The sequence below is a fragment of the Ctenopharyngodon idella genome, chromosome 2, assembly GCF_019924925.1.
Source record: "Ctenopharyngodon idella isolate HZGC_01 chromosome 2, HZGC01, whole genome shotgun sequence".
Lineage (NCBI taxonomy): Eukaryota > Metazoa > Chordata > Actinopteri > Cypriniformes > Xenocyprididae > Ctenopharyngodon > Ctenopharyngodon idella.
The window spans coordinates 31,894,730-31,948,966 of record NC_067221.1 but is presented as its reverse complement, the minus strand read 5'-3'; the positions used below and the strand labels follow the sequence as shown (position 1 = coordinate 31,948,966).

The window sequence follows — 54,237 nt, the reverse complement described above, 5'->3', positions numbered from 1 at the left end:
CTCTGGTGCATGGCACCTCACCAGCTGACATCTGCTGGGCTGCGGACTGGGCAACACCTAATACCATGTTGGGTACAAACAGGTAAGCAGCGGCTAGGTGTCTCGCTTGCAGCGCCATTCCCCTCTAGGTGCCCTTTTGCTCTCCATGAGAGTTCCCCAGCTGGCGAACCCTGGATTAGAGTTTCCTCCAGCACCTCTTATCATCTGATCATGGTTATATCAACCACAACGTTCTTTTGAATAGACTCGAAAATTGCAATGGCATTAGTGGAATTGCATTGGCATGGTTCAAATCATACTTATCTGACCATTACCAATTTGTCATATTTGTCATATTGATCACAAGTTCAGTATGGAGTACCGCAAGGCTGAGTACTAGGACCATTGCTTTTCACCCTGTACATGCTACCCTTGGGAGATATTATGAGAAGTTCTGTTGGTCACTCTAATTCACTTCATCAGCATGAACTTGAGGAGACTATCTTATGCAAAAAAAGTTCATTTGGTATTGAAAACATGCTTGTTTCTTTGTGCTATCCGATTATATTGCCAACATATTGTGTTAAAGTTAGCAACATGCTTGAAGCTTATCTAAAGTACCTGTAACATGCTTGTGCTTAAATACACAGTAGATACGTTTTACCACAGAGGTCTCTTATTCAAACACCAAAAACGTTGTAGCTTGATGATCCTGTGAAAGAGTGTGGAATCATGGGAGTCGTCATCTTCACCTCCACAGCCAATGGAACTGCACAACATTTTGCACTCTTCAAAGGCAAGTTTATTGCTTAGTTGTTCAATCCAGTGTTATTAGCATCACGTCTGTTATTTACCTACTACTTGTCATGCGCAAATCAGTGGGCTACAGTGGTAACAATGTAGAAGTAGACGTTAATCTTCTTCTGCAGAGGCAGTCTTTCACCTATCTATGACGTAATAAATAGGCACATTCCACAACGAGCCATAATCTGGGCTTGGTTTAAATAAAAGCTGTTTTTGGACTAACAAGGAAGCTTTCAGTTCTGAAATCTTACAGTATATTCTTGTAGTATGATGACCGGTTATATGTCAAAAGCTCAAGGAAAATGTTATTTCTCAATTCATGACCCCTTTAATATTAGGGTTTTTTTTTTTTTTGTTTTTTTTTGACAAAATAAACACACACACACACACACAAATCATTATTGGATGGCGACATTGTCAAGGGAGTAATGACTGTGATAGCAAACACTCTGCTGAAAGGTGCAATCATTACTTATGATCCATGTGTGGTGGTGTTTGTGTCTATGGAGACACTGTCTTGTGCCTGTATTTTCTTATTTTCTTCATGTATTGCTATGTTTGGGATGTTTCTGTATGGTTGAAGCAAAAGCTGCAAAAAGAGCAGATCCCATCTTTGGAAACACTTTTAGCATGTATCAGTGGCCACACTTATGAGAAATGTAGGTACAATATGAGTGACACCCTGCAAAAGCATTATGATGAGAAAGTTATTGATGTCAGCAGAGATGATGGATATGTATGGTACCTGCCTTATCACCCAGTGCTGCATCCACATAATGAATGTGGACCAACAAAATTTGGATTGTTTTTGATTGTGCTGCTTGGTACAAGGGTACTTCATTAAATTATGTATTTAACAAGGTCCAGACCTCACTAACAAACTACTGGCAGTTCTTCTTAAGTTCAGAGAAGAATCCATCACCTTAAAATGCCAACAATGACCCTGACAATCCACCTAAACTCTATTGCATGATAGTCCACCTCTTTGGAGCCCCAGTACTGTGAACTTTGCTTTACAATGAGTTTCCGAAGATAATCATGGAAATTTCTCTGAGAAGGTTGTGGAGACAGTAAAGCCGCACTTTTATGTGGATGACTGTCTGAAGTCTGTACCAACTAAATATGCTACCATTACACTTGATTCTGAACTTAGCAAGTTGCTCATCATGGGAGGTTTGAAGCTGTGGCTAGAATGTGGCTAGAAATTCTAAAGAATTAAAGTCAATACCTGTTGAATACTGGGCCAAGTAGTTGCATGAGTTCATAAGACCAAAGCAGTTTTTCAAGTTATGCAGACTTAAGCTTGATTGGGGTAGAGAGATACCTGAGCACATACCAGTACAGCTGGAATGATTTAATTTTGCTGTCCGCAATAACCATACCAAGATGTCTTAGGCCATCAACTGGAAGTTGATCAATAATCCAGCTTCACCCATTTTTCCGATGCTTCAGAGTTGGCCTATGGTGTCACGTTTTAAAAACTGTATTACTTGTAGGCTGGTACTGTCAAAGGCCGAATTTGCACCTATCAAGACAAGTAGTATTCCATGACTGGAACTATAGGCAACTGTTGTTGCCACAGAGCTGGATCAGCATGTCAAACGTCATTTGGAAATTCCTATCACCCTATAAGATTTTCTTCTGGATGGACAGTATAGTACTGTACTTTAGTTCAACAGCAATGATCATTAATGGTTCTAGACATTTTGTTTGTGGGAGTGACCAATTTGCACCATTTGCTCAGTATTTAACACTGTCCTGTTACAACAATCTCCAGATGATGAGGATTTGGTAGTACTCTTGCTGTGTGGAAGCTATTGTTAATGGCAGACCAATAACTAAAATCTCTAACAACCCATAAGATTATCAACCACTTATGCCTAATAATCTGCTGCTTTGTTCTGGTCCAGCTTTGCCTCCAGGAGCTTTTACAAAACAAGATTTTGCATGAAAACACACCGTGCTGCCATTGGCCATTAGGTTTGATCACTTACTAGTATGTTGAGTTTGGTTCTTTGTGTCTGGTGTCAGCCACAGAGGCCATCACGACCACAGAGATTGAATCCCCAATCCTCATCATGTCAGCTGCCCTGTCTGTTTCCGGGTTGTCTCCCACCCTTGTGTCCACCCTCAAACTTCTTCCTGCTTTGTTGGTCGCACCCAGCCTCCTAGCTCCATTTTCTTCTCTGGCTCCACCCATCTTCCTAGCTCCATCATGTCATCTCCGCTGGTTTTGCCCAGCTTCCATGATTCATCGTCTCCACAAGCCCAGAACCCTTTGACTCATCAGCTGCACCATGTTCTTCCATCCATCTGGCTCCACCTTAGGTTGTTGTCCCCCTGGATTCGCTGCAGACTTCCTGGCCTGCAGCTACACCTGGTCCCTTCAGTCTTTCAGCTCCACCATCCCTTTCGCCTAACCGTTGTTTTCACTCCCTCTGGCTCCACCTCTGTCTTTCTAGCCCCCAGCTCCGCCTTGGTCCTCGGCTTCCCTGGCTCCAACATGGCCCTCCGGCACAGCGGCATCATCCTGGTTCTCCAGGCCTCTGGCTCTGTCTTGGCCCTCAGTCTCCCTGACTCTGCCTCTGTCTTCAGTCCCCTCTGAAGACAGAGGCAGAGACTCTGAAGGCTCTGCCATGGTTCATCATCCCTCTGACTCTATCTGGGCAGTCCACTCCGCTGGTCTCTTCCTCCGTCGGTTCCCCTGTTGTCTCTTCCTCTGTCAGCTCCCCCATGGACTCTTCCTCTTGAGGATTGTGGCACTCCTTTCCACCACCTGATCACCTCTTCAGCTCCTCCCACCATTATGGTGTAGTTTGTGTTTATGGTACAAGGAGGCATCTACCAAGAAGGGGCATTATGTCATGCCTAGTCTGTTTAGCACTCCATTTCGGTTGTTTGTTGTCTGTTCTGGTTTTCCTTGCTCATACGTTCCTGTGCTCCTGCACTTCCTAGTTTGTTTGTTTTATTTCCATTTATGAACTAACTGCTTGTAAATAGATCCTCTCCTCTCCTTGTTTGAACCTAACCCTGACACTGCGTCTATCCAACGTGATCTCATGAGAAAATGTGTGTATTTTTACGTAAATTGTGGTTCTACCACACGTACATTTACTTACGTTTTCATACACACAAAAACGTACAACACTGACGTATTTATAGCACTAAAACGTAAAAATACTTACGTATTAACAGCAAAAAAAACGTAAACCATATAACGTAAAGTGTGAATGTATATGAATTCCGATGTATTAATATTAAAATCGTGGTTTGAATGATTTAACGATGTTTTTAGTCAAATTTATTGAAAGCAGTTTACTCATAATATGAAATAACATTTCTGTTCGTGACTTGTGCTGCTCGTTTCGGAGGATTACATAATGTTAAACAAGACTACAATTTGAAACCTTATGAATAAAATTTCTGTAATTGTTTAACCATTTTGTAATATTTAGTTTGTTTGCTGTGAGACACAGAAGGCGTTTTCTTCTATGCAGCGACTGACAATACAACCATAAGGTACACCAAAGCACAACATAAATTCACAAATCACATCCATTTTATTTGTTCACTGTACTCCAAATCTTTAGAATCCATATGTTTGTAAGGAACAGATCCAAATTCAGCCCTTTATCCATCAATCTTCATCTTCATTCTCAGCAAAAGCGACCGTCAAAGTCAAAGCTCGCGCTCGTTATGATTCAAATTTGAAAGTAGCGCCACCCTCGGGAAGCGTTACGACATGGTTTACGGCACTGATATCGAACGCTCATTGGTTCTCACCTGCTTCGTCACAGATTGCGACATGCCGTGTTTCAGTGGATTGACGTTTGAAATGAGTGCACGCCTTCACGGAGAGTAGCCGAATTTATCATATTTTCATGGATTAATAAGTTAAATTCTGCTCTGTACCCTATAAAAAACTATTGCCGCCAGAGAGGACTGTGACTGGAACTCATCATCATTTGAACTACTTACTTTTTACCACTTTTGACATTTTCGCAAAAAATAAATTATTATGATTACGCTTGTTTGTCTGTCATTCTTTTATTTATAACAGTAGGTAGTTTAAAGAAATGGTTATGGATAGGTTTAGGGGTAGGTGTAGGATTAGTGGCTCAAAATATCGTTTTAATGTTATATTTTTACTAAAATTGTCATTTTCCTACACATTTCTGCCCATTATGTTTTATTCTTTTAACATTCTGTATAAAATGGGTAGGTTTAGGTTCGGGATGGGGTTTAGGGATCTTACATGTATCTACAAAACGATAAAATGGAAATTATACATATATCTTTATGACATGAAAGATACGTAAATATTTTACGTTTTTTCGCTGTAAAAACGTAAGTATTTTTACGTTTTAGTGCCATAATTACGTCAATATTGTACGTTTTAGCACCTTTCTAAACATACAAAAATGTACGTTTTGTGTCTTTGAAAGTTACGTATTAATATCTACGTATTAACAATGAGACCAGGCTGGTCTATCGGGGCGATGATGAACTCATTCGTACTGTGGAAATAAAAACTCAAGCAGGACATTTCAATCACCCTGCAGATAGAATCTGTCTTCTGGAAGCCAATCTTGTTTAACCCTTTAATTTTTAAAGTTGTTTTTTTCTAAGTGACATACAAAAAAGTAAAGACTCATACTCCAAAATGATAGCATGGAGAGTCAAAAGGTAGGTATCGTTTAATAGAAAACTTTTGAAATTTTCAGAAAAAAATATTACATTTGGACATTCTCATGCTGAGAAACTGGTGATAAAATACAAAAAAAGTCATTTTTTAATTATAATTTTACATATCTTTCTTATTTGACATGCAATAACTCAGGAAGGATATAAGGTAGGACGACAAATCTTTTTTTGGTGAAGTTCCCCTACATGTGAGCTGCATCTGGAATTTTGTGGTTATAGCATAAAGTAATCAAAAGTTACAGCATTTGGAACCAAGGTAGCCTTTTTGTTTTTCTACGATCTGTGCATATTTCATGATATTATGAGCAAAAATGCCACGTGAAATCTACATATTTGTTTTTTGTTAGCGCCCGTGGGGTTTTATGTGTCGTAACTCTGTGAGGAATATCTCATAATTGATGCATTGGATTATGTTGATTTTGGACTCAATTTAATCGTGAGAATCTGCTGTAAATAACGATGTGCCATTTTCCACAAGCCACAGAGCATGTTTTGTGAAGTTACGAGCAAAAACGTGGCATAAATTCAGCATCTGTATATTATTTACATACGGGTCTTGCAGGGCTTCATGTACAAAAACTCGCTTAAGTTTAGTCAAAGCCCAAAACAATAATGCTTGTTGTATTCTACTCGGTGAGACCTTTCAAATGGCATATGACACATGACTATCTGAGCTGTATGATGTTTTTGACACATTGCAGTACATATTACAAAAAAGTATTTCAGAAATTATGAAAGCATTTATTTTTATTAGAAAATAACTCAGCACTACTTAGGAGGTATCAAATTGGCTACATTCATTGTAAAGTTCAGACTCTAAGCTTTCAAATGACACCCCTTTTGTGTTGATCAAGGCAGTAGTTTTGAAAAATATGATTATTAATTTTTTTTTTTGTAGCTAAGTGGTGGGCAGAACACCTTTTTAGAAGGACTTGTTTAGAAGGACTACTCAGCACTTGATAAGAGTTGATCAAAAAAGTTGATCAGAGTTGATCCATGTTAATGTATTTTGACATTCAATTAGTAAAAGGGGTATTCAATAGTCGTTGTGTGTACATTAGTTGTACACTTGTAATGAGTCACTCAAATGTCCTCTGTGGTTTTATACACTACTACAAATGGTTGTCCCCTCAAATAGTCCACTGTATAAGGGGTGATTTCAAACACAGCCATGATTAGAAAAGAAAAAGGGTGTGTCTTTGCCTGAACACAGAGAAGACAATGCCAAAGAACATAATTTCAAAATAAAAGACATTTAGCATGGTAATTGATATGACAGTGTATTTGGTCTTGGCAGAATAGATCTGCTACACTGCTGCTGCTGCTGATATTGCTGCCGCTGTTGATTATTGCTGTTGTTGTAGATTATTGCTGCTGCACAGCAAGTACAGAAACTTGCTACTGCCAATACGTCTTAGAACTGCCAGTAGTTCTTAATAGTTCTCTAGGAGGTATGAAAAAATAGTAGTTATTGATTAGATAATAGTGAACTACCTCATTCAACTGAGCACTATTACTTACTAATTTGCAAATCAGAGTTTCTTGTTAGTGTACGCACATGAATTTGTTCTTAATCTTGTTCTAATGTTAGTGAATTTGGAGTATTCTAAATGAGCGGCCACATACACAAGGTTAGTCGTTTACAAAAAACACGCCCAAAACATCTCCATATAAGTGCTTTCCACACAACCTTTCCATTACAGCCTTTTGTCGCTCTCTGCAGATGTGCTCTCACCAAATCCTCGAGCAATGCCAAGTGTACCATTCTCAAAATCAGTTCAAACACAATAAACACAGACCCAGATTACAGACCTCTGATTAGCCAGCTGTACATACTCGTATATCTGCTGCTTTATTCAGAGAAACCTCACAGCTGAAGCTAACGCTTTCCAGTATATGATGGAATTTATGTAAGATTGTTAAATTTTATTATTTATTAATTTATTGTGTAATTTTATATAATATAACATAGGTTAATTATAGACTAGTCGTGATTAGATTAGATATAACCTTTTAACATGATTATAAGGCCACACAGTATAAGTAGTTTTTGCATACATAGCCTATGGTTTTAGTTGTTTCTAATTTTTGCATAAATTTCGAATACATTTTAGTATGAACGTTTTTGGTGAATCATTGTTCATGAAAATGTTCATACAAAGATTTGACGCACAAATTTGTGTGTAGCTACACATGCTTAGTGAATGAGACCCATTGCCCTTTATTGAAAGAAATATTGAAAGCATTGTTGGATGTTTTGATCAAATATAATTATCCCCGGTTTAAAGTGAATATGTGCATGAATGCCTAATTCACTTTAAGTGCTCTTAAATCCACAACACGTTATTTTCACATCAACCACATAAACTGCTTGCTTGCTGCTGTTGTCATATAGCGTTCGCTATAGCAGTTTGCAGCGCGCTTTAAGAGTTTCTCTGAAATTAAACATCTAGATAAGTGAACATTCTTTTACTCCTGGATTATTGTGTTTGTCAGCCTTTTATTTCTAAACTAGCAAACATATAAAATTTCTAAAACCAAGTGTCATGTTTTACCGTCTTGCATTCGAAATTGGAGTAAATTACTAAGCTTATAAGCAGCAGCGTTTAAGTTATCGTATCTATTTAAATGTTTAGCAGCATGCTCATTGGCTAAAGATGCGAAAGGAACCAATCAGCTTGTGTCATGTAGTAAAAGATGTAAAAGTCATCAGGTTGCATTAAGGACCCAGCGCCATCTAGAGTTTTATGACAGAACTTGGTATATACTGTATCCTAATACTAACATTTTCTTGACTTGTATGATTGGGTTCAAGGCATTCTATTATATTGTTTTATTGTTTTGCAGAGACCTTTTTTTCTTTTCATCTACAAGCAGCTCATCCATCTAAGTCCCCAAATGCTCAGTTTAGTTAATGATAAGCAGTTTATTGTTAAAACAGCATATTGTTCATAACAAACAACACTCCTGATCAGCCATTCCATTATGTTTGTTATTATCCTTGATATTTGTCTTTTATTCTGCTTTTCTTTTGAAGAAAGAAAAGGAAACTTAATTAAATACAGAACAAAATGGAGCAGCATCTTTCTAAACTCTCATGTCATTAAAATGGAGATCTGAATCTTGTGTCTTGTCAGAGATATTTATGGGATATGTTATGTAAGCATGTCACATTTTTCTGTCTGTATGTTTCATGTCATTATCACTTCTTGTTGTGACATTCCTCAGGGACCCACTAACGCAATGGCATTAGAGAAGACTCAAAGATTACAGTGAAACACTGTATCCACATTAGTTTTTTTTTTTTTTTTTTTAATTGCTTTGGTACTATTTTCACAAGCAAGTGGTAAATTCTTAGTACTAACTCTTAATACTAATCTGATAACAGATCAGCAAAAGTGCACTTTTTATAAGAGATAATATTTCGTTTATATAAACATTTATGCACAGTAACTGCCTTTCATGATGCTATTACAATCAAACTTCATTTGCATCTCTTCTAGTTCAGATTTTAAAATATGTTAACAAAGAGCAGGATAGAGAACAAAAGAGAGGACACAATCAATGACTGTAAACATCAGTTTTATTAGGGATGCATCAGAAGAAGGGAGACTGTTGGCGATATATAGTTAATAATATTACAGACATTACAGATGTTAGTCAGTTAAATAAGTTAAGTAATGTAAGTCTATTTTATAATGTGTCAACTGTAGTCTGTAATACTGTAACATCTTTAATTCAGCAACAAGGGTGATTTGAAACATTGGGTGATTTCTTGCATTGTTGGCTACTCAAACAACTGATTGATAAAAGTACTAAATTGGAAAAAGATTATACTGTTTTGTTTTGGTGATTAAACCAAATGAAAGCAAGAGATCAGGATTTGAAAGAATGACTAGTGGTGATATAAGTGTGTTTTGGAGTTTTGTACAATTACTGAATGAATGAACATTACTCCTAAAAACAGTGCAAAGCGAATAAAAAATAAATAGGCTTAAAATGAATCGTTCAGAGCCCTCCCTTTCAGTAGAAGTCTATCCCATGACAAACTCAAAATATCAGACTTAGAGTATAATTTAAAAAGCATTTCTGTGTAATATGGATTTGGATGCAAGATTATTAAATTACTATGCCATCTTTTTGGCACTAAAATAAAAACATTAAAAACATTTTTTTTCGCCTTTAAAATCACAATTTATTTTCCTTTTTCACATTTAGATATTATTTTTTTCCTTTCCTATTCATATTGCAAACATATTTGTACAGCCACTGCATTACAAACATTTTAAAATGGATTACAATTTACAAACCTTTTCATTGAACTTGGATTATGGATTATGGAAGCAATCGATATTGTCAAGTGTCATTAGAAGCATATCATATCATAGAAAAACTTTACTAATTTATCATACTAAATGTAAATCAATCAAATGCTTCACATAACCTGTAGGCTTGGAATTAATCTGATAGTTTTGAGTTCAAAACATTCAGAGATTAAAGTAAATCCTTACTAAATAAATTCCTGCATTGTTAAAAAAAGATGTCAGAGACATCTGTATATATCTGATGATAATTATATCTGACCATAATTTATTATATTCATATAGATGAGCAGATGTTCTACTGGAGTAAGCTGGGCCCCAATTAAATCAATGTGCTGAATGCAAACTATAAATTGTATGGATTCAAATATAAGTTAAAAACTAAATTCATTGATTTTGAGTCACATAAAATAATAATAAGAATAATAAGAATAATAATTAAAAAGAAAACAATGTGAAGGGCTGGAGTTATACTGTTAAACCCCAAAATTAGATTGCATGATGTTTACTGATGTTCAAGAGAAAGATCAACAGTGACATCTAATGGACAAATTCAGTCAGCACAACAAGCTCAACAGAAGATCGATCTGTCTGTCTGCCTGTATACAGGATTAAAGGGTTAGTTCACCCAAAAATGAAAATGTTGTCATTAATTACTCACCCTCATGACGTTCCACACCCGTAAGACCTTCGTTCATCTTCGGAACACAAATTAAGATATTTTTCATAAAATCCGATGGCTCAGTGATGCCTGCATTGCCAGCAAGACAATTAACACTTTCAATGCCCAAAAAGCTACTAAAGATGTATTTAAAAAAAAGTCCATGTGACTACAGTTGGTCAACCTTAATGTTATGAAGCGACGAGAATACTTTTTGTGCGCCAAAAAAACAAATAACGATTTTATTCAACAATATAGTGATGGGCGATTTCAAATCACTGCTTGAATCTTTTGTTTCGAATCAGTGGTTCGGAGCTTGTATCAAACTGCCAAAGCCACGTGATTTCAGTAAACGAGGCTTCCTTACATCATAAGTGTTTCGAAATTTTAATGGTTCACCACTGGGGGGCGTGGCTTTGGCAGTTTGATAATGCTCCGAACCACTGATTCGTTGGAATGGATACTGAAAGAAAAGTGGCCAATGAGAACTCGAGAAAAAAGTGTACAGAGCTCTAAAAAGGCAAAAAGGTTTTGATTTGTGTAACATTTTCCACCATATATTCCCATTTGTGTGTCACAGTTCATATTTCATAGTTTGATGACTTTAGTATTATTTTGAAATGTGGAAATAGTAATAGCCTAATAAATATGTATGTCCAATTTCTGATTGTGTATACAATTTAGTCTTAACCACAAAATCAAAATTACTATACAAGTTTGTTCATATTTTACAGACTTTCATGATCCCTCAAAAACATATTAAATGTGGATTAATTTCTAAATAATTCCTAGCAGAACAATAGCTCTATTTATAATTTAAATCATAGATTAAAAATTTGTCACCATCTGAAAGAAAAACACTTATTACACTAAGAGCTCATAATGCATAATGTGAAATACATTTGCTTATAATATACAAATAATGCAAAATACAAATGCTAATATTGTAAAAACTGAATACTTGATTTTAAATGAATGTGTATGTGTGTAAAAATGTTGAAAAAGGTAAAATACAACTTTTCATGAAATAATTATAATACTAAAAAAAAATGAGAACAATAAGAAAACAGATTTAATTACTGCGCAAACTGCACAACTCTACAATACCTGATACAATACAATACCCAGCTTAATCTGTTTAAGAATTTAACCCTACTGCTTTAAATAAGTTAAATAAGCTAATAAGCAGACTTCAAGCATTTATGGCAGCAGTGTAGTTTGTAATACTAGTAGGGGTAAATGAAAGAGGCATTTGGTGCCCATAGAGTGTGCTGCACAAGCTTTAAAGAATTATGAAATACTAAAACATTTCTGAGATGTGTATGTTGCACATAATGGAAGACAATGTCAGCATTTATTGTTTTTCTTTTTAAGGGGGTGGGGTATGTTAGGTATGTTCTAGATTTGAAATCTCATTATGTGACCTTTTCAGGCAACTGTGCCAGATTAGGCCTCCATGTGACTTTCTCTCCTTATCAGGCCCTTGTGCTCATATAGCGTGATGCGAATGTAAGAGTAGAACATTGAGATACAGTTGAAAGTCTCTATCACTCTGATGGGCTGATTACCTTGTCAATGTGTTCATGCCTACAGCCCACTTCTCATGCTCGCAATCATTGCACAAATCTTGAGTGGGTCATACGGCAAGAAATGGAGTGACTAATTACAAAGTAAACAACTCACCCACTCAGACATCATCACTGTCAATCACATATGAATCAAAATGATGAAATGAGTGAGCCACTTATTAAAGAGCTCACAGCTTGATTAAATTAAGGGTGTATAAAACATCAGACACGTTTTTCAAAAAAGTTAAATAGTACAGACCAAAACTATCCTAAACCTATTATGTTATCCCTCATGTTGATTTTTTTCCATAGCACAGATCTGCCTATATGGTAAAATAACAACTTAGTAGGCTCATTTTAAAAACATAACTCTAACTACATTTTTGCAGACCTCCAAAAACATACGTACACATACCATTCACTGCGATTTGATGAAATGAACACTAGTGGCAGTAAAACACCAACAACTATTTCTTTTCAGAGATTACAATTACAGGGGCAGATTATGATTAATAAAGACTTATTTTCATGCCATTCCTTACAAAATACTATTTTATGATCTCAAAACACTTTTACCATTGTGCAACTAATACATTTAGACATCTGCAACACCTAACCAGTTTTTCATTTATGCAATGAAAACTTTACTTGAAATGCTAATATATAACTTCTATCATTAAATTCTAAAAGTATCGGTGCTAATGTAAATATAAATATAAATACACAATGTAAATATATTCTTGGCACATGTGACACTAGGAACAAAAACTCTACATACTGTACACTGTGACAACATGGCTCCAGCTTATCCCAGTAACTGGTGCAGTTACAACTGACTTTATTGTTACAATCTCTGGTCTCCCCTCCTAATTTTCATAAGGATTATCATGTGTTTATCGTCATTTATTTATCAGCATTGTAGGAATGTTTTCAGTTCAAAATTATTTACGTTTTATCTTTAGCAAGCATAATGTTCAACCACTATATAATTTTAATTCATAAACCAGACCAACATCCTGGAAGGGTTAAAAGCAAAAATGTGAAGCTTATATTTTTCATAAAACACTTTAAAGGGGTTATGACGTGAGAAATCAAATTTGTCTCACTGAATTTAGTTTGACTTGCATGCAATAGCGTGTGGCCATTGGCACTGTTTTCTATGCAATGACATTAGCCAGTCATAACAGTGATAACATTTACTGACAAGCCTTAAAGGAGATGACCCCTAAAAAATCATTTCAGACAGAAGGTCAAATGAGGATTGAAAATAATATTTTTTTCCAGATATACACTATATATATATATATATATATATATATATAGTGCAAAACAAACAAACAAACAAAATTAGTAGTTCATTATTAATAGTTCATTATAAGTAAACCTCAGGGAATTTATTAAAATAATAATAATAAAATAATCCATGTCATGACCCCTTTAAATAAATGAAAAATAAAAATGTACTTTTACTTCTAAATAAATAATTTTCCTAATACTTTTTTGAAGTGCATCTACTTTTCTAGGTGTATGAACTTCTGGTTATGTGCATAAGTTTCCTGGTTTACAAATCCATACACTGTATGACAGTGAAGTTGAACAATTGTATATGTTTCATGAAAAAGGTTAAGCAATGACACCAGCCTAATGTTAGCAGATATTCCCCCAGTTTCATAGACAAGGCTTAAAGGGTTAGTTCACCCAGAAATGAAAATTCTGTCATTAATTACACACCCGCAAGACCTTCGGAACACAAATTAAGATATTTCTGATGAAATCTGATGGCTCAGTGAGGCCTCTATTGCCAACAATGGCACCTAACCTCTCAAGATCCAGAAAGGTACTCAAAACATATTTAAAACAGTTCATGTGAGTACAGTGGTTCTACCTTAATATTATAAAGTGACAAGAATAATTTTTGTGCACCAAAAAAAAAAAACAAACAAATCATCAATATCTAGTGATGGCCAATTTCAAAACCCTGCTTCGAAGCTTTACGAATCTTTTGTTTCGAATCAGTGATTTGAATCACGTATCATACTGCCAAAGTGCTGAAATCACGTGACTTTGGCGCTCCGAACAACTGATTCAAAACAAAAGATTTGTAAAGCTTCAAAGCAGTGTTTTGAATTCGGCCATCACTAGATATTGTTAAAAAGTCGTTATTTTGTTTTTTTGGTGCACAAAAAGTATTCTCATTGCTTTATAATATTAAGGTAGAACCATTGTACTCACATTAACTGTTTTAAATATGTTTTGAGTACCTTTCTGGATCTTGAGAAGTTCGGTGACATTGCTGGCAATAGAGGCCTCACTGAGCCATCGGATTTCAACAAAAATATCTTAATATGTGTTCCAAAGATGAATGAAGGTCTTATGGCTGTAGAACAACATAAGGGTGAGTAATAAATGACATAATTTTTGGATTTTTCATTTTTGGATGAACTAACACTTTAAAGCTAGTCCTAGACTAAAATGCATGTTTGAGCTGTTTTAACTGAAAGCAGCTTGCACTGATAGATCTTAAAATATGTCAGAGCCATTGTTTTGAGCCAAGATGCACACCAGTAATTTTTTTTTTTTTTTTTCTAGTGTACGTTTATAAAAGCAACTTAAATGCCCTAATTGAACTATGGACTAATCCTGGCTTAGGCTAAGCCCTGTCTGTGAAATCGGGCCATTATGTTAATGTCTAGTGGCTTTTTTTATGCTACACAAATGCTGTCAACGGACTTGTTTTGAACCAGGAACATTCCTTTAAATGTATAGGCACTTAAATCCTCTTTTTACACTGTCTTTAGTACATGTGTGGTGTCCTTAGATCATTCAGACTATCTGTGTGTGCTGGATGGATGGTCTGTCAGGGGTATGGTGGACCTCTGCCGTGGACACAGGATCTTGAAGAAGGCCCTACGGAAGCTGCTGTGGCACAGAGGGTAAAGGAATGGGTTGATTGCTGAGTTCAGCCACAGCAGCCAGAACGTCATCTCATACCAGTGATGTGCCACACAGTCACCTCTACACGCCGCTCGCACAATCATTAACAGAGTGTACGGTGCCCAGCACACTGCGAAAACACACACGATTATTGCCAAAGATTTAGCAATCTTCTTGTCCTGCCTTAGACGTGAGCGCTGAACACACCGCATTGACAGACCGTCGCTCTCGAGCGCTTCTCGCTATCTGAAGTGCTTGTCTTTTTGAGTTTCTGTGAGTTCCAGCAGATTCGTACGCTCATGCGGGTCTTCTTCCCCTGTAGAGCTGCAGCATCCTGGCATTTTGGAGGACAGGATTCTTTTTTACTGCCGAGTCTCCTCTGACGGATGCTGAGGTAGATGCTGATGTTGAAGAAAGCCACGGATAAAAAAGGTGAGAAAAACTCGACCACTGAAGCAGAAAGCAGGAAGTACCAGGTGTAGTAGAACTCAGCAAAACACTCGTCGTCTGGTACGCGACTCCTGCCTGTCAGCTGCTCCCAGAATAAGATGGCTGGTCCGTAGAGAAGGAAGGCCAGAATCCAAACCGCTGCTATCTTCACCACAGCAAAGTGGATCATTCCTTGCTTGGCACGATAAGATACCTGAAATCAGGAAAGAAAGAAATGTAAAAATTTCATTTAAATAATAAAAAAATACAGGAAAATTCATTTTTGTTGCACTAATCAAGATTGTGGAAATCAGGATTGTCCGTAGTTAGTATTTTTTTAAGACATTGAACCTAGGCCATAAAACGCATACTGAACATTTGTTCACAAACCTTTTGAGTACTGTATTTTGTAGACTAGAGATTTTACTACAAAATGGTATGCAAATCATCATGCCCACTCATTCACATAAAACAATATATTTATTTAACTTTTGTGAGACACTTTTTGGGTTAAAAAAGTTGTATGTGAGGGAGTGTCAATGGTCATGAATAATGATGAGTTTCACACCTGTGTAGGCAAAGACCCTTCCTTAATGGGCCTATCAAGATGGAATAATGTGAGACAGCCTGAAGAAAGAATGTGAGTAGACTAAAAGATTGTTTTGTATGGAGTTTAATTACAAAATAGTGCAGAATATAATCAAAATGTAAATAATAAGTGTCAAAGGCACAGTTTTGAGCACACAAATTTGAACACAATCACACATCTTTTTGCCACACTTGAAAACAGTTTATGGGTCATGTTACAATATAGCATTTAGTGCACAATGAAAGCGTTGGTGGCAACAATGTCCAAAAAGTCTTTCTGTACCACTTCATGTGGTAACGTAGTACTGTAACAGCATATTAGCAGGTCAGTGGCGCCACATGTGTTGGTGTATGCAGTCACAGGTGCAGGACATGGGAAAAAATTGTCCTCCGTGTAACTTCTGCTTCCACCCTCCTCTGCACAGTGTCTCCTGTAAAGGCAACATGGATGGTGGAACAGACAGACACCTCTCACGTATCCATCCACTTCACAAACACAAGAGGCCCATCCTGAATCTGGACCTGATGGATCCTCTGGTAGATTTTTTTCTGTGAATTATTTGCATTCTGTGGGAAGACCCTCCTACTGTCCATGTAAGTCCCACATGCACCAAACTTCATAACAAACAAGTCTGTTAGGAGTTTAGAATGTGTGTAGAAATTGTTCATGTACAAATGGTACCTAGAGTCTAAAACTTTACTGTTCAAAAGAGACATCACAGCATAATGACAGTCCAGTCCATGGCCCGGCTCTTTCCTGTGTACACCGAAAAGTCCACACTGTATCCATTTGATGAGAGTGCAGGAAGAACTTGAAAGCCCACCTGGCTGGCTTGGCTTTCATGTGCTGTGTCATTCCCGTGTTTGCTTTGCATGCCACAATTCTTTCATCCACAGCAAAATTTCTTCTAGGATGACAGATATCTTTGCAAGCATGACATATAGTGTCCATGAGGGGTTTTACCCTGAACAGACAGGTCATTGTTCAGCTGTGCCCCTCTTTCTGTCATTCTCCTTGTCTGCATTTGGCTGAGTTATGTCTCTTGACATAACTGTTGCAAAGAGAAAAGACTGCTCTGTCCCTGTAGTCGTCCCTGATGGAGCTCACCTTCACCATGGCCATGCAGAATAGAAGCCCAATGTAGCAATATAGCTGATGCTGACATCTCTCCATTTATATTTGCAGCCGTTTGCAGAAGCCCTGGCAGCCGGAGCATCGGTGTTGTGGCACACAGTTGGCAATGCACTCTCACAAAAAAAAAAAAAATAATAAAAATAAAAAATTTGAATAGACTAAGGGGGGAATGTGAGTCAACAGACCTCAGTTGTGGTCCAGGTTCCTGTGCAGGCAGTAATTTCAGAGTCTGTGAAACCATGTCAACATCAGTCTTTATCTTCCATGACAAAGTGGACTGCCTGTAGCTTGCGTGCTTGTTTGCCTTGGCTCTCTTTGCAGCAGGTATCTTGTCACATCTGTAAAACAAACAACATCTGTAAAAAGTCGTTAGCTTATACTGTCCAAAGTAAACTGATGGGTATGGATGCACTATGTATATATCTGTTGATAGGCCATAGGCCATACATATTATAGCACATTCCAAACATTAACACATCAGCATATATTTACAAACACAAACTACATTGATGAGGCAGTATTTTAGCTACCGTGAACATCCGTAAACCGATGCCCTGGAGTCACAATGGAGACAGAGTCACATCCATGCACTTCGTTAAGGTGCGAGGCAATAAGGCTAGGCTGAAATTAAGATCTCAATATTTGTATGCTTCACCCACAAAAGCAAAACTGAGAAACTTCCTGGTTTCAGTGGTTCAGTATGAAAATATGCATCTTACAGATCTATCATGACAAACCAATCCTGAGATTAAGTTTGAGATAAGATAAGCTTGAATGCTAACATCATGAACCTGTATATCCTCAGAGTATGATTCACACTTACAATCGGAGACCCGTTGAGAGCGTAGTGCCCAACCTTGTGGGGAAAATAACATGCCCTGATACCCTCCAAAGAGGGGGTGGGCACCCTTCTCCAGCAAAATTGCTGAACGGAGATGGGGCAGGAACCCCACCTAAGGATATGCTCCCAAGAATCACTGAAGGTGGTGGGATTGATAGAACAGCCTCGCAAGGGTGTCAGCCTTTGATACCTGAACACCTTGGCACTGGGCTTTTATTCTACCCGGCTGCCTGAAAGGCAACAATTGTCCTCAGACTGGACTTTGCCTTAAACAGCTGGGATTGCGTGCGGTGCCCAGGCCCCCAGTCCTTACGAGGGGGAATACGAGCAGCCACACTGGCTGATTGATCCTTCCGGCCCTTGGACCCAGCAAGGGACACACTGTTGAAATGCTGCCATTTGTTTCTTAGCAGCCTGAAACCAGTCAACGGCGATATTGGGATGTCAGCAGAAAAGGTTTCTGAAAGGAAAAAGTCAGTCTTTTTAACTCTTTCCCCGCCCATGTTTTTTTTATTTTTTATTTTTTTAAAGTTGATGCAAAATTTTGAACAAAGACTGCAATGTGCATAAGCAATGCTTTTATTGCTTGTTTCTGCTTCTTTTTTCCCTGTGTTTTGATATGGAGATTGTCAGCTCTTTCAGAAGATGCGTGATAGCGCCCCCTACCGTATAACAGTGAAAAATTCTGTCAATGGCGGAGAAGCGTTGTCTCATAAATAATGGAAAAATTCTGTCAATGGCAGGGAAAGAGTTAATGATCATGCCAAAGTAGGGGAGAGACAGCTCGCAAGCATCTATTCGACCCTTGGCATCAAACCATACCCGTATTCGTACAAGGACAAATAATTCACTGCCAGGGGGCTATCAACGCATGGTATGGGCTGTTCCTCAATCTCAAAAACCTCAGTGTGGATATTGAGAAAGAAGAGGGGGCTCTGCAACTGATAAGAAAGCACTCATGAAGCTTACACTTCCCATTTCCAGGAACACTCTAAACTTCTAAATTGCTTGCTTGCCATTCTTATAGTACTCCTATTTAAACAAAATTAGTCAAACATTATGAAAACATATTCATAAACACTTGTAAGTTACGTTGATAACACAGTATTTTACCATACATCATTTTAAGCAGTATCATAAACTAGCCAAAACTAGCCAAAATATTAAAAATAATAATAATATGAATGTTTAGACTGCATCATATTATAAACATTTACACCAGAGTAGATACACAAGTAAGGAACGCCTGTTAGCTACATTGAAAACTAGACAAAATATAGTATAAACATTCATATAAATATGATTTATAATGAGATATAAAAATAATATATTATACACAATACAATTTAAAGGGTTAGTTCACCCAAAAATGAAAATTCTGAAAAAATGAGTGTGAGTAATAAATGACAGAATTTTCATTTTTGGGAGAACTAACCCTTTAAATACTAGTTTTTGAATGACATTTAAATATTACAAGCTACCTGTATCAAGGGGATTTCATATTCCAACATTTCTGTCTGTAAATATAGTTTGGAATTAGCTAGCATAAATAGTTGTAATGCGAGTAATGTAAGTAAGAATAAATTACATACTTGTCAGAAAGTATATCCTCCACTGGATCAAGTCCCTCTTCAAATGCAACTGTTCGTCATTAGAGTTGTAATCTTCTTCTGAGGAAATGGTAAACTTTTCCTCACTGTCCAGAACCATCTGAAAAGCTTCCTTACCTATGTAGAGTGCCATCTTCCAAATGCGTAGGAAAGTCAATGAATCTTATGATGAAACTTGATGCTTTTATGGTATTGATCTTGTCTTTATTTTCATGCATATTCCATAATCTGAGAATTTTTATGTGAATTGTAGAATATTAAAAGTAGATATTTCACACCCCAGAATGAAGTTCACAGAGACCAAGATGGTAGTATATTTGTTTTCTGTATATTACAAAGACTACAACATTTTGTTTTTATTGTGAGTGTAAACAAATCAGAATGAGCATTAATGCCAAGTATGTTCACACAGACAAGGAATTTGTCTTGGTGACAGGAGCTTCCAGTGCAGAAAAAGAAGCACAGACATACATAGGGATAACAACAATAAAAAGGTATATAACGCAATAATAAAAAAGGCAATAAAATTCAATACAATACAATACAGCGATTAACATACATAAAATGCACAATATACAGAATTACGTACATATAGATATGCTATGTATGGATGTACAGTTATGTGCGAAATGGATGCATACAAATGTGGTATACACAGTTGTGCAAATTTAAGTGGAATGAATGTACAGAGGTAGATAATAAATAAGTAAACAAAATAATTATATTATTGTAATGTTATATGTACAGACCCTGTTGGAAGTTTTAACTGTTCAGGTGAAAGATGGCCTAAAGGAAAAAGCTGTTCTTGTGTCTGGCTGTTCGGGTACTCAGTGCTCTGTAGCACCGTCCAGAGAGCAACAGTTTCAAGAGAAAGTGGGCTGGGTGTATGGGGTACAAAGTGATTTTCTTAGCCATTTTTCTCACATTGGAGGTGTAAAGTTCATGGATGTTGGACAGGGGGGCACAAATAATCTTCTCAGCAGTCCTGATTGTCTGTTGTAGTTGCCTTCTGTTTGATTTGGTGGCTGATAGATGAACACAGGACAGACTCAATGATGGCTGAATAGTTAAACTGTATAGTGTATAATATAGTATTTTTATATCATATTATAAATCATATTTATATGAATGTTTAGACTACAACCTGAATTACGGAAAAGTTGGGACGTTTTTTAAATTTGAATAAAATGAAAACTAAAAGACTTTCAAATCATGAGCCAATATTTTATTTACAATAGAACATAGATAACATAACAAATGTTTAAACAGAGAAATTTTACACTTGTATCCACTAAATGAGCTAATTTTTAATTTGATGCCTGCTACAGGTCTCAAAAAAGTTGGCACCGGGGCAACAAATGGCTGAAAAAGCAAGACATTTTGAAAAGTTTCAGCTGGGAGAACATCTAGCAACTAATTAAGATAATTGATATTAGGTCTGGAACATGATTAGCTATAAAAGGGATGTCTTAGAGAGGCAGAGTCTCTCAGAAGTAAAGATGGGCAGAGGCTCTCCAATCTGTGAAAGAGTGCGTAAAAAGATTGTGGAAAACAGTGTTCCTCAACGTCAAATTGCAAAGGCTTCGAAATCTCATCATCTACAGTGTATAACATCATCAAACGATTCAGAGAAACTGGAGAAAATTTCTGTGCGTAAGGGACAAGGTCGAAGACCTTTATTGGATGCCCGTGGTCTTCGGGCCCTCAGACGACACTGCATCACTCATCGGCATAATTGTGTAAATGACATTACTAAATGGGCCCAGGAATACTTCCAGGAACCACTGTCAGTAAACACAATCCGCCGTGCCATCTGCAGATGCCAACTAAAGCTCTATTGTGCAAAAAGGAAGTCGTATGTGAACAAGGTCCAGAAGCGCCGTTCTGTCCTGTGGGCCAAGGCACATTTAAAATGGACTGTTGGAAAAAGTGGAAAAGTGTTCTATGGTCAGACGACTCCAAATTTGACATTCTTGTTGGAAATCACGGACGCCGTATCCTCTAGGCTAAAGAGGAGGGAGACCTTTCAGCGAGTTCAGTTCAAAAGCCAGTATCTCTGATGGTATGGGGGTGCATAAGTGCATACGGTATGGGCAGCTTGCATGTTTTGGAAAGCACTAAGAATGCTGAAAGGTATATAAAGTTTCCAGATGACGTCTATTTCAGGGAAGGCCTTGTGTATTTCAGCAGGACAGTGCAAAACCACATACTGCAGCTATTACAACAGCATGGCTTTGTCGTAGAAGAGTCCGGGTGCTGAATTGGCCTGCCTGTCGTCCAGATCTTTCACCTAAAGAGAACATTTGGCGCATCATTAAACGAAAAATACGTCAAAGACGACCACAAACTCTTCAGCAGCTGGAAACCTATATCAGGCAAGAATGGATCCAAATTCCAACACCAAAACTCCAGAAAATCATTACCTCGATGTCCAGACGTCTTCAAACTGTTCAAGAAGAGGAAATGCTACACCTGTCACATGTCTGTTTGTTTTGGTCTCTGTTCATTTGGTCACATGACCTCCTTTGTTCTGTTTTTCCCACCATTATGTTGTTGTCATAGTTACAGATTGATTTGAGTTTCAGTTCAGGTGTGTCTTGTTAATTATCTTGTTAAGTTCCCTTTGTTTGCCACTTGTATATATTCTCTGTGTTCTCCCTTAGTCTTTGTCAGTTCTCGTTTGTGTTTATGGTGTTGTATTACTTCTCATTCCCCTGAATATCATCATTAAAGTCTGTTTATTGGATTCTCCTTCGTCCTGCACTAGTCTACAACCATGAACTGTGACAACACCATGGTAAACATGCCCCCGTCCCAACTATTTTGAGACCTGTAGCAGGCATCAAATTTGAAATGAGCTCATTTTGTGCATAAAATTGTAAAATTTCTCTGTTTAAACATTTGTTATGTTATCTATGTTATACTGTGAATAAAGTATTGGCTCATGTGATTTGAAAGTCTTTTAGTTTTCATTTTATTCTAATTTAAAAAAACGTCCCAACTTTTCTGGAATTCGGGTTGTATATTTTGTCTAGTTTTCAATGTAGCTTACAAGCGTTCCTTACTTGTGTATCTGCTCCAGTGTAAATGTTTATAATATGATGCAGTCCAAACATTCATATTATTTTTTTTTTTTATATTTTGGCTAGTATTGGCTATCTTATGACACTGCTTAAAATACTGTATGGTAAAATACTGTTATTAACGTAACTTACAAGAGTTTACGAATATTTGCTCATAATGTTTGACTAATTTTGTTTAAATAGGAGTACTATAAGAATATCAGACTCAATGACGGACGAATAGTACAGTGTCAGCAGCTCCTGTGGCAGGTTAACCTCCTCAGCTGGCGGAGAAAGTACAACCTCTGCTGGGCCTTTTTCACAGTGGAGTCTATGTGAGTGTCCCACTTCAGGTCCTGAGAGATGGTACAGCCTATAAACCTTAAGGAGTCCACTGCTACTGCAGTGCTGTTCATGATGGTGAGTGCGAGGGACTTTCTCCTGAAATCCACTATCATCTCCACTGTTTTGAGCATCTTCAGCTCAAGGTTGTTGTGACCACACCAGAAAGCCAGCTGTGCAACATCCTGTCTGTATGTGTTGAAGGTCAAACTGAATTCCACAAATAAGATTCTTACATAGGTCCCAAGTCTGTCGAGATGTTGCAGGATATAATGCAGTCCTTTTTTGACAGCATCATCCACAGACCTATTTGCTTGGTAATCGAACTGAAGCAGATCCAGCAAGGTAGTCCAACACCAGTTTTTCAAACAGCTTCATGACTACAGACATAAGAGTGAGCAGTCTGTAGTCATTAAGTCCAGTGATTTTTGTTTTTTTTGTTTTTTGAGGACCAGAATGATAGTGGACCATTCAAAGCAGCAGGGAACTTCGCATTGCTTCAGCAATCTCAGATTTGTGAAGATGGGGGCCAGTTGGTTAGAGCTGAGTTTTGCTATAAGCAATGGTCTATTATTATTGAATGATAAAAATGTCCTACTAGGGATGCACATATCCTCACAGAAAATGATGATGTTTCAGTATCTGTGAGCTAATCCAGATCCATCTTTTTACAGGTTTAAATGATTTCAATGTCTGCCTGTAGGTCAGTATAAGATAAAGATGAAGCCCCAAAGCTGCATGTGGGGCTGTGTGATATGCATCCTTTATTGTGGTGTAACAGTGGTCAAGTATATTACTGTACCTGGTGGGAAATGTAATATGATGTCTGTATTTTGGTTGTCCCTAAGAATGAATACTGTTGCAGATCTGCACACACTATGGACATACTATGTCCAGAGTCTTCGTCCTTTAAGACAAACAGATACAGCACATCTTGAGTCTCCATGCAAAAGTGGATTGACCAAGTTCTGAGTCTCTGGATCAGAAAAGCAGAAGAAATACAGCCAAATTTGATACAAGGGAAAGCCTTAGCATGCAAGCCTTTATTTCAAGATACATTTCTGCGTGTGTTCCAGATTCCAGTCCAGATTGTTAACCCACTGCGGTCTGAAGGGGGTTTTGGGCCCTGGAGATGTTTTGACATGCCCCGACATTTGTGCTTATTTCAGTTACTTTTTGATAGCTAAACTCGGATTACACTGTATTCAGCTCAAACTCTGCTACAGTAATATGTGAGCAGCATGTATGTAAAAGTTTGTCTTTTTGAGAAAATTACATTTATGCATGGTTAGTGAAGAAAAAAAAAAAAAAAAATCACTGAAACAAAGCCAAAAAACTCATACTGAACACTCATTCACCTAAAACAATATATTGATTTAAATTTTGTAAGATACTATTTGTGTTGTGTGAGAGAGAGTCAATGGCCATGAATATTGTTGTGATTCACACCTGGGGAGACAAAGATTATTTTACCATGATTATGTAGAATATTAGTCCAATGTAGCTGAACAGCTCGCTGATGGTACAGCACTCTCAGAGATGCGGCGCCATTTCCGTTTTTTTCCGTAAGTAGAGTAGAGAAGGTGTAGGACATACAGCGAAAGCTTTTTGAAGAATACGGAAGGCGGAATGGCGGAAGCACTTGCAAGGCGATCATTTGTGTTTATAAAGCATATACATTTGTATTTTTTTTTTTTTGAGAAAATTGCCAATCGTTTCGCTAGATAAGACCCTTATTCCTCGTCTGGTATCATTTAAAGCCCTTTGAAGCTGCACTGAAACTAATTTTGACCTTCAACCGTTTGGAGTCCATTGAAGTCCACTATAAGGAGAATAATGGAATGTTTTCGTCAAAAACCTTAATTTCTTTTCGACTGAAGAAAGAAGGACATGGACATCTTGGATGACATGGGGGTTGGTAAATTAGCAGGAAAATTTTATTTGAAAGTGGACTAATCCTTTAAGTAATGTAAAAGAATGAATGACTTACTCATCTGTGAATGATATCCTCAGCTGGATCAAGCCGTGCATTACATCATGTTTTTCTTCTGAGGTAAATTCAAGGCTTATTCCTCATCTTCTTCCAAAAACAATGATAAGTAGTGTAACCTGATAAAACCAGATCCTCCTGTGCTCCCTGAGAGTCTACATCCCTGGGTACTACTCAGCACTCAAAATGGTTGGATGCATTAAAAAGCTGAGTTTCTAAACTTTAAAATGATATCTATTTTGTGTTATTCTTGTCAGTGGTTGCTTAGTAATTTGATTATGTGGAGACGTGTTCTCTGGAGTGGCGAATCACGCTTCTCTGTCTGGCAATCCGATGGACGAGTCTGGGTTTGGCGGTTGCCAGGAGAACGGTACTTGCCTGACTGCATTGTGCCAGGTGTAAAGTTTGGTGGAGGGGGGATTATGGTGTGGGGTTGTTTTTTAAGGGGTTGGGCTTGATCCCTTAGTTCCAGTGAAAGGAACTCTTAATGCTTCAGCATACCAATACATTTTGGACAATTTCATGCTCCCAACTTTGTGGGAACAGTTTGGGGATGGCCCCTTCCTGTTCCAACATGACTGCGCACCAGTGCACAAAGCAAGGTCCATAAAGACATGGATGAGCGAGTTTGAGAAAAAGAAAGAAAAAACAACTCTAAAAATGCCTTCAGGGCTTAAGAGGAAAGTTGCAATAATCACTTGGGTCAAAACTATTTTTTTAAACTAAAAAATAAGAAAAGATATGTATTTGTGCAAGATAAAAAAAAAAAAATGTATATGAGCTGTACAACAATTTTCGTTGTACATTAAATGTGCAATGACAATAAAGACATTCAAATTCAAAATATTTGGTGCCACATGTGAGAGCCCCTACATAACTGGTGCCCCATGTGAGGGCCCCTACAACTATGAAACACCAAAATCTCCTGTCCACCCTTTCTGACTTGGGCATCACAGGTACGTTACTTTTTTGGATCTTTCAAGGTTTCATGGAGAGAAGGGGTGTCTGGGTAACATCAGCTAATCACTGGGGTGCCTCAAGGTTCAATGCTCACTTCTTTTCTGCATTTACACAACTTGACTGGGAATGATCATAAAGGCACAGGGCTTCTCCTACCACTGCTATGCAGATGATACACAGCTCTATCTGTAATTTGAAGCTGATGATCCCAATGTCTCCACTCGTATCTCTGCCTGCGTTTCGGATATATTTGCTTGGATAAAGCAGCGTCATCTCCAGCTCAAACTTGTGAAGTTAGAGCTCCTCCTAATCCCAGTAACATCAGTCACCCACAACATCACTGTACAACTGGGGTCTACAACACTAACACCAACCAGGACAGCAAAGAACCTGGTGGTAGTACTCAATGACCAACTGAGCTTTTCCACCCACATTCAAACATTATTTGATATTATTCTTGGCAGTAGTAGTATATGTTTTTACATAAAATCAATAACATAAAAGATAAAACATGTCTGGGAAAGATAAAATAAAATTAAATAACTGTAATTACAGATTTAGGTTAAATTATAACATGTCAGTCTTTATTTTTCTTCTTTTTAGGGCAGCAGTAACTCAGCAGCCAAGAGCCATCCTTATCAAAAGCTGCAATTCAGCCCACAATTCAGCAAACATTTAAAAACAAATCGCCTATGCACCCACATCTAAACATGTTAAACACCTGAATAATGCAGTGGCATATTTCATTGTCAAAGACATGATGCCCTTTCAAGAACCATGGAAAACCAGCTTCACAGTGCATTTCCTCTATTCGGACTGGGAATTGGAATCCTTTTGCCTCAAAACTTTTTTTTTTTTTTTTTTTTTTTTAGTAGACCACACAGCTGACGACATCTTAGAATTCTTTGAAAACATGCTGCAAGAGTGGAGCATCACAAATAAGCATTTGTCTAGCATCGCAACATGAAAAAGCCCTGTGTTTACCCTTTGGCTTGGCTGTTTTGGCCATAAACTAAATTTAGCTATAGCCAAAGTGCTCAAAATTCAAACAGTTGACTCAGCTGTATGAGCATGCAGGCATCTTTCACAGGGATTCTCTCGCAGTTGGAAAAGAAAGAGAGAATTGAGGAAGAATCAGGCAATGCTAAACATTCCTGAAATCTCTTTATGTATGACATAGTGACAAGATGATTGACTTTGTAGTGACTTTCAAAATGACTGAGAGATTTCTGGAACAGCAGCGGGCTTGTTGAGCAGTCTTCGCAGCAGACAGAAACTCATGGCATCTAATGCCAAAAGACTGACTTGCACACTTTGGAAATGGTCTGCCAACTTCTTTGGCCTCTAAATGACTTCACAGATCTACTGGGTTCTGAAACAAACACCACCCTGTCATCTTTGAAGCCTGTTATGGAGCATATGACTGGCATCCTAAAGGAAAAGGAGGAAGATGATGATATCCCTAATGCTGACCCACTGGCATGGTGAAAGGCTCATGTTCAAGAGTTACCTCCCCTTAGCAACGTAGCAAGAAAATTTCTCTGCATCCCAGCACCCAGTGTGCCCTCAGAGAGGGTGTTCAGTTCTAGTGGACACATTCTTGTGGAAACTGTGAAGTTCAAAAGAACAGCATTTGATTGAAATAGAAATCTTTTACAGCAAAGCTAACAAAGTGCAGAGATGTTTGGCACATCTTATTTTAAGCAAGATTCCTCTGATCCACATGTTCATGATCATGACAGATAAGTGCTTCTCAAATCTGTCCTGGAGACCCACCACCACTGTACGTCTGCCTCATCAGGTCATCAGTCACACCCAATTACTAATATCCTACCATCGATTTGATATGCATCCAAACTGAACACAGCACATTTGTAAAATGTTGTACTGAAGTGATGTCTAGTTTGCAGGCACCATTGAGGGATGGGCAATACTGGGTAATTACACCCAAGCAGCATTCTATGCGTAAGCCATGTTTTTAAGATTCAATAAGCAGTAACTGCTAATTATTAATTATGTTTTCGTTTATACCAGGGGCATTCAATTAAAGTTCCAAGAGGTCCGGTCTCTATATTTCCTTCCCAGCAGAAGTCTGGACAATACGTTTTTGGATCAGTTATACATTTCCATCGGGGCAGCCGTAGTACTTTGTAAAAAAAAAAAAAAAAAAAAAAAAGAAACAATCTCATCAAGAAAAAGTCATCAAAGATGAGAATCTTGGGCCCTGAGAGCCAAAAGCAGTGATGTATATGAATGTTTACCAATATTTACCAAAAGAAGTAAATATTTCTCCCAACTGGATATGAATATAAAAGGTTAGATCAGATGTTTTTTTTTTACATTTAGACACCTATGTGTATGGCACATAGAAGGCCTTGGGACTGAGAAAACATACTGGGGGTGCAGGGTTTACCTCTTACTTAAGACCAAAGTAAAAAGACATTTATTTTTGTCTTCCCTTGCCATCTCTAAATCATTTTCCAAATTATAACATTGTTTATTATGAAATGCTCTTAATACGCTGATTAATAATGCTAAATATGGGGGGAAAAAAACAAAATGTCTAGGTGCCACACGTTAACTTAGTTGTCACAAACCAGTTTAGTTAAACGGTCAGAGTCATCTGTATGTCAGATAAATATAGGAATTGTATTTTGCTGCATTCTCATTTTCTGAGCGTTTTAGCAAAAGTATCTTGACTAAAAACTTTGACATAGTATTTTTCTGCTCACCTTGTTTCTGCTGTTGTTAAAATAACTGCGTCATCTGCAAATCTTAATGCGGCGCTTTACGCTTTTATCGTGACAAAGCAATGTGCATAGAGCGGAAAGAGCTTGAATGAAGCATGTTTGGCTCTAGATGAAAATATTAGAGGATGTAGCACCAAAAGATCATTACAGTAAACGACCCTGAGCGCTTGTGAAGTGACCCTCTCCTTTGTTTTGACACACTGCTCACTTTAATCTGTAGAAACGGTAAAATGGTACAATTATGTCCCGCAGTCCGGATGGAACAAAAATTTTACCTTTATTTTCTCACTTGGTCAGTAACCTTAAAGGAGCACATTTGTACATTCTCTACCCCTAAAGCACGCATATTAGTATCATAAGATACATTAAAAATAACCATGGTGTTACTACAAATACTAGTCAAAACATTGGTTTCTGTAGCAAAACCATAGTTAATTTTTGTAATGGACTGCCAGTGACAGTGACTTTCCATTTGTTTATTGTGAAATAACTCCTAATTGTACTGGCCATCTGTCCAAGTTGTTTCCCTGCCTTCGGCCTAAGACGCTGGGATAGGCTCCAGCATCCCCATGACCCTACAGATGACAACCAGTTTGGAGAATGGATGAATCACAGAGAGTATGGTGCCAATGGTTTCTTATGATCTACTTATGCTTATGATGCCTTTGGGAAACGCAGCCCTGTTTGAATAAGCGCTGTGATTGAAGCATCAGATGAACAGGAGACATAGTTCTATCCTACACAATTATTTGCCTGTTTATATTTTTCACTTCCAAGTTTTTTATTGCATTACATTATGTGCTTAATAAATAAAACTGCTGGTTAAACTCTTAACACGTAAATATCCCACTTAACACTTAAATGTGATGTGATCTGCGAAAACCCATCACATGGTGAAATTTTACCTATCACAGGCCATATGAAAGCTGGATTCGAGCCCTTTCCAAATCTGTTTTTACTTCTTTCATAGCTTGTCTGTAACAAAAGTTATGGTTATCTGAAGTCAGCTGATTGCTCTGATTTTCAGGAACAGAATTCTGAGAAAAACAGGTTTAAATAACTCTCACCCCCCTTTTTTTTCGCATAGACATGAAAATGCACTATCCAAACATAAATGGTTGTAATTCAAGAATGCTTTGGAATATAGACCTAAGGTTGGTCTTGTTTTAAAGAAGACACTTGTCAGATTATTGTAGAAGTGAAATTAATTATGAAAGTGAAATTTAAAAAAAAAGTTATAGAAGTTTAACTTTATGAAAATGTAAAAATATAATTGTTTATATTTTATAATATATTACAGAGCATGTTTTACTCTTAAACTGCAAGAAAATAAATGCGAAAAAATGTCAAAATTCCAAATTTTAGGCTGAAATATTTCAAAAATGAGCTTTCAGTAAGATTTTGTTTGGGCACAGTACCAAACTTTTGAAAAATAAATAAATAAATCTTTGCGTGCCATAGGTTATACAGGACTGGTGGGAAATTTGCATTAATACACCTTCATTCTACATGTTATGTGGTTTATTTTGATAGGTGAACCGCTATTTTTCTGCACTTAACAGGCAAATTTTGCCAAGATATTTTCAGAGATGATAGACAAGATGTTATAGAATGATAATTTAATGAAAACCCAATTTTGACAAAAAAAAAAAAAAAAAAAATGACATTCAACCTATTTTTTGACTTTAGCTACTGAAAACGTTCCATTGCGACATCCGATGGGTTTTCCCAGATCGCATCACAAATATCTCAACACAGACTCCAGTGCTCCACATTATTTTTTGCACACCATATTTGTATGTATGTGAACACATGGCATTCGAGAGCTGCAGCAGATGTCAACTTTTTCAGCAAATAACTAGTTTCGGTTGTGAGATGACAAGGTAAAACTCTTCAATCCTTTTTACACATTACTTGCTGTTACTTGTTTTACCACCATTTTGTCGATATTCTCTACTCTAACACTAGAACAAAATGTTAAATTCAGATGCCTGTTTGTTGCCACTATTTTTATTTGCCTGCTATACCCGTATGGAGGCCCAAATGCGAAACTAATGTGCTAATAATCTTTTAAGAAATTTGTAAATCAACTGAGAAATGTTACAAAATCAACATAGTAATTGATAAATTAACTGAAATGTCAATAAATCAACCAAGCAATCAATTATCAAGATGAGATAAAAAAAAAATAAAGTTAATCTCTTAAATTAAAGATAATAATCTCTTAGCATATTTAATTTCAAGACAAACTGTGGCATTGCTCCACTGAACCATGATCACCACATAGAAACTAAATGTGAAAAAGCACAGTAGCGAATGAGGACAAACACTTTCTTTTGTTGGCATACACATAACAGAGTATCTGAGCACATCGTCATAGTGCTGCCAATGATAGAATGAATCTTTCTTCCTTCACTGGCTTTGATTGAAGCTGTAGCCGCAGTCTGTGAGATCAAACATGGCTGTCTTGCAGATTAAAGGCACATGTTACGTTTTGTGATTTATGTTCATATCATTGCTCTGATGTTAAGAGCTTGCGTGGGAAAACAAAACAAGACATTTTCAAGGACGCTTTCTGACCTGAGTCTAACCAAACATCAGAGAAACCTTTGAAGTAAATATTCCACACTATTCACTGCTTTATCTATCTGTGTTCCCAGGCCATCTCAGGATGTTTCTTTAGTTAGACAGACTTAAACCCAGAGTGAAAGTAGATTAGCTAGATTTGGGGAGATCACCACATGCCCTCTCCACTCAACAATGCTTTCAGTTTAAAGTTAAATAAAAATAAAATCCTAGCCAACCTGTTCACACCTGTTGCCAAAGCCCATGTACTCAAGCACTATTACACTCTATTAATTATGCTCTATTAAAGGATTAGCTCACTTTAAAATGAAAATTAGCCCAACCTTTACTCACCCTCAAGCCATTCTAGGTGTATATGACTTCCTTGTTTCTGACAAAGACAATTGGAGAAATATTAATAAATATCCTGACGCATCTGTGCTTTATAATGGCAGTGATAGGGATCAATGAGTATGAGCTGAAGAGAGTGCTTCCATCCACATCATAAATATGTGCTCCACACAGCTCCGGAGTGTTAATAAAGCCCTTCTGAAGCGAAGCGATGTGTTTGTGTAAAAAAATATCCATATTTAAACAAGTTATGAAGCCGAATATCGAGCTTCCGCCAAACTACTTTCTGTATTCAACGTACGCAGAAAGTATAAACCTCCTGCAGTTCACAAAGCTTATGCTACATCATGCGCCTTCCCTATTAAACTTACGAAAAAAGTGTAATTGACGCAACGCCAGTTTACACTTTCTTCGTAATTTGTATACGGAAGGCGTTCTGGCGGAAGCTTGATATTTGACTTCATAACTTGTTAAATATGGATATTTATTTTACACAAACGCATCGTTTCTCTTCAGGAGGCCTTTATTAACACTCTGGAGCCGTGTGGAGCACAAATTTATGATGGATGGATGTGGATGGAAGCACTTTGTTCAGCTCATACTCATTGAACCCTATGACTGCCATTATAAAGCTCGGATGCATCAGGATATTTATTAACATTTCTGCAATTATGTTCATCAGAAACAAGAAAGTCATATACACCTAGGATGGCTTGAGGGCGAGTAAAGGTTGGGCTAATTTTCATTTCAAAGTGAACTAATCCTTTAAAGGCACAATATGTATATTTTTGTCGCTAGAGGTCGCTTATTCAAAACAAAGGCGTAGCTTGATGACGTCTTCATTTTGCGGAATCATGGGAGGTGTTGTCTTCACGTCTACAGCTGATGGACAAGAATCGGGACGGGACTCGGGCAGAAATCATGTTCATGGATGAGATTATTAATGTTACTTTAGTATGAAGCAGAGCAGGGTCGAGTGCTGTGCGAACAGAAACGAGGCCACTGGAGCGATTGCTAATGACAGATGAGCGCAACACACATCTCGAGAGCAGCGGAACTTTTATTATGCCGCAGTCGCCGCTTCCGCTTCTTCTGGTCAAGCATATGTGGGGTAAAACAGTGCTGTTTTATCATATTAGATACATCTGTGTGTTGAAAGTTGTTATAGTGCTACTCTGCATTTGCTCGGCGGCTACTATGAGACACTTAATGCACACTGCAGTAAGCTAGATTGATAGTAGGCATGGTAAAACATGGTACTTGCTGTAAATCAAGAAAATGAGATTTAAACAATAAGACTTGCTGTGTTGAGCTATATAACATGATTAGTTTTCTGTTGATGAATATTCATCTAAACAGTTGCTCACCTGTCCAATAAAACACATAATACATTAAAGCATCTTCAGTGTTTCCATGGGTATGATGTCATTGATAGGTGACGCATGGACATGGTCCGTGTCCTGGTTAAAATTGCTTATTTCTCTTTAAATATTCTTGGAAACATTTGGATAATGTTAGTACACAAGTCAACAAAATATATATAATATTGTTCTAGTGGTTTTTGGATATTTTAATCCAAAAATCTTACATATTGTGCCTTTACGTAGATTAATCTTCTTTTGTGCTATGATCAAAGATCTAAAAGCACCAAAATAGATAAAACACAATAATTCCTTTAGTTTGTTGGGAGAACCGGTGTGTTGTTGAGCATCGCTGTGTGATTTGCGAAACATTTTATCTTAAGAACCTACAGAGGGCGTGTGTGAGTGAGTGCTGGTGTTTGCTGACACCTCTGATGCCTCTGCATTGGAACAACCATATGATCCAGTGGCTTATTTCCATTAAACCATCAGATGCTCAGCAGCACTGTCTGATTGCTTTCCCCACTTGAGATGTCTGTTCAGAAAAGTGGGTCATTTAAAGACGTGATCTGGCTAGTTTCACAATTCCCCCTATTCTCCCTAATCCCCCCATCTCCTTTAGTGAGATAAAGAAAAGTATTTTTTGGATAAAGGTAAATGCATTTAGCTTGTGATCCATGATGGAGAGCTTGAGCACTCAACAAAATAGCAAACCTATTTTCTTAATGTTCTTTGCCTATTGTGCACAATTTATCAGTGCATGCAATCTCAAAGAAAAGAAAAGGTCTTTGTAATATTTAATCAGAATGTGCTTATTTCACCTCTGAAATTGCTTTTCTTTTTGGCTGACCAAGCTCTCTTATTTTCAACCACTTATCACATAGAGAGCACTTTTCACAATCCAATAAATTCCAAGTGAGTGAGATCAAGTTTAATCTTTTTCTTATTGAATATTGTGTTTTATTCTGTAAAATATATCAGAATATGAAAGCAAAAAGTGCAGTGAACAGCGTTTCACATTGACTTTAAGCAGGTAATGGGGAGTGGCAGTTTGTGAGAGAACTTTTCGCAGTTGCTGATAAACAAACATTGATTAAACCAATATAAGATTGCAGCAGGTTTGATTTTTATGTATTTGCTGATAATTATGTTTACACAGACAACATACCCCTGATATCTTACAGTAGTGTTGATAATTAATAGCATGTTATAATCTCTCCAATCAGCCTGTTTTATCAGTGTTCTTATTTCCTGTTTAGTTACGGTTTTCTTTGTTATCTCGGTTTCCAAGTACTTACTCATTTGTTTCTATAGTTACTGATTAAGTTTGTCACATGTGTCTAGTTTGATTCTTTGTTATCCCTGTGTATTTACTATCCTTAGTTTCCTCAGTTAAGTGTCAGTTATTGTCTTTGTGTGTATACACAGCTGTTGTGGTTTTGATTCTGTATGACTTTTCATGGATTATCTTTCATGTTAAAAAAGCTTCCTCACTTCAACTCTCCTAGCTTGCCTGAATGTTACAGCCCCATTTCCATCAAATATCCAATCCCATGAGACTTTTGTTCATCTTCAGAACACAAATGAAGATATAAAAATAAAATTTTAATTTGAAGAATAAAATGTTTAAGCTTCAAAAAGTCATAAAGAACATCATAAAAGACTTGGATTAAATCGCTCAGTTCATATTGATTTTTATCAGGTAATCCATGTCAATCGAGCATTTTAATCCAAGCCTTCTGAAGAGACATGATTGCTTTATACTGCATAATGAACAGATTTAATTAAGGCTTTTGTTTACATAAAAAAACCGCACAACAAATATGAAACCTCAACACTACTTGCTTGATGCACAAGAACCAGTGAAGTTTGTTCTCGCATATCAAGGACACATGGTTACTCTGTCAGCCAGTGAGTAAGCTGATCAGTTCCTGAAATGTAATCTGTCATTTTCCCTATACATCTAGCATAAAATCAAGATTTTTCAAATCTACACCTCAAGTCAAGGTCGCAAACCTATAATCAAGCACCCTGAACAAGCTATGCAAGGCCTTAAGGATCACTAGAAATTACAGGCAGGCTAGTTTGATCAGGGTTGGAGCTGAACTCTTAACAGTGGACCCAGAGGGCCAGATTCAAAGTATCCTATTTTAAATACTCTTGCTTCAGTGTTGCTGCAAGCTGGTTCACTGCAGCACACTATCAAAGTTTCTCTGACATTGTCCTCCTCCCCACCATCACCTGCCTTTCTGCTTATAGGGGATTCATTTATGTCTATTTTTGCAGCCACAGCAGTATTTTTTACATGCTCTTTTAAGCATGTGTGCGGTAGCAAGCCTTCATGAAAATTAAGTGTGTTTCTTCGGGGAGTGAGAAATGTAGAGGGCAAATAACTGTGCTCCACTCCACAATCTGCTTAGAGCTCCCTTTACAATGTGATTCTGCATTTGTAGAAGTGCTTCCAATCACTGTTTTCTTGTGTTAGCAATGCAGCCAACATCGCTTTGCATCAAAATGGCATCACATGCAAAGAAATTGCAGCAAAGAATACTGCACCTGAAAGAACCGTTTTTTCTGGCTCAAAAATGGTCTTCGGTGGTGACGAACACGTTATGAATATATATATATATATATATATATATATATATATATATTTTTTTTTTTTTTTTTTTTTCCTTTCATTAAAGATAGAATATATAAATTCATCAAAGATTCCATTTTATCCAGGTCAAGCAGCTGTTGGATCCCGAGCTATTTCAGGAGAAACCTGGGCGTACTAACCCGGTGCTACATGATGTCATCCTTAGGGAGGCAACTCCAGCCCGCCAGAGGAGTTATCGGATCCCTGAACACCTGGTAAAGGTGCTTAAAGATGAGCTAGACATTATGTTCTCTATCGGTGTGATTGAACCCTCCCTTAGTGAGTGGTGTTGCCATTGTCCTAGTCCCGAAAAGATGGCACCCTTAGATTTTGCATTTACTTCAGACAAATTAACAGCTTGTCTAAGGTAGACCCCTATCTGATACCAAGAATTGATGAGTTGGTGGAAAGACTGGGCAGAGCCAAATACCTATCCACTGTAGACTTATGCAAGGGTTACTGGCAGGTTCCTTTAACCATTTCTGGGTTATGCCGTTTGACCTGCAGGGGGCGCCAGCGACTTTCCAACGTTTAATGCAGGGGTGCCCAATCCTGCTCCTGGAGGACCACTGTCTTGCAGAGTTTAGCTCCAACCCCAATTAAACACAGCTGAACCAGGTAATCAAGGTTTTTAGGCATACAGGAAACTTCCAGGCAGGTCTGTTGTGGTAAGTTGGAGCTAAACTCTGCAGGACAGTGGCCCTCCAGGACCAAGTTTGGACACCCCTGGTTTAATGGATCATATCCTGCAAAGCACCAGGGAGTTTGCTGCAGCCTATCTGGATGATGTGGTCATCTTCAGTGAGACCTGGGAAGACCACTGTAAACATCTGAGGCAGGTCTTACCATAAACCTGAAGAAGGGTACAATAGCCAAGAGAGAGATCAGCTACTTGGGATTTGTGATTGGAAGAGGAGTCATTCGCCCTCAGCTGGAGAAAATAGTGGCCATCCAAAGTTACCATCCCCCTACAACTAAGAAACAGGTGAGATCTTTCCTGGCCTTGTTGGGATGGTATCGCAGATTTATACCTAACTTTTCTGCCAGGGCCTCTGTGCTTACAGGTCTAACTACAGCCACAGCTCCCAACAAGGTGGTCTGGATGAAGCAATGTGAGCGAGCTTCCCAGGACTTACGAGAGGCAGTGTGTGGAGAACCTGTTCTGCTGAGCCCAGATTTCCAGAAACCGTTCATCCCGCAAACAGATGCCTCTGGAGTCTCTGGAGACTGGGGGGGGCGGTGTTACTGCAGGAAGTGGATGGAGACCACAGACCAGTGGCATTCTTGAGCCGGAAACTGTTCCCTCGAGAAACACATTATTTGAGTTGAGAAGTGAAGAAGGAGAAGAAGAAGGAGAAGGAGTGCCTGGCCATAAAATGGGCCTCGGATTCCCTTCAGTACTACCTTCTGGGGATACTCTTTGGGCCCTATCATATACACGTCAGGCAAGTGTTTTTTGCTAGTTTCAGCCCGACGCAGTTATCATTTTCACGTCCTGCGCCACGTTGTTTAAATAGCAAATGCATTTGTGCCCATTTGTGCGCCCATGGGCATGCTGGTCTGAAAACAAGGTGTGTCCAGGCGCATTGTTGGCGCGTTACTATTTTGAGGCAACTGAAATAGACTGCGCCATTGACCAACTGAAACCTGGTCTAAAGTCAATGCCGCAATATTTGTTTTGTTATTTAAAGAGCGTGTTAGTAATAAGCGCCTATATGCGGGTGCACAACGCGCGTACACTGCTTATTACACACACAGGGACGCGCTGTTGACGGATCCTGTTGACTATCACCTGGATCAGTATACATGGTGGCAGCCATCATGAACTGAGTAAAAGACCCGAAAGGACTTTTGTCATCCATTTAATATCTTTGCTGCGTTGCATCATGGGAGTGGGTGATACCAAATATGATTGGAAAGGGGTGGAACTGTTATTGCTCTTGACTTTCTATAATTATTGCTGAAATTAAGTTATGTTGTGTTGTGCTATTTATATTGGTGTATTGAAGGAAATGGTGTTACTTGATTTTTAATACTTTTCCATGTTATATTACTTCTGAGAAATGGTTATACCCATGTGTATAAATTCTCACGTTATGAAGCAGTCAGTTAGTCTATGACTGGTGTTCAGTGAGGATTCTAGATGGTATCCCTAGTTGAACCGTGACAACATTCCTACTTGACCAAATAGAGAAAAAAGTTTTAGAACAAGTCAAAAAGCAATTGTTAAACAAAGTTGGAGAAGATCTATGAAAGTTCATGTTATAGCCAAGGAACATGCAAGAGTTTTTCCAAGAGGGCAATGTACGTGTATTATAAGACCCCAATGCAAGGTTTTTCCACTTGATACCCAAGAAAGGTAAATCCCATTGTGGCAAGCAGAGTGGGTCCGAGAGCCGTGGGTACGGAGCGAGTCACCTAATGAGAGTCACCTGCGCACCACGCCGGCCTCGGCCAGCTTCGGAGGAATAAAAGGAGGAGTGACAACAGTGGAGGACGAGAGAGGACGAGGCCTGGACAAATTATGTTGTGTTTTATTATGTTTATATGCAGCAGTCATCCATGAGGGGCTGCTGCCTTACTTTCGTTTAGGTGTGTGTTTTTTTTATGATTAAAGCCAAGATGCAACTTGGATAGGTGGGATTTCAAGAATTGATAATATCATCAATGTTTCTGGAAATACCCCACATGTTTGTGTGTGATTGTTTATGAGTAAACTTCATACTTCACAATCAAATGTATTATTTTAAAAAATTAATGTATTACTTAAAAATTATGTACATTTTTTAGTTCTTCAATTCAAATTGAGAAATTTAAAATCTATTTTTAATTCACTTTGTAATGATGAACAACCCTGATCTCTACACAGCGGAGATTCTCATTAGATGGGCTGATGAAGTCCACTATCCCTAGACTGTTGTAGTGGTTGATGGGTGTTTTCATGGTGTTCTGATAAATACAGGTAGTATGGACATTTCTAAGACATGGATTAAACCCTTGTTCTAAACTAGATAATAATGCAAAATGTTTTGAAGGGTATGTATGTTTGCTAGTTCACTTTGTACTTTACTACACCTCAGCCCTTCTTTTACTTCATCACATATGTTCTGCAGTATAAAAGAAACTGAGGGGAATAAAAGAGCTTTTCAAACTCCAACACAGAACAAAAGTACTACACAAATGCCAAGAAGCCTGACACAAGGGATTTAGCATTGGATTGCCAGTTATGATGAGGCACAATCAGCATCAGCTTTGACTTATCATGTGCTGCCAGTGGGGCTCCATTGTCCTGCCACCCGTTCCTATCATGAGACTAATCCCAGCATTACTGGACTGGACTGAGTGACAGTGATTTGAAGGAAAGCATCCTCACAAAAATCAACTAACAGACTTGCATTACCATTTAGAAAGGTTGAGGGAGTAGGACAGGTGCACTGCTGCCATTAGTAACCGTGCAATTCTTTAAACAAAGGATAATATTACCACAAGAGTGTCAATAAAACAGGGTTGTAAGCATCTGAATTGTTCTTTAACATGCTAAAATATGTGCAATTACAGTGCATGACAGAATATCTGCCAACGTCTTTTTTAAATAACATGCTTAAGGTAATAAAAAAACATTTAGATTATTTCATATGAGAATCAATCCCCCAAAACATCAGTATTGAAGGTAGGTTCTTAAAAATTAACCCATTTCCCAATATGAAGCGACATACAGTAATAGAGTTTACTACTCACCCGTTCACAACAGGCACATAAACAACAGAGTAAATCTTACTGAATCCAGTTGATTTAAGTCAGGAGTGTCCAATCTTGCTCCTGGAGGGCCAGTGTTCTGCAGAATTTAGCTCCAACCCCAATTAAAAACACCTAAACCAGCTAATCAAGGTTTTACTTTACATACTAGAAACTTCCAGGCAGGTGTGTTGAGGCAAGTTAGAGCTGAACTGAGTCTGCAAAACAGTGGCCGAGTTTGGACACCCCTGATTTAAGTAGTTACTTGCACTTTGGGGTTCCATAAAGATGAATTACCATTTGGATACACATGTGGTTCCTGTGTTAATTATTTTATAATGATCAAGTTTGCTATAATTCTGAGACTCTTGATAAGTATTTTATCATTTTTGTTGATTAAAGCATGAGTATCATAATCTTGTTCATGTGGTACTCTGTAATAGTCTACATCCAAGTTCTGCTTTCATGTAAGACAAACTAGTGAACAAAACAAATAAGTAAACAGAACAAAACAAAATAGTCACTGTGATTTAGTGTTGTCAAAAGTACAGACTTCGATACCGAGTAGGTACTGAAATTTTTTAAAAATGTGACAATACCAGCATTTCCCCCTAGCTTTTTAGTGCTGTTGAGTGGATTCTTAAACACCTCTGATTGGCCATTGTGTTCACATGCTCATCAGATATGACTGTAATTGGCTGCAATGATCAAAGCTTCAAAAACATGTTGTAAATAGACATCTTAAATGCTCTTCACTGAGTGCTTACACAGATAGACATGGGAACGTTTGAATGCAGGTATCTATCAGCAGGCCGGTCTGCTGATAGATACATGCTTTAAAACGCTCCTGTTTTCAAACACTTCTGTGTGCTTTCAAACTCTCCCGTGCATTGATCATTGTAGCTAATCACAGACATATCTGTTGAGCGCATGAACACAATAACCAATCAGAGGTGTTTACGAATCCGCTCAACAGCGTTCAAAATGCTAAGGGGAAAAACTGGTATCATCACATTTTTTTAAATTTCAGTACTGACTTGGTACTGAAGTCGGTACTTTTGAGAACACTACTGTGACTGTGCATGTGGGTCTAAATTAATGAGTTTCATGAATAGTGCGTGTTGCTGTTGTTTCTGATCGTCATGAGCTAAGAATACTGAGTCACAATGAATAAACTGCTATATATATCACTCCAAATGAAAAAATACTGTGCATAAAATTAAACCTCACCGCTTTTGTAACTGAGAGATAACGGTCATAGCTGATAAGTACGATGTTGAAGACAGAAGCAGTGCAGAGAAGGTAGTCTACGACAAGCCACAGCTTGCAAAGTCCTTTACCCAGCATCCATTTCCCTGTCAAGATGTAGGGCATATACACGGGTATGCAGAAGGCACCTGTGGGAAACACCAATAAGAAACCAAAATTATAGTCATTCTTCAAAAAAAAAAAAAAAAAAAAAAAAGCTGAAGAATTTTTAAAAACATTTTTAATTTATATCTGCTGTTACAGCATTTTTGTTCATTCAGCTGAGTGAAAAAAGGAGGAAAATTGGTGAAAAAAAACGTTGCTATGGTTATACAATCATTAGTCTCAGGTAAGACATCATGCCCACGGACCATTGGCTGAACGTCTGATGGCACATTTATCTGGAAACACTTCAGGAGTTTCGAAGTCATCATCTGGTTGGTTGAATTTGGTTGAATACAGGATGTCCGGGAGACGCGTGTGTCGCATTTTTTAACGGTCCGCCTGGAAACAAATGCCGTGATGCTAAACCCCCTCATGGAAGAAGAACGTGGTCATGTATACAAGCGCTTACCAGGATCAACTAAACACTGGATTTTCAAAAGTATGTGAAGTTTGTGGCTCCATTGTTGAGGTAAACTTGCAAAACGTTCTTGAATTAATAATTTATAGATGCACACCAGTCAGTGATTGCAGAGACATCGACTTTACATTTTTTACGGCCCTAAACATGATGCGGAACAAAACGAACTGTGATTGGTTGCGTTACATGTCAGTCAAATGTCCTCTTGGGCGGTCCTTGGCCAATGAAAGCTGCGATAGAGTCCAGACCTGCCATCAGTCTGAAGGTCTGGCAACGCAAGACTATACAATCATTGCAATTTTAAGAGAAAGGATGAGGTCACATTAGCAAAATTATGTGATCAAAAAAGGTCCAATGTCTGTTGTCAGTAGTGTAGTGATGCATGAAGCACAGCTCACACAGAAGTCACTTTCAAACCAAGCAGCTTTCTGTTTGTCAACACAGCAAATCCGCTTATGACCTGCTGCATGCAGATACTTGTTTTTGTTTTGTTTTTTTTCTCTCAGAACATGTTTTTGTAATGTAAGTCCAAAATATTCCAACTGGTGAACACATCACTCGAGTTTGTGACAAGACCAAAAGTGTTCATTGTTAGAATTGTGAGTGGTCAACAACAATTCAAAAAAGAAAAAGAAAAAAACATGTCTGCTGGAGCAGTCTCAGATGCACATCATACATTACAATATGCACTAAGACATAGAAATGTATTAACAGAATGCAGTAAAAAGTACACTAGTGTAACTATCTTGAGAGCACTTGCACATGAATGTGTGGTATCTGACAGGAGTTAATAAGCAGCAATAAAGCACACAAGACTGGAGCAGCGAACTTCATCCATCTTATTTACTCATCACTTCCGTTCTCCACACACACTACGTCATTACACAACACTTCAAAATAGCAGTCACAATGTAATGCAAATTACTTATGACTGAGAAAACTGTAAATGTTATTTTTGACTGGGCTGCATCAAAATGAATAAGTAGCAATACAGTCTCCAGCAGGCAGAGAAGATCTCTGGTGTAATGACTTGAGATCCATAGAGGTTTATTATAGCAGTATAATTACAATACCATACAATCAAGTTCCTAGAATATGAAGGCCCCATTTAAAGTGCATATCCAATCACATACCATTAGTTAAGATTTCCAGTGAGAAATGAGAGAGGCAAAGAGAAGAAAAGTATGGAAGTAGAATAATGACAAAAGTTTTTTAAAACAAAAGAGCTTGTTGAATTGCACTAATTGAAAAAAAAAAAAAAAAAATGCATTGCATTAGTCATGCTTGCATTTTAATGCATTGTATTTTTATAGGGCTTGCATTTATATGGGCTGAAATTGTAGTTGTATATTTAAGCTGTGAATATTTCACTTCAAAACATTTCACACACATTTTCATTATTAAAAATTCAATAATCTATATTTACCTTTCAGATTTCTCTTCCAAAATATTAGGTCTGTTTAAAAATGCAATTTTCGGATAATTTTATTTCACTTTACAAATTCGCTTCCACAAATTCAGTGGTTCAAATTCGACAGAAAATTCAACATTGCACATCCGGGAACTGCAGGAATAGCAGTAGATTGCCGATGCATGTTCTCCATCTGCTGTTAGTTGGCCTCACCAGCAAGTGGTGCAAGCGGCAGTTAACGAAGACCAGAGAAACGGCTAGAGAGTCATTCAATCATTCATTCATTCAAAAAACAGATTTACAGAAATAGAGCAAGCAGTAAGTATATGTGATGATTATCAGGGCCAGTATTTGGGAAAGCTGATGAAGACACAAAAGATGTGTTTGTTTAATTCGCTGTCTTTCCCCGTGTACAGCCTACATATATATATGCAGCTTTCTCTACCATGAATGAGATTATAACGTCGCCGACGCTGATGTACAGATCAAATATTACATCTGAGGAAGCCATATATTGCTCTCAGTTGTTTAGCTCTATATCAGTACTGGGGTTTCCCTTATACGTCATACTCCAGGATTCCCCTGCCATGGGGACATTCTAGAATGTTTACCAGTGGCTTATTAGACTAATACAGTAATATAAAAGACCAAACACACACTCTATTGCTGATGTAGGCTATACTATATAGGCTGCTACATGCAAACAGCTGCACTCATAATATGAATGTAAGCGTTTCCGAGTGAAATACTGGCATAATAATAAACCAAAATTAATCATTACAATAAACCACGTTAAGTATTTTCCTATGTGAAAATGCTTAGTTTGATATTCGCAAATTTAGGGACTGCCTGTAAAGTTACATACGACATTGGTATACATGTTTCTGTCTTCAATGGCATTTGAAGAGATTGACTTACAATCATAAAACCAACTGTAAAGTGTTCATCTAGGTGTCAAACATCATGCACACTTTTAAGATTTTTGATGTTTATTAAAATAAATGAGCCCATACAGTATTGAAAAATAGCAATATTTACACATTATCTGACAGTTTATTTTATTAAATATCAAAAATCTTAAAGGTTCATCATATCTGAGTCTGACACCTACATGAACATTTTCAGTTGGTTTTATGACTGTAAGTCACTGTCCTTAAATGACATTTGAGCTTTGAATTATGGTATATTTTGTGTATGAGCATACAAGTAAGTGAAATACATAGCATTATTTTCATATGATTTGACAGTTTATTTTATTCTGTTTCAAAAAACCTAAAAGGTGCGCATCATACCTGACACCTGTGACCTGCACAATCACTTTACAGTTGTTTTTATGACTGTAAGTCATTCTCTTAAAATGCTATTGAAGTTAGAAATGTGTGTAGAAACAAATGTAATTTTAGAGATGGTCCCTAAATTTGCGAATCTCAAACGTCCAATGTCAAGCCACCTTTATGTCAATATTTTACTTGGAAGCACTTACTTTCATATTCTGAGTGCATCTGCTTACCTGTAGCCTATAGTATAGCCTACATCAGCAATACAGTGTGTGTTTGGTCTTTTATATCACTGTATTAGACTATTAAGCCACTGTTAAACGATCTAGAATGTCTTCACGGCGGGGGAATCCTGGAGTATGACGTATGAGGAAAACCCTAGTACTGCAGCACAGCGCCGCAACATAAAGCTAAACAACCGAGAGCAATATATGGCTTCCTCAGATGTAATATTTGATCTGTACATCAGCGTCAGCGAAGGGAGTTACGTTATAATCTCGTTCACAGGAGAGAAAGCTGCGTACATGTAGGCTGTACACAGGGAAAGACACTGAATTAAACGTAAACACATCTTTTGTGTCTTCATCAGCTTTTCCACATATATACTGGCCCAGATCATCACATATACTTACTACTTGCTCCATTTCTGTAAATTCATTTTTGAATGAATGAATGACTTTCTAGCCTTTGCTCTGGTTTTCGTTAACAGCTGCTTGCACCACCTGCTGGTGAGGATGACTAACAGCAGATGGAGATCATGCATTGGCAATCTACTGCTATTCCTGCAGTTCCCGGATGTGCAATGTTGAATTTTCTGTCCAATTTAAACCACTGAATTTGTGAAACTGAATTTGTAAAGCGAAATAAAATGGACCGAAAATTGCCTGCCAAATATTATAGGTTGTATTTTTAAACAGACCATATATTTTGGAAGTGAAATTTGAAAGGTGAATAAAGATTATTGAATTTTTAATAATGAATATGAATAAATGTGTATGAAATGTTTTGAAGTGACATATTCATACCTTAAATATACAACCATGTTGAATTTCAGCCCATATAAATGCAAGCCCTAAAAATATAATGCATTAAAATGCAAGCATGGCTAATGCAATGCATTTTTTTTTTTTTTTCAATTAGTGCAATTCAACAAGTTGTTTTGTTTCAAAAAATAAATTATTCTACTGTCATTATTCTACTTCTATATTAAAGAGAGTATACCAGTCAAATCAATACAGGCAAGATAATAAAGATGAGAAGCCTCAGAATTCAAGTAAGAGTACAAGCAATACTTTGCATAGAGATCTGTCATGTGCCAGCCAACCAACAGTTGAGATGTTAAAAAATTAAGTAAATTGAGAATGTTAATGGATAGCTTTCTCCAGGTATTATAGACTTCCTTTAATTACTAGCTACAAATTACATCTTCTACAATGTAATTAGATTGATCTATAGTAATCTATTCTTTACAGTAATGCAGATACATCAGAAGTAACTGGTGTATTTGAAATAAGAAATATTAAGAGAAAATTAATTAAATTACTGTAATTAATTACATAGTAATGTAATACACCCAACACTTGCACTTTGAATAAGAAATGAGTTCAGCATGTTACTATTGCTGAATTGTAGCTGTAGCTGCATAAACGTGTTTACGGTGGAACATGTCCCCATAGAAAACATCGTCCACAACAACATCCAAACAAACCTGTCCCCATTCATGATATACAGGTATGTCCACTAATGTGCAGCTGCAATTAGCTGTATGAGACCGATTTGCCTAAAAGGGAATTCATTCAATTACTTTTTAGCTTCACACTATTTGCTTTCCTCAACAGTTGTTTATTTTTTTTTTACTGTTATAGTATCTAGTAATAATCAACTACTTATACATTTTTGTCATCACCAGACAACGGTAGATGCATACATCACATAGCCTACAGTGAGCATTATTTTTAACACCCAGATATGACAAGGCAAGATTCTGACATAATACAAGGAGAGAAAATGCAAAAATGCTTGGAAGTCATGTAATATGTCCTTTCTTTGGCCAAACAAATAATAGGCTAAATGCACAATGATGTGTTGATTAAGGGCAACATAGCTGTCTGCACTCTCACTTTTATCTCACTTTTCTCTGAATTTCTCTTTTCTTCTGAGGTTATTATTATTATTTTTTTTTTTTTTTTTTTTTTTTTTTTATTGAGAGAAATACAAGTATTAGCCTATGATATATGCACCTTAAATAACTCTTGTTATTAAAAATTTAATAGCTACATTGGTATAAAAAAAAAAAAAAAATTGTCATGTGACATTTACATTTTTTTCCACCAACATGCAATCTGAAATTTAGATCATTTTAGGCTACTATTTAAAAACTAGTATTCATTTAAAAATAAAAAATAAAAATAATATATATATATATATATATATATATATATTTTATTCACCCTAGAATCCTGTCGAACACTGGATCATTTGAGATTGTTGGTTATAACAGACTACCTGAAGTTTAAAAAAGACTAACAAATTATTAAACTTTTCTGTAAACTTTACTTACCAACTAGAAAGTCTGAGATTGCCAGGTTTAGTAGGAAATAATTGCTCTGTTTGCGCAAGCTCTTGTCCATCTTGAAGGCGACAATGACCAGTGCGTTGCCACATACAATCACAGCAATTAATATGACCATCATGACCGTGAGCAGTGCGAGCACCGGACCCGCGAACCCCGCGTCTCTCCTCAAGGCGGTCCAGTTACTGACCGTGTGTTCACGGGTCATATTGGGATCGCCGTGATGGTTACCCATCGAGAGCTTCACGGTCTTCAGTTCAAGCTTGTCTTTTTCATGTGTCTCATGAAGGTTCGGATGAATTGGTCTAGTAAATGTCACGTGTGCGCGCAGTTGACGCCCCTTGCCCGTTCCCACGGCGCGCGTCAAGGGCGATTTTAGTGTTCTGATTTACTGACATAATCCACTAAAAAAAAAAAAAAAAAAAAAAAAAAAAAACCTTGTTAATGGGTCACGTAAATCAAATAATCCTATTTAAGAAATCACAGAAAATGTGCAGAACATGGCAATCATTTAAGAAGGTTAAAAGCTAATTATTTAGATTATTCAAACGTAATAGTCTGTAATATTTTGAAAGCAATTCATATTCCATTTGTTATATTCAGCAAACGTCTAAAACTTATAAGATGCTATATTTGTTGATTTAAGTGATTTGAAGGCAGAAAAAAAGAGAAATCATTTAAAGTTTTTGTTAAAATGACCCAGTAAAGGAGATTAAGACAGAGCTATGGAGAACCAGCTGATAAAACAGCTGTCCAAAGACCATTACAGTTTGAATGCTTAATATTTAATTGTAAGTATTCAGTGTAAGTAATTTTTAAGCTTTAAAGGGGTGGTTTATTGCGATTTCACTTTTTTAACTTTAGTTAGTGTGTAATGTTGCTGCTTGAGCATAAACAGTATCTGCAAAGTTACAGCACCGAAAGTTCAATGCAAACGGAGATATTTTCTTTGAAAGAATTCTCTGTTTAAGGACTACAACAAACGGCTGGTAGGGACTACAAGAAGCTTCTCTCCGGGTTGGTGACATCGCTAATCCTAGAATTTACATAAACCCTGCCCCCGAGAACACGCAACAAAGGGGTGAGGCCATATTGCTGCATTACAGTTAGCTACATAAATTCATCAACTAACCGTTCAGAAACGTCCTGTTGCATTCAAAATGTTGTCACTTCTTCTTGAGTGTCTCCATTATTGTCCGACTCCGTTTTGAACATAAAAGGCTGAACAGTTTCTGACATTTTCAGTGAGTCTGCATGAGGTAATGTGAGGCGCTGCTAAGTGCTATGCTAATAACTATGATAACTACGGTAACTATGATAACTATGCTAAGCTATGCTAAAAGTGGTTCCGCCAGACCCGGAGATCGGCTGAATGGATTTGAAAAAGGTAAAACTCAACTGTTTAACTCTAGCGGAGTTGGAAAATGAGCCTATTTTCAAAAAAAGTGGAGTGTTCCTTTAAAGGGACACACACAAAAACAGAGCGTTTTTGCTCACCCTCAAAAACTGACAAGTTTAACATGCTATAAAAAATTATCTGTAGGGTATTTTTAGCTAAAACTTCACATACACACTCTGGGGACATCAGAGACTTTTACATCTTGTAAAAGTGGCATTATACCACCCCTTTAATCTTAAATTTCATAAAAAGTATTACGATTTGAATTACATTTGCTGTAAGGCCCTTTCACATTCTGGATAGCAATTAGACTGCATTACTGTAATTAGACTGCTAGACACAGAAGGAACAGACATTTAATCTCACGTCATGCCTAGTCTCATTAAGAAAGACTGCTAATTTGCTTTCTAACCCTAGATGAGACTCTTGCCTCTGAGGATGCAAGGGAGGCAGTGCTTCCTCAAAAATTGAAATGAGAAAATATGAGACTCTTGCCTCTAAGGATGCAAAAAAATTTAAATTGAAATGAGAAAATATTCTCAGTACAAAAATAAAACACAAATATTATGAAATATGGCATTAAAAAGTGTATAAATCAAACTTGTCTAAAGTGACACTGTCCAACAGCGACACCAGTGGTTAAACTTACAACGTGAAGCAGCATCTCTAGTGTTTCCCCTGAGCCCACTGAGTTTCAACAGAACAGGGGTGCATTACCCAAAAGCATCGTTAGCCAACTATGGTCACAAGTTCCACTGAACTCTATTGGTAAAGATGGAACTTGCGTATGAAAGTATATGGGTAATATTCAATTTGAAATGTAATATGCAAAATGGCAATGCAATATGTAAAATGGCAATGCATTTCTGTATTTAAATGTACATTTTCCATACCACATATGTGCAACATATGGAGCAAAATGATAATTCAAATTCAATAATATAATTTACATTTCCTATTTCCTACACTAGTTTTAACATATAATTTAAACATATTTTTATCATTTTATAAGTTGCAAAATTAAAATGAAAATGTATTACAGAAATGATTAGATATGTTTAACATGTTCAGGCAAACTTGTAGCAAAATGATCATTTAAATGTTATTTATGTACAACTTATTAGGGACTGAGCTGGAAAATGAAGTCCTGTCAACCCCTAATGATGAAGAGGTTTGCTCCACTGCTGACAGCGAGAGACAAGTGTCAGCGCAGGTTGTAGACCTTAACGACCCCAGTAATTGGACTGTGCATCTAGATGCCAAGACAGTGGATTTACTCATGGAAAAAGGTCCTGTCGTGGTGTGCAGCTTTTTATTTTCCCCTCGAATCAAGAAGAAAATACACTTTTCCGATGACTTCTATGAAAGAAATTTGCCCAATAGGGTTAAAGCTCATAGAGATTGGCTTGTCTATCAAAGAAAACAGATTCTATATTTTGCTTGTCTTGTAAACTGTGCAACAACTGCACAAGTCGGCCTCGGGCCAAACTTGGTAATGAGGGCAATAATGATTGGAGACATTTGGCAGCTGTGCTGAAACATCACAAAACATACTGTGATCATATAAGTGCTGCAACATGGATGAACTCTTCATAAAGCTTTGCATTTCGAGGAATAAATGCAAAGCTTTATGAAGAGAACAATGTTAACTTTTGGGAGTTAATAGAGATGCTTGCCAAATTTGATTCCACTATGCAAGAACATGTCAGGTGAATAAGAAATAAAGAAACTCATGTACATTATCCAGTCTCAGATTCAAAATGAGATCATTTTTATTATGGCCACAAATGTCAAAAAAACATTATTGTAAATGACACAAAGAGAGCAAAATATTTTCCTGTGCTTCTTGATTGCACACCAGATATGATCCACCAAAAGTAAATGTTTTGTCAATATAACAGCATTAGAAGTGAATGTAGAGGAAAACTTCATTGATTTCAATTTCATAAAGGAAAAAACTGGAAAGGAACTATCAAATGCAGTCCTGACCAAAATAGAGGCCCTTGGACTGAACATCACTGACTGTTGGGGCCAAGGATTCAATAACGTAAAAAACATGAAAGGGCAAAATCAGGGAATCTAAGCCCATAAATATTGTATAAATATTTATACAGTATTTGCAGGCTCTCCAAATTGGTGGGAAATTGTTGAAGTTGACCTGCAAGTGCACAAGACTGTATGAGCACGTCCGAATCTCAGGATATAAAAACAGTGGACGAGTTGAGGATACTTAGAGTGATAATTCCAAAGGGATCAACTACAGCACTTCAATTTTCCCACAGAAATGTTTAAAATATTCAACTTTTTCAAAAGGTATTCAACCTATGGTTGCAGTATATCTAGACTCTAGATCTAAATCTAGAGTAGCTGTATGCATGTGACTCTGACTTACACTATATGTGTAATGACCCATCTGAAAAATATGAAATATAGCCTACAGACCTGAATTACTGAATTGTAAAATAGTAACAAAGTCGCTAACACTCTGCTGATTCCATAGCTGAAGATTTTCAAACTTCCACTGGCATTAATATCATCACAGAAACTGTGTGGCGAGAGCTTCAAGGAATGGGTTTCCATAGCCAAGTAGCCGCATACAATCCTCACATCACCAAGTACAATGCTAAGCGTCAGATGGAGTGTTACAAAGCACACCGCCACTGGCAGTGGAACGCTGATAAAATAGTACTATTTGTTATGGAAAATGCAATTAATGTTAGTGGGGACATCGTTGCTAATTTATTATCTATGCCGTTTAAAGAAAAGCTGAAGTTAATTGGCAAAGGAAGACCTGAACCAGAGCATAATTTAGTGCAGAAAGCCAAAGCTTTTGCAAGCATTTCAACCCCAGAAATTATAAGTGATAGCCCTGGATGACAACATCAACCAAGAAGCTAAAGCTGCCACTGTTTTATATGTTAAGCTTTATTTGAGAAAACAGTCATTTTGCAAAATTACTGGTCAAATTTATACAAAATTAATACTGTAAATTTACCAACTCAGCAACCATTCTGCACATTTGCTGTAATTCTGCATAATAGTTCAAATTTTCCCCAAATCGTAAGTTTATCACAGTCTGATACATACATTTAATTGGTTACTGTGCTAGTCTAATGATATTATTTATTATCAACATTACCGTTTGTGGTGGTGGATTCCAAAATGCCACAATTGCAGTTCGCTGTCTATAATGCGTAAGTGTCTGTCGCTAATTTTCTTTGGTCTGAGTGCTGTCATGATGTGTCACTTTACATTAAATGTTGTTGGTTTATCCCCCTATAGGCATTATAGGGAACCTTAGTATAAATCATCATAATTATCAAGATGGTTATGTGTATAGAATGAACAGTAACACACTAGTGTTGCAAGTGTGCAAAATTATACTCTCGTAGTAAGCACATAGTATTCACACAAACAGTAATGAAGCTCCATTAGTAAGCTTAACCCCCACTGAGGAATTAAAGAGCTTAGGGGATCAGCCTTCTTCCCGTGCAATCTTCACAGCAGGTTACTGATTGAGGAGGGGGCAGAAGATGATGTCAGGCAATTTTGTCAGGCAATTAAAGGCTTTGAAACCAGTTGTTAAAAATATGTTTTTCAGTGAGGAGTTTAGATTCACAGATGTGGTGAGAACAGGCCGTAAATAGATTGTCAATTGAGCAGGGCAGAGTGAGAGTAGAAATAGAGTAAAGTAGGGTAGAGTATGTCGATGTATGGTCTACAAATCACAAGAGCTATCTGGGAGTCATTGTCCATTGGATAGATTCAGACACACTTACCATCTCTTCAGGGGCTTTAGCTTGCTGAAGGATCAAGGGAAGGCACACTTACGACAATCTGGCAGAGGTGCTTGAAAGTGTCCACATGGATTTCAGCATTCAAAACAAAGTTGTGTTAACCGCTACAGACAATGGTTCAAATTTTGTAAAAGCATTTAGTGTGTTCACAGCTGAAGAAAAGTGACTGAAGATGATGAAGAAAATGATGAAGAGGCAGATATTGAGTTTACTGATGTTGCAGCATTTCTAAAAGAGACCGAAAAGGATGACTACCACTTGCCAGCCCATCAACGCTGTGCCTGCCATTCTCTCCACTTGCTTGCAACCAAAGATGCTGAGGCAGCAGTGGAAGACTGTTCATTTAAAAAGATTTCAAGGGCAGCTTTCACCAAATGTCAAAGCCTTTGGAATAAACAGAGTAGAAGCACCCAAGCTTCTGACACCATTAAAGACAAACTTGGATGCATCCTGGTTGTGCCTAGTGTAACTCAGTGGAATTCTACATATAATGCAATGGATCATCTGAAAACATGCATTGAAGCGAAATCTCAAGCTCCATGATGTTTGTGAGAAAATGGAAATTCCATGACTAAAGCCATCAGAGATGACATTCATCAAAGAATATGTCATGGTGAGTTTGAACTGGCTAAGATGTATTGAATCAATCATTTTATTAATAGAAATATTTTTGTTATTTTATAGAATCCCATATTTTTTTAAATAAAATAATCCCATAAATATTATTAAAAAATAGTTTTGGTATATACTGTATGTTAAATACTAATTTTATTAAAACTAAATGACTTTAGTAAGTCTTAAGTAAATTCTTTAAAAATTAAGTACCCATTAATAACTCTTAAGAATATAATAATCAACATGGCTTATGCATCCTGTAATTTTCATCATGTATTTTTGCACTCATGCATATTGCCATGTTTTGTTATGTGTAATTTCACAGGTCATTGCACCAGTGTCCAAGGCCCTAGATGTTCTCCAGTTGGACAAAATGGCATACTTTGGAGTCTTGGTTGACATTCTTGTTGAGTAGCTGCAAGAAAACCTCCAGTATTGTCTGCCATTAGTTCATGCCATCATCAGTGGTGTAAACAGAAGGTTCAGTTACCTTTCCGGTAAAATATATCTCATGGCAACTGCTTCACATCCTATGTTTCATATGTTTTACATACCAAATGCGCAAAAAGATGACATCATCTTAAGACTAAAACAGGAGCTTTCAGCAGCACACAGTCCACATGTTGCAGAGACAATTGTTTCAAGGAAGCCAGAAAATGAAAGTGATGAGAGCACAGACTACTTCTCCAGAAACCAGGAGCATGTTTTGGATGAAGTGGCATTTGCTACAGTCTACAGCAACCACACCTGATAGTGCTTTCCAGCAGCTATCAAAAATGAAGAGAGTCTTCATTAACTGCAATACTGGTGTCCCTGCCAGTGCCGCATATGAGCAGTTGTTTAGTGTTGGAAAAGACATTTTCCTGCCAAAACACAACCGTCTTCCCGCCAGTCATTTTGAGAAACTTCTCTTGTGTCGAATTAACAGGCACTTCTGCTTCAGTTTAGATCAGAGTACAAATTGAGTTGCCTACATTTTGTTCTTGCCTGCTCTTATTAGAAGGACACTGCACCTCAATCCTGGACTGGTGGTGTGAAACCTTCCCTGTTTTGCTTGAGGTATAACAGTGACTATAACTTTGCCAGTTCAACTAAAATACTTAAAATTTTCCAAGCGTCCTCACTCTTCAGATTTGCGGCTTTTGTAACATGACAAATTATAACATTTTGACCCTTTGGAGGTCAACATTTTGAATGAAGTAGACAGGTTTCTACAGTCTACTGCAACTACACCAGATAGTGCTTTCCCTGCCAGTGCCACATGTGAGCGGTTGTTCAATATATTTTCTTGCCAAAATGCAACCATCTCTCAATCAGTATTTTTAAAAAAATGTTTCTGTGTATGCAATTTAGGTTGGATACATTTTGTTTTTGCAATGTTAAATTTGTTGCAATTTTGCACTTTGACTTTGACAGTCTGTTTAAGATATTTAAGTATTGTGTATAATAAAACAATACTCTTTGAGATAATAATTGTATTGCATTGTTGTTTTAAACATAAAATGTTTTACTCAAAACATTCCTCATAAACACTTTTTCAGTTAATTATAATATACATCATTGTAAAAAAACAAAAGTAGTTTCAATGTAGCTAGCTACTTTTTGATAGTAACTTGATAGTAGTGTAGCTAACTACTTTTCCAAAAGGGTAGCTTGACTGTAGTTTAACTTCTTTAACTTATGAGTAGCTTGTTGTTTGTCAAACAACAGATTCAGAGTAGCTTCCCCAACACTGCTTGCGAGGGAGGGAGACAGTGTATTTAGGGGACTTGAGTTTGGGGCCCTATGGGTCTTGTTTGCTTTATTGGCGGCCTTGGAGAGTGGAGTGAATTAAGGAGAAGTATTCACTGATTTTAAGGAGACATACAGGTCATAAAGCTGGGCTTTGTTTATTATGCTTGCGAAATGGACATCTGCACTGTGAGGCAGGCTCAACCAATATGCCTCAGCCTGCCGAGGTATAAGAGGATGCTGTAGAGGATGGTGGGTGTCAAGTGGTTGTT

The 54,237-nt window shown here is 37.4% G+C and overlaps 1 protein-coding gene and 1 long non-coding RNA gene across 3 annotated transcripts; one reads left to right on the top strand and one right to left on the bottom strand.

Moving 5' to 3' along the window:
- Positions 1-15,006: 15,006 nt before the first annotated feature.
- LOC127506519 (histamine H3 receptor) lies at positions 15,007-46,830 on the bottom strand. 2 transcript variants are annotated; one of them, XM_051883076.1, is made up of 3 exons: positions 46,412-46,830; positions 40,563-40,729; positions 15,007-15,615 (listed from the first exon to the last, which is right to left on the bottom strand). In XM_051883076.1, the coding sequence occupies exons 1-3, from the start codon at positions 46,656-46,658 to the stop codon at positions 15,157-15,159; spliced, it is 873 nt and encodes a 290-aa protein (XP_051739036.1). In that variant the 5' UTR covers positions 46,659-46,830; the 3' UTR covers positions 15,007-15,156. The 2 variants fall into 2 exon arrangements, with proteins under 2 accessions (XP_051739036.1, XP_051739046.1); XM_051883086.1 differs by lacking the exon at positions 46,412-46,830 and adding an exon at positions 40,952-42,014.
- A 659-nt stretch (positions 46,831-47,489) lies between these two features.
- LOC127506543 (uncharacterized) lies at positions 47,490-53,584 on the top strand. Its single transcript, XR_007928010.1, has 3 exons — positions 47,490-47,810; positions 48,947-52,232; positions 52,560-53,584. It is a non-coding gene; the product is annotated as an uncharacterized LOC127506543 (long non-coding RNA).
- Positions 53,585-54,237: the final 653 nt, after the last annotated feature.

Bases quoted from the DNA above. Each gene is read 5' to 3' on its own strand.
- LOC127506519 (XM_051883076.1), bottom strand. From the start codon at position 46,658: ATGGGTAACCATCACGGCGATCCCAATATGACCCGTGAACACACGGTC. The intron at 40,730-46,411 runs GTAAGTAAAGTT...TGTTTCCCACAG, and splicing joins AATCTCAGACTTTCTAGTTG to GTGCCTTCTGCATACCCGTG. The intron at 15,616-40,562 runs GTGAGGTTTAAT...TCCTGATTTCAG, and splicing joins ATCTCTCAGTTACAAAAGCG to GTATCTTATCGTGCCAAGCA.